General features: G+C 33.6%; 2 protein-coding genes and 2 pseudogenes across 2 annotated transcripts; all 4 read left to right on the top strand.

The window, feature by feature from the left end:
- Window positions 1-30,358: 30,358 nt before the first annotated feature.
- LOC120173514 (NADH dehydrogenase [ubiquinone] iron-sulfur protein 7, mitochondrial-like) lies at window positions 30,359-32,286 on the top strand (the record flags this gene model as incomplete). Its single annotated transcript, XM_039180657.1, has 2 exons — window positions 30,359-30,819; window positions 31,861-32,286. Coding segments are annotated over 2 exons (696 nt in total), but the record flags the coding sequence as incomplete, so codon positions are not given.
- Window positions 32,287-33,272: 986 nt separating this feature from the next.
- LOC120173529 lies at window positions 33,273-36,603 on the top strand (annotated as a pseudogene).
- Window positions 36,604-40,705: 4,102 nt separating this feature from the next.
- On the top strand, window positions 40,706-44,173 carry LOC120173531. Its single transcript, XM_039180666.1, has 5 exons — window positions 40,706-40,919; window positions 41,025-41,117; window positions 41,217-41,444; window positions 42,322-42,711; window positions 44,139-44,173. The coding sequence occupies exons 4-5, from the start codon at window positions 42,336-42,338 to the stop codon at window positions 44,156-44,158; spliced, it is 396 nt and encodes a 131-aa protein (XP_039036597.1). The 5' UTR covers window positions 40,706-40,919; window positions 41,025-41,117; window positions 41,217-41,444; window positions 42,322-42,335; the 3' UTR covers window positions 44,159-44,173.
- A 1,429-nt stretch (window positions 44,174-45,602) lies between these two features.
- Window positions 45,603-48,664, top strand: LOC120173530 (annotated as a pseudogene).
- The last annotated feature ends 23,425 nt before the right edge of the window (window positions 48,665-72,089 follow it).

The raw sequence follows: 72,089 nt of genomic DNA, 5'->3' as shown, positions 1-72,089 counted from the left end.
AAAATCAACTTAAAAATGAAATGAAACATTAACTTGAAACCATCTTATCTTACCAATAGAGTCACGAGAAGAGCATATGAAGAAGAGAGTTGAACCCAAAGTCTCCAGATATTTATTTCACCATTTCTTTCCTTTCTCCACGTGGATATATAATACCAAACAATGAATTTTTAATTCATTCCCTTACTAAATGACCATTATGCCCCTTCCTCTTTCAAACTTTGCTATTCAATCCTACACAAAGATACTCTAATTAAGTCCATGTACTTTCAATTCTTCGAAATTAACCATAAAGTTTCAAAAACTTTCATTTTAGTCACTAGCTCGGTTTTTGGGATGTTACATATTAAGTAGCAATACTTGTTGTGATAATATTAGAGCTGGGTATACGGGCTACCCGCCCGTTTAGCCTGTGGGTTTTGACGGTGCGGGCTTAAACAAAGCGGTTTAAAAAGCCCGCAATCATAAACGGTTTTAAATTCTAAGGCCCACAGCCTGTCCATTTAACCCGCGGGCTAAACGGGCTTACCCGCGGCCCGTTAAATGACAACAATTTTAAATGCTTTAAATGCAATAAAAAAATAATGTTCTAACTTGCTACACCTTTAAAAATGATCCAGCAACTTGAAAATGAAGGTCTTGCATATTGTCATGCTTATCAGATGTGCTTTTAAACAGTTATAGTGTTATAATTATATTTTTATTCAAAAAAAAAGAAGGTAACACCGTCAAAATAATAAATAATATTTAAAATTTATTTTAAATAGCTGGAAATGGTTATAAAATAAATTTTTTTAATTTTTTAATCATTAATATATATATATATATATATATATATATATAACGATATAATTACTTAAACTCAAATTAAAAAAAAAACAATATTCACTTATATCACCAAATTGAAAAACAAATAAAATAATAACCACATTACACTTTTATAAAACATGATTTTTCAAGGCTATAATATGAAGACACAGAAGTGTCTACAAGCAGAAATTCAAACATAAAAATTCAACAAAGTCAAACATTATACAAATCTAACAAGAAAGTTGTCAAGTGGTCCTAAAAATTGTATTTTATGGATACTTTAGAGAAAGACTAAAGCATAATATGAAAATATAAAATAAAATACTTACAGTATAAGAGTAAATTTTATAAGGCTAAAATACTATATAAATCTTTTAATTTTTATTTTTTAAAATGAATAATAATTTGATACATTGTAAATGAAAAAAAATATCAAGCAGCGGTAGAATTATGACAAACGCCCTAATAAATTTAAGAACTACAATGGTTATAAGTAACATCATATTTATAGGTAATTTATTTTCTTTTTCTATAAAATTATTTAAGTTTATTTTCTCTAAAATTTTATAAATTTTGAATTAAGCAGGCTATTGCGGGCTTCGCGGGCTACCCGTGATTATACCCATTAAACCCGCAGGTTTAACGATCCGGGCTAAAAAGCCCGCAATTTAAACGAGCTTTAGTTTTTGAGGTCCGAAGCCTGCACGGGCCATAGGTTAAATAGGTAGCCCGCGAGCCTTAGCCCATATGCCCAGCTCTAGTTAATACCCTTCATTTCACCTTGAAACTTATGGTTCCTATCCCTATATAGATAGTGGGTCCAAGTCCTTGTTTACCACCCCTTAAAGAAGCAATATAAGGTTTGGGTTTATGCTCTTTAGCATAAGTTCTTTCTTGAGTTTTCTTTAAGATACTATAATCCATTCACCACTATAACTATCCCCTTTCTTACATAAGCCTACACCATGTCATACATCATCCAAACTAGCCCTCTATTTCACCATTCTATTTTCTTTCTTACTTGAGTTTCTATTCACCATTCTTACAAACATCAACCTACCGAGCCTTTCTCTTTGAAGCCATTCACTTGCTTCATGTTGCATGCTTCCTTTCTATATCCATAATCAAACATAGTCCATACTACATCAAGCGGTATTTAGAGCCTTGGTGGAAGAAGCAAACGTGCAAAAACAACAAAGTGAGGCCATATCAAAGAAAAAGAAGAAGAATAGTGCAAGTGCAAGAAAGAAGACTCCACAACAATCAAATAAGGAGTTCAAAGAAAAAAAAGAAAATTCAAAAGGAAAGAACATCAAAGAATGGTTCAAAGGTACAAACAACATTCATCTTCAACCATCAAGCCAAGAAGCATCTTCAAGGAATTGATTATGGTGATAGTGAGGTTGTAAGTAACTTGCCTAGTAAGTAACATTTTATTTCTTTTTTCTCTATTTCTAAGCCACCTTTATTGTTATATTTTGTTCTTTCTCCTGCCTAACAACATTTCCAACCAACGAATCATAAGTTAATCCACTTGAGAAGTCTTGAGTAAGTCTACAAAAGAACTTTGCAAGGGAGAAATGAGTGGAAAAAGGCTAAGTGAGTGGTGAGATAAGAAAATAACATGTAAAAGCCATTGAAGTCTTGTGTGCAAACACAAGTGATTGAGTCACATTTCAAATTTCTTTGAAGTGTTCTAATGAGGTTTTGTGAGAGTACTTTGGTAAGGTCCTATTACTTATTCTGTTCATTCTTATGGACTAATAGTTTCTCAAGGTTCAGATAATGGATGACAAGGAGAATCACCTAATCTATAAGCACAAACAACAAAGAGAGAGATGTTGAGATTGCTTAGGTTGGAACTTGAACCACTCTATGAAGAGATTGATAGAGTTGAAGCATCAATAGGTAATGATAAAAAAATCCCATTCCTAGGAGGAAAAATCAACCGAGACAAGAAGAAGAGTATTATGGAGATAATGAAGAAGATATTGTGGTTAATAAGCATCTCAAGGATTAAGAAAGAATGCACTAAGGGACAATGAAAGATGTTACTTCTTTGATAAAAATCTCAACAACATACGAGTCGTCATTCTTTTGTTCCAAGGGAAAACTGATCATGAAGCATATCTAGATTGGGAGACTAACATGGAACATGTCTTTGAATGTCGTAATTACTCTGAGCAGAAGAAGGTCTGCATGGCAGCATGAAATTTATAAACTATTCTTTGGTGTGCTGGGATCAATTGATTAGCAAAAGAAAAATAAAAAGTGACCGCCCATCAATACTTGGAATGACATGAAGGCTATTGAAATACTCTAATTTTGTCTAGGGACTAAATTCATAATTTTATCATTTGTAACTTTAAGGGGTATAAAGTCCAACTTTGCTTGTAAAGAGATCCCCCCGGTTTATATGTTAGAAAAAAAAGGGTAAATAAAAGGCTTGGTTTCCAGTAACTGGCTTGGTGCAGGTTACTTGCTTTAGTCGGTGGTCGGTCGATATGTATTAGGGAGGAGCGTGGGTAATCGTTGGTCATCGGTTTAGGATAGTTCACACGATGAGGTGGAGGTTTTGTTTGTCGGTTTAGGGTGTTAGTTTAGGGTGTCGGTTTGCGTTCAGTGGGGGATGTTTTGGGTCTTTTTCTTTCTGGTTTGCTTAGATCTAGGTGTTGGTTAAACCGACCATTGTTATGCCAGTCAGAGACTTATAGTGGTATTGACGCATGACTAGGAGAGGGTGGTCGTGCTCTTTATGGGTTCGACCAAGAATGAGAAAGGTGGAGGGGTTTTATTACGCTGTGTTTCGCCGGAAGGGTGTCCATCAGTTCGTTTGGGCAGCAACTGAAGGGAAACGGCCACCGGGTTTCGTTGGCCGGCATTGTTGGTGTAGTTTACGTGCGGCGGCCAGTGAGTGAAGAAGAATGGGGCTGATATTTCACCTTTTTTCCTTGTTTAGTTTAAGGGGGATTGTTTATTTTAAATTTTTGGATGAATCACGCAAGTCCCTCTTGTTTTAGTGTTCTTTTACGTTTTGGGCACTGATTTTAGGGGCTAATCGACCATAAGTCCTCTCAATTTCAGTGTGTTTCACGCTTTGGTCACTATCAGGGGAAAATCACGCGTCAAGTCCCCAGTCTTGGTATTTTATATTTTTTGGTCACTATTCTACTATGTTATTTATTTCAGTGTGTTTCTGTTTTTTTATTTTTATTTATTTTTCCAACATTTTAAATTCAACTATTTTATTTTTCTGGCCTTTAATTTTCCTGTATTTTATTTCAGTCCCTTTTAATTTCCAGCATTTAATTTTCTATATTTTCATTTTAAGCATCTTAATTTACACTTCATTTTATTTTGGCCACTAATATTTCTTGTGGTATATTTATTCATAATGCCTATAATTTTCACTATTTACGTTTCAACCTTATTTATCCTCTTATTTGGTTGGTATTTTGATCTTGGTTGTTGGTTTATAAAGTTTTCATGTCGGTCCCTTATTTATGCTAGTAGCCTACCGATGTTTGATTCGTATTTTAGATTCAAAATCGAACTTGATTATCTTTATTATTGCTACCCTTTTATGCACATATCTTCATATCTATATTATTATTCAAACTTTATTTTTCATATAAATAATCATATATTTTTATATAGAGAAAAGATAAATTTTCTTGTGAGGGAGATCTATGAAGACATCTCCCAACTACAAGGGAAAGTGTCTTTTGAAGATTTTTCGCATAAAAGGTTATTTTTTTGTTTTCGATAGTCTTTTTTTATCTTATTATTTTATTTTATCTCGTTATATTTTTATTTTTATTTTTATCTTTGATATAAAAAATGTAAGGCAGTGTCTTTTTGTGAGTGAAATCCATGAAAAAGTCTCCTAAATACAAAGGAAGTGCATTCCCGAGGATTGTTCGCACAAAAAAAACATTCTTTTATCTGAGCATTTCTAAAAAAATTAATATAATACTATACTCTTTTAAACTATATCATCCATAAAATTAAGGAAACACCATTTTGTGGGGGGAATCCATGAAAAAATCTCCAAACTTTAAGGGAAGTGCATTTTCAAGGATTGTTCGTACAAAATGATGTGATTTCTCTTATAAAAATAATTTTAAATTTTCGGGTTAAATAAACAGCTTTATTCCATAAAAATATACTTGTGCTCTTTTATTTTTTTGCCTATTGCATTTATTTATTGTTATCATATTCTTATTTGGAAAAGCAACATTATTTTAGTTTTTTAAAATTGACATCTTTTTAAATAAATTTTGAATGAATAGAAGGATCATAATTTAAATATATTTTTGAGTTTGTAATTTCCCAACATTTAGACATCATATAATCGTTTATGTACCAAATTTGGCCGTTGTGGGGCTGCTCATCCTTCCCCACACGTAATCGACTCTCGAACTCTTAAAAATGAATTTTTGGTGAAACGCATACCATTTTTCGTCTTTTAATGATTTTTATGAACTCGTTAAAATGATATTTTTAGGTATTCAACCTACATAATTTAAAGGTTGATGGCGACTCCAAAATCAAATTGTTTCAAACCTAAATTTCATCGACTTTCCTTGAATTAAATTTTTAAGTCTAACGAATCCCCGAGGGAGACGTTATGACAACTTGGCAACTCCACTAGGGAATTTAGAGAATCAAGCCACAAACGATTATGCATTATTTTTATTCTTGGGAATTGCAAACCTAAATTACATTTCATTTATGATCCTTTTGTTTATTTTAAGTTTCAACATATCATGCATTATTCTATTTTTAACTAATTGATTTTTATTTTATTGGTCTTCAGATTTGAACATATTTTTTGAACTTGTAAAAATGTTGTATTTTGTCGTGTTTTTAAAGTTTTGTGAGTTTCTCCTTATACATAACACATGCATTTACATACTATAAGCTCACGTACGAGCTTAGCCTATGTGAGATAACTTCTTTCTCTGCATGGGCTTTAGCAAGTAACCTTTGGGGTTCATATACTTTATGTCTACGTGAGATAAATTGTTTCTCCGCATAGGCACAAGGGAATGTATCCTTTCAAATTGAACTCGATCCGCATAAGCCTATAATAGGCCAGGATTGAGGGTTTGGTAGCTCAAGGGGGCACTGACATCAAGGACAATTCGAGTACATTTTCTCGTTAGAGCTTAAACCATGCATGTAGTGAACCATAGAACGGTCACCCTAGGTAGAGCCATGCAGAACCTCTGTCCGTTAGTAGGTGCCAAAATAGGTGTAAATGAAGGAAGAACGACTCTAAACCTTTACCTTTTGCTTTAAATTCATAGAATAAATTTCTTTTGAAAACTGTGAATTAGATACCATGTGGTTAGGATCAATTTTGTGAATATAAATTATTTTGGGTAGAAGCATATCTGGGTAGGATTGTTATTTAATGAAAGCATGCTCGGGTAGATACTATGATTGGGTAGGTGTTATATTTAAATAACATTTTTTAATTCTATCGATTATCTAACATGTACTAACTCATTTCTTTTCTTTCGTGTCATTTTCACACATTTTTTTCATTGCATTTCATCAACATGACATAATGTGAAAGTATAGATCCACAAGAGGATATTTAAGTGAAAATTTTCATATAGAGAGATAGAAGTTTTCAATCAAGAAGTCGTGTACACAAACATGCACCTATGGCTAAAAGAACTTCACAAAGTACAAGAAGGAAACTTGCTCAAATATCATGCAATATTCGACACTGTAAAGATGATCCATTGATCTGAAAAGTAATCCAGTAGTAGAGTCTTATCTACGATCGTTCCATCGCTAATCACCAAGGAGTGACGTGTGATTCTAGCACTGCAAGGGCATTAACTTAGTTAGGTTTTAGCGCTTGAGGGACATAAATTTTTTGGATAAAGCTCCGAGATGAAACATCGACCCATTTTATACTCAGTGTCCAAGCGAAAGCATGTCTGTAAAATGGACCATCTTGTAATGTGAAGACTTTTATCTCTGATGAAAATTATTCTATGATGTTAATCATAGGGATCAATATTTTTTACGTATGTATTTAAATATTTACATTCTGAACTATTTATTTAAACATTTTCACATGCATTATTCATGAAAACATGGGGATCAATTCATGGAGAATTCAATGACAGTGTCCTTAATATGTGACGTAATGGAAGAAAATTTCGAAAAATTGAATGAATAATTGCAAGAGAATTTATAGAGAATGCAACGAGATGCGGAAATTGGTTGGGCACAATCAGAAAAAAGGCAAAAAACATGCCTTTTTATCCATGGAAACCTTTGAACGTGTGATGATTCACGCTCCACAACTAACTATTTCACCTGAGAAACTTTCCAAAGGCCAAAAGAGGCTCTATATCCTAAAGGTTATGATGTTGATGCCATATGTAGCTATCACATAGAAAGATCAGGATGTTCCACTAAGAATTATGGGACAGTGAAGCTCAAGGTCCAGATTTTGATTGATTCAGGGGCATAGACATTCGTAGAATGATGGGGCATTCTGATGTTGATTAAGAAGTCATTGCATCTACCACTTGCATTAAGAGCATTGTTTTGTTTTAACTCATTTTTTGTTCTGTCTTTAATATTTGTTTAAATATTTTTTAATCTTTTAATGATTTAATTTATGCTACCTTCTAAGGTTAAATAATTGAACAAGTTTTAATCTTGTGGTTCTTTTAATGTCATTTGAATTAAAAGCTCCATTGAGAATTAAGGTTATGGCCTCTGGGCAAGTGACAAGACTGAACCTTTGTAAAACAAGAACCCTTAATCTTACTCCAGAAAATATACAAAAATACATACCCTTCTCTTGCAGAGACCAAACTAACAATCTCCTTGATTTAAGAGACAATTAAGGGCTTGACATTTAGGTATGTAAGGGTGTGAACAAAATGGGGCATCTTACACATCAGATTGCAAAGTTAATTGGTTTTTACTTCTGTTGATGATGTTCAATAATGATCATGATCTTCACAGATGGAATAGTCTTGCAGGTGAATCTAGGTTGGGTCAGTTGCTTGGAAATTGAACTCTAACGATGAGATTTTCTAACTTTCAGCAACACCTGGACTATAATAGGTTCTTCTTGACAAGCTTAAGAAATTGAATCCGTATACCCAAAATATAATTATATATGTATACAATAAAGCTGAGCAATTTTGCTAAAGCAATTGGTTATAGTGGAAACTCAAAAGCCCTAGCTTTATGAATAGTTTACATTCAAACCATGACATTGATCGGATACTTGGTAATTTGGTGTTTTCTCCACTGTGATTGTCAAGTCAAAGACTTTGTGACAACATGAATCCTTCATCTAGCCAAATAAAGGCAAATTTAAAACATATATGTACAATAAAACTGAATTCAGCTAGCCAAACAATGGCAAATTAAATCAAATTTACTAAATAAGGAGTTTCGGTGGAGATGGACTAAGGGAGTTGAGGAACACCTGTTATAATCAATTTCACATGAGCACTCATGAATTTCATTTTTAGACTGATATTTCTACACTGCCTTGGCTAGAGGAGTCTATTAAGCTTGAACAAATGGAAGATTTCAGAGAACTAAAATAGAAGTGTTCTAAAAGGTGTAACATTTGATTATGCTAGTTGCGACATTTTTATTTACACCCAATTAAATACCAAGCTAGAATAAGGGGCATGTATAATGTTTCAAAGAGTGGGGACAAGAAGAAATACTTGATGGCTGAAACATTAGAAAATAGGAAGCCACCCTAAAACCAATCCCTAATCCTGACACTTATCAATGAGTTATAAGTTTGAAGAATTAAGAGAGTAATTAATTATGTGATATCTAATGAACTCTTGTTTTATGATTTGTTTTAATTATGAAACCTAGAAATGGGCAATATTTTTTCAAAATTTTTTATTAAACATTTTTCAAAATTCTTTTAATTGATATTTTTCAAATTGTTGAAGAACAACATTTTCAAACAAGACAATCACTCTGGAATAGATCTTGGTGGTTGACACGTGCCTCTCAAACACAAAGCTCATGCTTAGAATTAGTGCTGGAGTAAGAAATGATAAATGTTGGGGCATTTTTTGAAGGACCATATCATCCAAGAATACAAAATCATTGAATTGAGCATAAATTTATTTTCAATAAGATAAAAAGGAATGAAGACTAAAAAATAGAAAAGCATACACAGTGGAGCTCGTTGTATATGATTGTTTTGTCCATCATCACAACATACATATGCATTATTCTAGTGATTTCCCATGCGTTAATGTTGGTAAGCCAAAACATCCCACTTATATTCCCACTGAGCTTTACTCTTTGGTGTCCTTGTAACGCTATTCAAAAGCTCTAAAACACCATGGAAAGAGCTTCCCTGGTTGAAAAATCTAGGCAGAAGCCACAGGAAAGGATAAGTTGTAGAATGTTTTACGAACCAGTAACTATGGCACTGAACCAATGATTTGATCATATGGGGTTTCTAAATTCAAATTTCACTCAAGTGGAAGGTCATGTTCTTCCTGTACCAAAGTTAAAAGTGACATAGTTTTCTTACCGTGGAATGAGCAATGAAATCTTAACAGCAAGAAACTAGTGTAGCAAACTAAGATTGAACGATGAGATGTCATTAATTTCTCAACACGATGTGATTCAAATAGCCTCAATCGGGATTCAATTCAAATAGATCATATATTCAAGGAGATTCAAGAGTCCAATCAGAGCAAACAATACTATCTTGTCGAAAGAATTTAAAGAAATGATCAGGGAAACCCAATATGAACTTCCTAAAGCTCTACAGTTCCTCCTTTGTATTTTAACTGATAAGAAAAATTATGATCTTTATGAATCTTTCCGAGTTCGGTATAGTGACACAATATATGACTCCAACTAGGGTCAACGATTAATACCTTACGAATTTGCTTTTAAAATCAAGGAAAAGCTTAGACGGTTGAATTTGACGTTAGCAATTGAGCCAACACCTTCAATTCCAGTTGTTTCTAAGGTTGCAACCATCATCCTTGGCATATATGTGTCTCATGGTTCTTCGGGGCAGCCTGATATTCCATCAATTGTTGTGGTGATCAGCTCTAGGCAGTGGTCTTTGATTTCCCGCTATAGGGAACTTGTACGTACACAATCTCCAAGGCTTAAAATGATATATTCTCTTTTCAAAATATCTGGCAGGGATAATGATGATATCATAAGGGAATCTCTATTAGATTTCTTTATAAGTCTAGACAAAGGAAGCCAATTTTATCAGGGGCAAAAATTTGCTGGGGGAAGAAGAAATCGACACAAGTCAAGAAGTACAAGAGTGCAGGCTGGAGCAAACAAAAAGTGAAGACAACTAAATCAGGGATATAATGAAAACTGTTCATGCAACCATTCACATCACAAATCAAGAAAACATGCATCAACATAAATATACACATCATATAAATTTGCACATTTGCATCATACGTTCATCATCGCATGTAATAAAAATGTTTTTCCCTTATAGTAAGGATGATTTTATAATCTCTTTTGAGAAATTAGTTTCGTCTTTCTCAAGATTGTTCGTCGAAAAACATCAATCTAGTCTTTCTTAAGACTGTTTTTCCATGAAATTCTTATTTCGTTCTTAAAATACATTTTTCTCCTCTCATGAGAACATCATCGAATTTTCATCCCTCAATGTCATTTTCTTTTCTCATTAGGAAGAATTCAAAAGATCATTTTTATCAAAATAAAAATCAAATCAAATACATGAATAAACTTCATCTTGACATTCATAAAAACATTCAAGATAGTCATTCATAAATGCATCATTTTTATATTGATCTTTCAAGAAATAAAAGTTTGGTGATGACTATATGTCCACAGCACAAAGGAACAATGTAATCTAGAAATTTGACATCTTAAAGTGAACGATCATATCTTCCAAAGGTAATTAGATCTCCTCAACATGCAATTGAAGACTGTCCGTCACCTTAGAGATTGTTCTCCCGAAACAAAGTTTCTTCTCGTTTGAGACAATTTTTCTTGAAACGAAATTGATCTCACTTGGGATTGTTTTATCTAAAAACAAATTTTTCCTCGTTTGAGACAATTTATCTTGAAACACAAATCCTTGAGATTGTTTATTCGAAACAAATTTCGTCTTGCTTGAGAAAGCTTTTCCCAAATTTTGAAATTGTTTCACTTGAAACAAAATTGATCTCGCTTGAGATAGTTTCCTAAAAACTAATTTCGTTGAGCTTGAGATAGTTTTCCCTCAAAACAAAAAAAATTAAATTGTTTCACTTGAAACAAATTGATAACATTTGAGATTGTTTTTCTTAAAAACAAATTTCTTCTCGATTGAGATAGTTTTCCCTTGAAACGCAAATTTTGAAATGTTTCACTCAAAACAAAATTTTATCTCACCTAAGATAGCTCCTCTTGAAACAAATTTATTTCCACTCATTTATTTTCAATCAAATATTTGACAGTAATTCAACGATAGCAAAGACTTCATTCCACTATTCCATGTTGGAAAAGAAGATTTCATTTCAAGTCAATCATTGGAAACTATAATTAGCTCTCCTTAACACGAAGGAGAAATGTTATTTGCAAAGACCTATTACCTCCAGATGAGTAGACGTCCTGAACACGAAGGAACAATGTCGTATACCGACCAGATCTCTTCAATGTGAAGGAATAGTGTTATTCTCAGACAATCAGACTTCCTCTACACGAAGGAACCGTGTTGTCTCCAAATTATCTTCTAAAATGGCTAGACTTCCTTAACAAGAAGGAACAATGTCATCCACCGACCAGATCTCCTCAACACGAATAAGCAGTGTCATCCTTAGACAATCAAACTTCCTCAACGCGAAGGAACTGTATTGCCTCCAATTTACCCAAATACTTCCAGAACATCTTCAACACCAAATTATCTCCTGATTGACCAGACTTCCTTAACAAGAATGAACATCTTCATCTTCAGCAAACAATTTACCTGAAAGCGGCTAGAACTCTTCAACACAGATGAGCAGAGTCATCTTCAACATCGTATTATCTCCGGATTGACCCGATTTATTCAAACGAAAAGGAACATCGTCATCTGCAACAAACTATTTATCTAAAAGCGGCCAGATCTCTTCAACATGGATGAGCAGTGTCATCTTCAACACCAAATTATTTTTAGATTAACTCAACTTACTCAACGAGAAGAAACAATGTCATCTTCAACAAACGATTTATCTAAAAGTGACTAGATCTCTTCAACATGGATGAGCAGTGTCGTCTTCAATACCAAATTATATCAAGATTGACCCGAAGTGTTCAACATGAAGGAACAATGTCATCTTTAAATCCTCTATTTTTAGACAAAGAATTGGAGCTCTGGATGCGGAGCGAATACCATAGCTAGACAAAATTAGGCAATTATTTGTCTTTGCTTCGTCATTGTTTACATAATAGATGAGCAAAGAGGGGCAACTATGATACAATAATTTTTTCCAAGGACTAAATTTGCAATTTTACTATTTGTAACTTTAAGGGGGGTATAAAAGCCAACTTTGCTTGTAAAGAGAACTCCCCCGATTTTGTATGTTAGAAAAAAAAAGGCAAATCAAAGGCTTGGTTTTCCTTCTTTGTTTTCCAGTAACTGGCTTGGTGCAGGTTACTTACTTTGGTAGATGGTCAGTCGATGTTTATCGGGGAGGAGCGGGGGTAGTCTTTAGTCATCGGTTTAGGGTAGTTTTAGGGTGACAGTTTAGGGTGTCATTGTGCGTTCGGTGGGGCTATTTTGGGTCTTTTTCTTTCAGGTTTGCTTAGATATAGGTTGTGGTTAAACTAACCATCATTAGGCCGGTCAGAGACTTGTACCGGCACCGACTCATGGCTAGGAGAGGGTGGACGTGCTCTTTGGGGGTTTGGCCAAGAATGAGAAAGGTGGAGGGGTTTTGTTATGTTGTGTTTCGCCGGAAGAGTGTCAATCTATTCGTTTGGGCAGCGAATGAAGGGAAACAGCCACCGGGTTTCGGTGGCCAGTGTTATTGGTGGAGTTTATGTGCGGCGTCCTGTGAGTAAGGAAGAAGGGGGCTAATATTTTACATTTTTCTTGTTTAGTTTTGGGGGTTTTTTATTTTAAATTTTTGGGTAAATCATGCAGGTCCCCTTGTTTTAGTGTTCTTTTATGTTTTGGTCACTAATTTTAGGGTCTAATCGCCCATAAGTCCTCTCAGTTTCAGTGTGTTTCACGTCATGGTCACTATCAGGGGAAAATCACGCGTTGAGTCCCCAGTCTTGGCATATTATCTTTTTTAGTCACTATTATGGTATGTTATTTATTTCAAGTTAACTACTAACTTTTTTTATTGTACATTAACCACTGACTTTTATTTTCTTGCATTCTAACCATTATTTATTTATTTATTGTTTCTCATATTATTCGACCTTGTGGTGACCCAATCCGGGGTACAATCTACATTATTATGGTCCGGACCTCCTAACCACTAACTTTTCTAACTTACTAACATTCTAAATTTTATTTTATTGTTTGTACTAACATTCTAACTTTTATTTTATTGTTTGTACTAACATTCTAACTTTTATTTTATTGTTCATACTAACATTCTAACTTTTATTTTTATTGTTCTTACTAACTTATTAACAGTTTATTTTATTGCACAAACTAACTTGCTAATTTCCTAGCATTTGAATATTCAACGACCTTGTGGTGACCTGCCCTAGGGGATGACCCACATTATTTATGGTCCGGATTAAACGATTAAAAACAACCCCTAACTTTTAAATTTATGGAATTTATTTCTGTTTTATTTTATTTATTTTTCCAGCATTTTAATTTCAGTATTTTATTTTTCTACCTTTTAATTTTCCAGCATTTTATTTCAGTCCTTTTTAATTTCCAACATTTAATTTTCTGTATTTTCATTTTAAGCATCTTAATTTACACTTCATTTTATTTTGGCCACTGATATTGCCTGTGCTATATTTATTCCTAATGCATATACTTTTCACTATTTACGTTTCAAAGTTATTTATTTATCCTCTTATTTGGTTGGTATTTTGATATTGGTTGTTGATTTATAAAGTTTTCATGTTGGTCCCTTGTTTCTGTTAGTAGACTACCGATATTTGACTCGTATTTTAGATTCGAAATCGCACTTGGTTATCTTTATTATTGCTACCCTTTTATGCACATATCTTCATATTTATATTATTATTCAAACTTTATTTTTCATATAAATCATCATATTTTTTTTATATAGAGAAAAGATAAATTTCGTTATGAGGGAGATCTATGAAGACATCTCCCAACTATAAGAGAAAATGTCTTTCGAAGATTTTTCCCACAAAAGGTTATCTTTGTATTCGATAGTCTTCTTTTTTGTTTTGTTTTTATCTTATTATTTTATTTTATTTTATCTCGTTCTATTTTTGTTTTATTTTTATTTTTATCTTTGGTATGAAAAATGTAAGGCAATGTCTTTTTGTGAGGGGAATCCATGGAAAAATCTTCTAACTACAAAGGAAGTGCATTCCCGAGGATTGTTCGCACAAAAAGCATTATTTTATCTGAGCATTTCTAAAATTTTTTTATATAATACTATACTCTTTTAAATTATATCATCCATAAAATTAAAGAAACACCATTTTGTGAGGGGAATCCATGAAAAAGTCTCATAACTATAAGGAAATTGTATTTTCAAGGATTGTTCGTATAAAATGATGTCATTTTTCTTATAAAAATAATTGTAATTTTTCAGGTTAAATAAACAAATTTATTCTATAAAAATATACTTGTGCTCTTTAATTTTTGTGCCCATTGCATTTATTAGTTGTCATCATATTCTTATTTGGAAAAGCAACTTTATTTTAGTTTTTTTAAAATGGTATTTTTAAATAAATTTCGAATGAATAGAAGGATCGTAATTTAAATATATTTTTGAGTTTGTAATTTCCCAATATTTAGACATCATATAATCGTTTAGGTACCAAATTTGGGCGTTGTGGGGGTGCTCACCCTTCCCCACACGTAATCGACTCTCAAACTCTTAAAAATGATTTTTTTGTAAAACGCATACCATTTTTCGCCTTTTAATGATTTTTCTAAACTCATTAAAAATGATATTTTAGGTATTCAACCTACCTAATTTAAAGGTTGATAGCGACTCCAAAATCATTCATCGTCTTTCCCCAAATTAAATTTTTTAAGTCTAACAAATTCCCGAAGGAGACGTTATGACATCTATCATGAGGAGAATATTCATCCCCGTTCACTATCATCGTGACTTTTCCATAAGTTACAAAATCTCAAGCAAGGAAGCAGAAATGTAGAAGATTTTTTCAAATAGATGGAAGTAGCCATGATTCATGCCAATGTTGAGGAAGATCGAGAAGTAACTATGGAAAGCTTATTATCCTGTTTAAATTATAAAATTGCTAACCTTACTGAGTTGCAACATTATGTTAAGATGGACAAAAAAGTACACATGGCTATGAAGATTAAGAGACAAATCAAAAGAAGAAACCAAAACCGATGCAACAGCTCTTCAACCAAATGGAGTCAAGGAAGTAACAACTACAGAAGGCAAACTCCATTGCAAATCAAGGAGAATGTTGAAACGCAAAGGTCTAAGCAAGCCGTGATGATAAATGGAAAGGGAAAAGAAAAACAAGCGACCAATTTCGAAAGAACTCGAGATATTAAGTGCCCAGGAATAGGTCATATTTCCAACCAATGCCCTAATAAAAACACTATGTTGATGCTAGATAATGGAGAAGTTTCATCCAAACCATAAGAAGAAGGAAGAGAAGAAATCATTGAAGATGAAGAACGAAAAATTGAATTTGCTGTTGATGGAGAGTTTTTTGTTGTTAAGAGACTCTTAAACTCTCAAATGGTGAATAAAGAATGGTAAAGAGAAAATATACTCCATACAAGGTGCAACGTCAATGGTAAAGTGTGTTTTATGATCATAAACGGTGGAAGTTTTACTAACGTAGCAAGTATTATCATAGTGGACAAACTAGGCTTGAAGACTTTGAAGCATCTAACTCCTTACAAACTACAATGGCTCAATGATGGAGGTGAGTTGAATGTAACAAGGCAAGTTCTAGTTCCCTTTTCAATTGGAAAGTACAAGGATGAGGTGCTTTTTTTTGATGTGGTCATACAAGTCACATATTACTTGGGAGGCCATGGTGATATGACAAGAAGACCATCCATTATTGCTATACCAACCAATACTCATTCAAGTATGAAGGACAAAAGGTTATTCTAACACCATGAAAAAGAGCATTGAAGCACTAAAGAAGAATCAATTTGTTTCTAACGCAAAGGAGGAAGATGCCAAAAAAAAACTAATTTTTTCACCAAACGTTGTGATGATTCAATAGAATAGATGGGAAAGATTGGCATCTTTTTGAAGGAACATGATGATTAGAGCCAAAAAGACATATCCCTACTTGAATGAATGTGTTGTTTCAAATCAACACCAAGAAGGAGCCAAAGAGGTCAGAATATTTTTCATACCAAAAGACTCATTCTTTCATTTTTGTTAGGATGAACAGATTAGAAGACACTCTTTAAAAGGGCTGTCATTTGGAGAAAATGTTTCCGAAAAAGTAGATGTTGGCAATAATCATTCCAAAGAAAGGCCTTTAGAGGAAACTCTTTATAAAAAGAAACCTTTTGAAAATACCTTTCCACATAAAGAACCTTTTGAAAGAAGCTACGTTGAAAACGTGTTCATTGGAGATAACTTACCAAAGGGTAGAACACCAAGAGATTATGATGATTCAAGCTGAGGAGGTACCAAGAAAAATAAGCATTCGGCCTTAGAAGATGAAATAAGAAGATTGAACGTTCCAAATGAGGAGAATAAGGATTAGACCATCCTTATGGAAAAGGATTACACATGAACGACGAGCTTTAATTTGAGGACAAATTGCCTCAAATAAGATGGGATGACTGACTCATCTTCTTCATACTTTCATCTTGTTTCACAATGATAGAAGTCAATAGTCTTTACATACTTCTTAGATTCTTATTTTACTTATTTAATACATATTTATACTATGCCATTCATTCTTTGCATACATAAGTATGTTATGCTCATCACATATTATTATGCAATATTACTTTATTATATGCATCTTATGTTAAGTATTATATTCATATACTTTATACTTTATCTATTGCATGTCATTTAAGTTGCATAGCATGTTATTAGCTCCATAGCTTTATACTTCACTTATATTATGTTTATATACTTTGTTTTGCATTCATTTACTAGATCATTTATATACATAACATAGGTGGCATCATGTATTTGTTTCATTCCTAGCTCGCACAATGATAATTTACTTGTTTTTGATGATTTATATAGATGCAAGCAATGGCAAAGAACACTATGGCAGCTTGGTAACAAAGAACTAAAAGCATGGCAGCTCACACTAGCTAAAAGGAAAGGAAGCTCAGCTTAGTTAAAGGAAGCTCAAAGCACAAGGACACCAGCTCAAAGCTAGCTAAAGGAGCTAAATGGCAGCTGAATGTAGCTGGGAAGGAGTTGAATACTTAGTCGCTGGGCTGAGGACTGGAAGCAGTTGGAGGGTAGCTGAGTAGTTGGAGTGTCGCTAGCTAGCTAGCTTAAGTCTACCTAGCTACTACTCACCTAGCTAGCTACCTAAGCACATATCATATGCAAAGCATGCACCATGGTCGAACTTACCGTTATCTCCTTAGGCATGGAAGTCATGGACAACAAGGAAGAGATCATATGCAAGGCTACACCATGTGTTTACCATGTAACCTCTTTAGGTGCCAAGTACATCCAAGAGACCTATCCATTCGGCCAAGGCTAAACCGTAAACCCTATAACACCACCAACATCATTATTAGTTATGTTGATGACATGATATTATGTTATATTATATATTATAGAAAATGATATTATGAAGTTCAAAATATCGCTACACTAAAAGATAAAAAAAACCTAAAATAATCAGATTAAGAATATGTCAAATTTTTATATTAGTATAAAAATATGAATTAAATTATAAAATTTTCAAATATAAAGATTAAATGACATTTCACTCCATTAAAAAGTAATGTGATTTTGTATATTATACTCTTTCACTTACATTTGATTTTGAGGATAATAATACTTCACAAAATGTTGGGCCGATAAATAGATGATCATAGATCAAATTAGATTGAATTGAAGTTTTAGTCAACTCAAAATAATGTGATTTGTATATTATAAGACTCAAGAGTCAAGATTAGGAAAATTCAATTCGACTGAAAATCAGGCTTAAATTTTAGAGTTAAAATTCACACTCGATCTAATCTAATATCGATATTTAAAATTCATATTTATATTATAAAAAGAAACTAGTTAAAAAATAAAAAGAAACATTGTAACAAGTGTCCATAAGAATATATAAGATAATGATATGATTATCCCGGGTTAAGTTTCATCGAGGTTTTTTTTATTCTAAATTTAGTTTCAATTTTTCACAAAATTTGATTTAACTTGATTCAAACCTATTTTTTTAAATTATAAAATCGATATAATCATATAATTATCCCTAAACTGGCATGATTTGTTGATCGCTTGATTGGTAGTCTCAGAGTATTTGGACCAAAGCAAAGTTTAACAATAAAAATTAAGGTAAATTACATAAATGGTCTCCTGATTATATGTACTATTTTCTTGAGCCTCTCGACAATAGGGTATTATTTTGTTAAATCTTTTGACTATTAAAAGTTATTAAATGATCATCCGACTATTCATATATTTCAAATTCGTTTGTCTCTATAAAAAAATTATTTGTAGTATGAGTTAGACGTTAACCTATTAACTGAAATTTGATAAAATATGATCCCAAAATCTCAAATGACCATATAATTGAATGGTTCAAGGATAAGATTTTATCATATCCAAATAAGAAGATTAATGTCCAACTCATATGACTACCAAATTTTAACAGAATTAATGAGTTTATAACATATCAATACTCGAGTGACCATTTTGTAATTTGTAATAGTCGAGAGACTCAACAAAATGACATTCTATAATCAAATAATTATTTTATAACTTTTAATAATCGATAAACTCAACAAAACCATATCATATAATTGAAAATCATTTATGTGCTTTACCTTAAAAAATAAGTGTAAGAATTTCTATTAACGTGGCACCTTCACATTGACTTAAAATAAAAATAAAAAAGGTTTGGTGAATAGAATTTTCTATGCAATTTTTTTTTGGGAACCTCAAAACTTCACATGGGTTGACATGAAGGTGATATGGTGGAGAGAGCCACGTGTTGGTTTCACAAAAGCTTTTTTTTTTGTATTTGCTTGAAATACACGAAATTAAATGACGTTTTTTCTCGAAAAATCATTTTTTAATTTAATATTTTCGATCAGGTACCGATCAGATTATATTTCTCGATCTAACATCTTTTGCAGTGAGGTGCCCCCTATAGCGCGTTATACGCTGATTTGACGTCACGTGAGGTAAGGCGCGCCCCCTACGGCGCGCCTTATGCTGACATGGATACACGTGTGTATGGCGCGGGGCAGGGGCCGCACCTTACCTGTGATTCTGAGACGCGTCAGAAAGGTGCGGCCCTTGCCCCGCGCTATACCCTTAATTACCAACCTACCCACACCCGTTTACAACCATCCCTCCCTATAAATACCCTCATTCTCAATCACTTTCTTCACACCAAATGCTCTCAACTTCTCTCAAATACTCTTATATTCTCTTATTAAGGTATATTTTATTTTATTTAGTATTTTTTTAGTAATTTATTTAATTATTTTAATTGTTTAATATTTTATTTAATTAATTTTTTTGCAGATATAAAATGGAAGGCGATCTACTTTGGTTGGATGGAAATCATATATCTCGAAACTTTGTTGATATGGTAACATTTTAACGTTTTAATTTAATTAATTAATTTATTTAATGCATGATTATTAATTTAAAAATTAATTTGTGTAATTATTTATATTTTAGGAGAGAGACCGTATATTAGATCCTTTTATTAGGAACCTTAATTTAGTTATACCTACTCGTGTAATGCCGTATTTAATAGAGGTTGGATTCGATAACCTAGGTAGATATCAGGGTCACTGTAAGATAGAACCAGAACTTATTTTTGCCTTAGTAAAGCGGTGGAGGCCGGAGACCCACACATTCCATCTTCCGTGAGGAGAGTGCACGATCATGCTTGAGGATGTTTTTATGCACTTGGGGCTTTCGGTGGATGGAGGTGTGATATCAGGGATAGCTTCCGGTTCTTGGACTACTTTGTGCCGGGTTAGTATAGGACGTGTCTCGGAAAATTTTAACGGTGGACAGATACCGTTAAATTGGTTAGATGTCAATTTTTGGGAGTTGAGCGAGGACGCGTCTGACGATGAAGTTAAACAGTATGCACAGGCATGCATATTACAGTTGATAGGAGGGTTGTTGATGCCGAACAAATCACACAACCAAGTTCACTGTATATGGTTGCAACATCTTGGGGACTTTAATCTGGCCGGATTACTCAGTTGGGGCTCGACAGTTTTGGCTTGCCTGTACAAGGAGATGTGTCGAGCCATTGACTATAGGCGTAATGCTATCGGCAGATGTCTCCTGCTGCTGCAGTCTTGGGCATGATATCGATTATTTTCCTATCTAATTTGCATCCTCCATAATCCGCATCAGAAAAGGAAAGCAAGCTAAAGCTAGAGTCTCTAGGATACCAAAGTCCTAAACTAGGAGTATCCTTAAGGTATCTAAAGATTCTCTTAACAGCTAGTAAATGTGATTCCTTAGGACATGATTGAAATCTAGCGCATAAGCAAACACTAAACATAATGTCTGGTCTACTTGCAGTTAGATAGAGCAAAGAACCAATCATTGACCTATATAATTTAACATCCACACATTTACCTCCTTCATCCAAGTTAAGCTTTGTAGAAGAGCTCATTGGAGTGTCATGAGGCTTCCTATTTTCCAGTCCAAACTTTTTGAGCATATCTTTGACGTATTTAGCTTGATTGATGAAGATGTCATCTTTTCTTTGCTTGATTTGGAGTCCCAAGAAAAATGAGAGCTCCCCCATCATGCTCATTTCGAATTTGCTTTGCATTAGCTTAGAAAATTCTTGGCAAAGAACATCATTAGTAGAACCAAATATTATATCATCAACATAAATTTGAACTACTAATAAATCTTTACCTTTATGCTTTAAAAACAATGTAGTGTCAACCTTCCATTTTGAAAAACCTTTTTCAATTAAAAAGTTTGACAATCTTTCATACCAAGCTCTAGGAGCTTGTTTTAAACCATAAAGTGCTTTTGTCAATTTAAGAACATGATCCGGAAATTTTGAATCTTCAAAACCTGGAGGTTGTTCCACATATACTTCTTCTTTAATAAAACCATTTAAAATGCACTTTTAACATCCATTTGATATAATTTAAATTCAGGAAAACATGCAAATGCTAATAACATTCTAATTGCTTCCATTCTAGCTACGGGAGCGTATGTTTCATCATAGTCTATGCGCTCTTCTTGAGTATACCCTTGAGCAACAAGTCTAGCCTTGTTTCTCACTATATTACCACTCTCATCAAGCTTATTCCTAAATACCCATCTAGTACCTACAGTAGATTTATTACTAGGCCTTTCAACTAGTGTCCAAACTTTACTTCTCTCAAATTGATTTAACTCTTCTTGCATAGCCATAATCCAATGTTCATCATTTAATGCTTCTTTAATATTCTTACGCTCTATGCATGAGATAAATGCAACATAATTACAAATATTTCTAAGAGAAGATCGAGTTGTTACCCCTTTGGATGGATCACCTATAATCTCACCATCTTTGACATAGTTGTATTCCCTTAGGTAAGAGACTTCCCTTTCTTCAATGGTTGGATTCTCGAGAGGATCATGAGTTTCCTCATTTTTTGTTTCTTCCTTTGATAATGGTTCTCCAACGTCATGTCTAACGTCATTTGTATTTATAACACATACATCATCATTCACACAAGAATCCTTCCTCGGAATGAGGTTATCATCGAAAACAACATATATAGACTCTTCTGCAACTAAAGTTCTTTTATTAAATACTCGATAAGCTTTAGAAATTAAGGAATAACCCAAAAAAATTTCATCATCACTTTTAGCATCAAATTTCCCAATATTGTCTTTGCCGTTGTTTAAAACAAAACACTTACATCCAAAAGGATGAAAATAACTAATGTTAGGCTTTTTATTTTTGAAAAGTTCATATGGAGTTTTCTTTTAAATAGGCCTAATCATTACTCGATTTATAATATAACAAGCGGTATTTGTAGCTTCTGCCCAAAAGTATTTTGGCAAATTGTTTTCACAAAGCATGATTCTAGCCATTTCTTCTAAAGTTCTATTTTTCCTCTCAACAACTCCATTTTGTTGAGGGGTTCTAGGTGATGAAAAATTATGGCCAATACCATTAGAATTACAAAACTCAGTAAATCCAAGATTTTCAAATTCAGTTCCATGATCACTCCTAACACTAGTTATAGAGTAACATTTTTCGTTTTGGATTACTTTTGAAAACGTGATGAATTTTTCTAATGCTTCATCTTTAGTACTTAAGAATAGAACCCAAGTATATCTAGAATAGTCATCTACCAAGACAAATGCATATTGTTTTCCACCCAAGCTAGTAGTTCTAGATGGCCCAAAAAGATCTAAATGGATCAATTGCAATACTCTACTAGTTGATACATCATTAATGGATTTAAAAGAAACTCGCTTTTGTTTTCCTTTAGCACAAGCATCACAGATTTTATCATTATCAAATTTTAGTTTAGGCAGTCCTCGAACCAAATCTCCTTGAATTAACCGTTGCAAAACACTCATACTAGCATGACCTAGTCTCCTATGTCATAACCAACTATCATGCTCGTCCTTAGCAACTAGGCATAAATTAGTTATATCTATAGAGTCTAAATGCACCATGTAAATGTTTCCTATTCTATGACCAACAAGCATAATCCGATTAGATGCAATGTCAATGACTTTACAACCATTAGTTTCAAACATGACATTGAATCCCTTATCACAAAATTGACTAATGCTCAAAAGATTATGCTTTAATCCATTCACATATAAAACATTTCTAATTTGTATGGAAGAGGTATTACCTATTGTACCTATACCTTCGATGTAACCTTTTGAATTATCACCAAAAGTCACTTCTCCTCCATATTTGGCGTTAAGCTCTATGAATCGATTTTTGTCCTCGATCATGTGTCTCGAGCATCCACTATCAAGGTACCATGAATTTGAATTTTTTTCCCGTTCCTTGTAGCAATGCTCCTTTTCCTACAAACATAGATTAATTTCTAATTTTTGGTACCCAAATTCTTTTGGGTCCATATTCTTTAGTTTCCAAAATCCTAGTCCCCTTAGGTATCCATTTGTGTAGGATATCTTTATCTTTAGTAGTAATGAGTCCTTTAGGAACCCATATACTTCTAACGATTTTTCCATTGGAGGTTCTTCGGGGACCTCTATGATTGTAGTTTTTAAAACTTTTTCTAACAAAGTTGGATTTTGAATTTTCTCCTTTTTCAAAACGTTTTGTTCCAACTTTATCAAAAGAGGTTTTAAGATCATCAATTTTCTTTTGATGATCATCATTGACCTTTGAAAGTAAATTTTGCAAATCCAAAATTTTCTTTTCAAACTCTTCTAGTTTGATTTGCAAATCTTTGATTTTACTTTCAAGATCATTGTTGGTTTTGGATATGAGTTTATTTTCATTTTTCAATTTTGAAAAATCATATTTGGCATGCCCCGGCTTTTTGCATTCATAGAAAATGATCGGGTCCTTCTCTTTTGGTTCATTTTTGAGACCTTCATTTCGTTTAAATTTTCTTCCTTGGTAAGGTCTCGTCATTTTTCTGAATCGTTTCGCAAATAATGCTATTTCCTCGTCATCGTCATCTTCATCCGAATCACTCTCTTCTTTTGTGGATTTGAGAGCAACTCCAATATTTTTCTTCTTTTCCTTCTCCTTTGGTGTCTCTTAAATCTTATCGAGGTCCACCTCATCTTCAAGCATCATTTCATGAGTGAGGAGGGAACCAATTAGCTCTTCAAGAGTTAAGGACTTTAGGTTCTTAGCCTCGATGATTGTAGTCTTCTTGGATTGCCATGATTTTGGAAGTGAGTAAACTAACTTCCTCACAAGCTTTTCATTTGGAATGATCTCTCCATGTAACATCCGCAATACCGGGTTAATGACTAAATTGAAAAGTTTCAGAATTTGGTGATCAATTTAGGAAAAATTGAAAAGTTTAGGGATTTAAAGTGTAATATTTTGATAGTGGATTAATGGTAATTATGGAAGAATTGAAAGGGTATTATGGTCTTTTTATGTAAAAGATATTTATCTTTTATTTAAAGAGAGAAGCTTATGAGTGAGGAAGTATCTGGAAAGCTTCATTCTTCTTCTTTCTTCTTCCCGTTGGTTTACTTCATAAGGGTGAGTTTAATTTTAGCTTCTTAATTCTTGAATTATAAATTAGTTTTGATTTTTTGGGTATTAAATAAGCTTAAGGAAAGCTTACATTGGATTTAAACAATAAGATAAAGGAATTAAGAAGGAATTTGTAATATGAGTTTTAAGATGAAATTTTGATATGATATGGTTGTTGAAGTTTTATGAATGAATTTGACTTGTCATCAATCTAATTAAGAAGTATGAAGTGTTAGAATTGGAATTAGAACACATTGAAAATTTAGTGTGATTCTTGAATGCCATGTAAATGATGGAATTTTGGATTTAAAGAAGTGATTATGGAATAGAAATGAGTTTAAATATGTGTATGGAAGTTAGGAATATTAAAGGAAGTAAAATATGAAGGTTTAAGCTGAAATGAAGTGAATTTCGAGCTCAAAAATATGATTTCTGGGCAAGGGGAATCGGTACCCATTCAAGGGGAACCGATACCCTTCAAACGAACAAAATTTCCAGAATGTCATGAGGGAATCGATACCCCCATAGTAGGGAACCGATTCCCCCTAAAGGAAAAATGTGCATATTGGTTTAATAAGTTCGTTTAAGTTGCTAGTATCCAATTACAAGGTGTAGGTATCTAATAATTGTCTTAAAATGTATAATTATGTAGATTCAGAGCCTAAACGAGTTCCGGAATCATTGACAAGTAAGATCGATAAAAAGGGAAGATAAGAGATAAAAAGGGAAGATAATAGATTAAAATGGACTAGTGAGGCCAGGTGAGTGCATATTAGTATTATATGATGTTAAATGGAAATAAGACTTGTAACAAGTCTATTTCCATAGTAAAATGCATGAATTTATAAATAGAAGTATATACGTGTATGATTTATATGTGTTGACATGTTATTGTATATATGTATTATATGGTTGATGTGAATGTGTGATATGTTATGATGATATAAACCATATGATATGATAATAAACTATATGAATATGTGATTATGAATAGGTAGAAAGGAAACAAATGATGATATAAGAATCCATTATAAGATTTATGATATGAAAATATGATAGTGAGCTATGTGAAAGAACTATGAGATATATGAGTTATATGTAAAATATATGCGAACAAGATATGACATCTATGTTTATATGAAACAATGCAAGGTGATATGAGCTGTGTGAGATATGAATATAAGATCATATGAGAAGTGAAAATAATTACATGAAAATAGACTAAGTGATTACATGTATATGTGAAAGAAGCTATATGATAAGATCTATGTGATTACATGCAACATATGATATTAGATATATGTTTACACATACATGTGGTATGTGATAGAAAAGAAGGAACATGTGATTATGAGATCAATGATTACACGTACATATGATACGTGACTGAAAAGAAAGATAGGTGGTTATAAGAGAAAGAATATGAATAAATAATGTGAACTGTTATAAATGATAATGCCCATGTTATGTGATATGAGAGCTAGGGGTATAGTTGGCATGCCAAGGGTCGAGGGTTTACCTATGTTCTTCGGGACATATGGACTTTTTACCTATGTTCTTCGGGACATATGGACTGTTTACCTATGTTTCGGGACATATGGACTGTTTACCTATGTTCTTCGGGACATATGGACTGTTTACCTAGGTTCTTCGGAATCTATGGACTGGTCCTTCGGGACATTGATCGAGCTGTGTGACAGCATATGTGTGCACAACCTCAATGTACTCACATACCTTAAGTTCTCACTAGTGTGCATGGGCTAATAAAGTGATTAAACAAGCATACTGAATGTGATATGTATACGATGGGTTTATAAGTGGTTTGAGATGTGTTACATGAATCATATGATGTTATGTGTGTTTCTTAATGATAATGATGGTATATGTTTATGTATGATTTATGTTATATGAAATATTATATGTTTTATATGCCTCACTAAGTCTTCGACTTAGCGTGTGATTGTTTCACACGTAGGTTTCGAGAAGAGTAAAGAGTAATGCGGAGCAAGACAAGTCAGTTTTCCTTACCAAATGTCAGATCAGAAAATATATGTACTGTATATAGAGTGTAGTTGGCATGTAGTCTAAAGACATAAATTGTATGAACTCTGATATATATTTTGTAAACGTTTTGAATAAGTTAAATGTTATCAAAGTTTTTAAATTACTCACTATTTTATACGAATAAATGTTTGAAAAGTCAATGTGACACTTCGGACTCGTATCCGGATCAGATACGGGTTGGGGGTGTTACACTCCATATGATTTGAGACCATTGATAATCGTTGAGAATCTATCCGTCATAGCTTTGATATCTTCATTTGGTTTCATCCTGAAATTTTCATAGCTATGTGTTAGAAGACTAATTTTAGATTATTTTACCTCGTTGGTGCCTTCATGGGTGACTTCTGGTTTATCCCATATTTCTTTGGCGGTTGTACAAGATGAAACTCTTCCATATTCATCTGGTCCAAGGGCACAAAATATAATATGGATGGCTTTGGAGTTGAGCTGGAACATTTTCGTCTCTCCTTTGCTCCATAATCTTGGATGAGTGAGAGACTTGATATATCCATCTTCTACAACAATCCATGCTTGCATGTCACTTTCTTGAATAAATTACATCATCCTACTCTTCCAATAGGCATAGTTAGCATCATTGAAGAAAGGAGGCTTGTTGACGGGCATTGAATCGAGACCGCAGTCGAAGTTTGAAGTGGAGGCCATTGATGACTTGATAATCGATGTAACTCTTCCTGAATTGACTCAAGAGGTGATTAAACCTTCAAATAAGTTAGGCTTTGATACCAATTGTTGAGTTAATCGATCGACGAAATCGGCCAAGAGGGGGTGAATTGGCAATTAAAATTTTATGGAAGCTTTTGTAGAAAATTGAAAGTAATTGCACAACGATTTAGAGTGGTTCGACTTTCTCAATCAAAGTCTACATTCACTACCTTAGCTATCCACACTAAGGAGTTTCCAACAAATTCACTAATTTGTTCTTTCTTTTGAGGCCAAAGAGATAACCTTACAACTCCCTCAAGAATATACCCCAATTCTTGAGAACACTCTTTCTCAAAGAGAATATTACAAATTTGCAAACTTACAAGGAAATCCTCACAAGATAGATTATTTGCACAATTCTAGAACAAAGAAAAGAACAGTAAAAAAATGAATACAATTGAGTATAACTAGTTTTCTTGAAAGCAAAATGAATATTGAATGAAAAATAGGCTTGAAAGGCTCAAACTTAAGGTTTGATGATTTCTCTTTGATTCTCTCTTGATTCTTGTTGATTGTTTTTTCTTGTTGTAGATCAATGGCTTCTAAGCTTGTTTAAATACACCTTGAATCACTTTTGAACGTTGGAGATCATTAATGAAGATATTGGAGCCGTTTAAGTGTGAAAATAATTAATATTTTGCTTAGAGCGTGGGGGGAATCGATACCCCTTAGGGGAATCGGTTCCCTCCGAGCATTCTGTTTTTTTTCGGAGCCAAACCATTCAGGGGGAATCGGTACCCCCTTGGGGGGGAATTGATTCCCTCTGAGCAATCTGGAATTTTTGGCTTTGAAATGGTTCGAAATATTTTGTAAAATTGTTTTGAAATTATTTTAAGTTTAAAACTTAATTTTACACTTGAGTAAGGATTAAAATGACATTTGAAAGATTTGGAGTAATATTTTGATATTCAAATAATTATATCGAATATACTTAGAAAATCTTTTTGGAAAATATTAAAATTCATTTATCTTAATTTGTTATATCGAAATATCAAAATGTTTTCAACAAGTATTACTAGGTCGGTTCAAAGCTTAAGAAAGTACTATAGCCCATTGCTTATGTGGATCTTTTCTTGTGTTTCTCTCGAATACTACAAGTATTTTTTACCTAAGTTTCTCTCGAACACCTAGCCTTCATCTAAGAAATGGGCACTCTCATGCCTCTTACAAACTTAGACGATGAAGCATTCATAAGCAAAACAAGCAAATACAAAAGATAAATATAGATCTACCATTAAAATAAAGTTAAACATCCATAAAACAACCCCACCAAATAAAGTTAGTTCATGGTGGGGTTCGAATAATCTATAGAACAAGCCATGAAATATATTCATTCCAAATAACCCAATAATAAAATGGAAAAATAGCAGCAAAGGAAAGGGAGAAGAAGCTTCGACGCGCGCCACCAGAGCTCTCTTCAACCACCAAGACTCGCTTTAGCTCACTAGCTCCTCTCAGATGTCTAGCTCACCATTCCTTGGAGCTTATCAATAGAGGAACACCACTCAAGGAAGAAGAAAGGGATACGGTGAAAAGATAAGAAAATGTTGAAGAAAATCCTCATCTCCCTTATCTTTTAATGTGAGGTGTAATATATAATAAAAATATCTAAGGGTAATGATGAGGTTGTTGCGCTCAAAAAACCCCTCATACCTCTAGAGTCACTTCTTATACGTGAACCTTATCCTCCAGGTGGCAGTGGTCCCCCAGCAGGTGGTTACAACCATTATTCACGTGTTGTGTCAGCTGTTCTTTTACAGAAATATCTTTTTGTCTGTTTCTGTGCCAGAAATGGCAAGGCATTTCAATTTGCTTCAGCACATGTGATGTCACGACATTCCTTCCTAGTGCGACCTTCTGCTTGCTATTTCCTACACACCATAAGCAATCTACACCTTTCTCTCATACAACATCCTTAAAAGATAAAATAGCAATACCACCGCAAAATGCAACTATATGCAACTACATGATCCTAAAATGTCTAAAATGGGCTCTTAAACAAACAATAACTTAAGTGAAAAATGCCTTAAATTTAACCTTTTTAGGAAGTTATCAGTAATCACAGAGTCTTCTACATGGTCAACTTGCCTGAAGACGCTAAGTGATCATAGGGCCTTTTAGTTTGCCTGAAGACGCCGAGAAATCTTGGGGTCTTTAGGCTTGTACTGTAGAAAAGACCCTAGATGGGGAAATAATTTTGGAACCACATTATCCTGAGAAAAAACTTCCCACGATGCATTATTGTGGCACTTTTGCCAATTTAAATCATCATTTCTCTAAATAATTTTCAACCATTTTCTCTTAAATTTAGTTTAAGCAAACATCAATTCAACTAAAAATTTATAAGGCAAATTCATTTATATAATTTTATCGTATATAGTGGAAAATTACAATAAATCCTTAAGTAATTTAAATCATCATTTCTATAAATAATTTTCAACCATTTTCTGTTAAATTTAGTTTAATCAAACATCAATTCAACTAAAAAATTATAAGGCAAATTCATTTATATCTCTAAATAATTTTCAATCATTTTTTATTAAATTTAGTTTAATCAAACATCAATTCAACTAAAACAATTATAAGGCAAATTCATTTATATAATTTTATCATATATAGCAGAAAATTACAATAAATTTCTAAATAATTTAAATCATCATTTCTCTAAATAATTTTCTACCATTTTCTATTAAATTTAGTTTAATCAAACATCAATTCAACTAAAAAATTATAAGACAAATTCATTTATATAATTTTATCATATATAATAGAAAATTACAATAAATTCCTAAGTAATTTAAAGCATTATTTCTCTAAATAATTTTCAACCATTTTCTATTAAATTTAGTTTAATCAAACATCAATTCAATTAAAAAATTATAAGGCAAATTCATTAATATAATAATAAATAGTTTATTTTTATATTTTTTAAATAAAATAGATTAAAATTTATTATTTGAAATCGAACATAAAAAAATTAAAGAATTTATTTATTATTGTTCACCAATTCACTCACAACTATTTATTAAATAATTTTATTAATAATATTTTTCACTTATATATAATAAATTAATATAATTTGTTAACTAAATTGAGCACGGTCCGACCCGAACTAACTATAGAGTGATAAACTTCTAACCCCACACGTGGCAGCAAACAAAGTATGACAACGATGCTAATTTAAGCAATAACCCGAGAGAGTTCGTCCCTTTAAATTATTAACTTCAAATCCATCGCCTCTCCAAAGCCAAACTCTACTCTTTCCATAGACCTGCCGTCGCCGTGTCATGGCTTAACCCGAACCACAGCCAGTCGTCTACCCCATCTACTCTACGCGCAGCGTGCGCTCTCTATTCACACCGCTACCCCTTCTCTCTCCTCCTCCGCCACGCCATCCACATACGCCCGCCCTTCTCCGCCGTCAACATCCGCACCTCCCACCGGACTCTCTAAGCCTGCCGAATACGTAATCTCCAAGGTCGATGATCTCTTGAATTGGGCCCGTCGTGGGTCCATCTGGCCCATGACCTTCGGCCTCGCTTGCTGCGCGGTTGAAATGATGCACGCCGGTGCTTCTCGCTACGATTTCGATCGATTCGGTGTCATTTTCAGGCCCAGTCCTCGCCAATCCGATTGCATGATTGTTGCCGGCACCCTTACCAACAAAATGGCCCCTGCTCTCCGCAAGTATGGTTTAATTTCATTTCTTAGGGTTTCGTTAAGATATTTAATTTAATATTCCTCTATTTGATCTCTATATTATTTAATATAGCTGGTTATTTTTAGGGTCATTATATGCAGGCATAATTGCAAAATTTAATTCGTGAATCCTCTATATGATCTGTGTCAAGGGCATATTTATCACTTGATTTGTGGCTGAATTCCTTTGATTTAATCTGGGAGCAATTTTCAAGTGATGAATATAAATATTTCTCTGTATTAGATGGATTATTTTGGGAGTATTTGATTCGTTGATAATGAACTGAAAGCTACCTGGGGCTGTTTATTTCTTAAACATTATGCCCTTTTCATGCTCCCTTATATAAGAAACATTGTGGTTCGATTTCAATACTCAAATTGTGAAGATTATATATTTTTTTTACTGTCTATTCAACATATCATTTTCCTTTTGATTTTCGGTGAATTGTTAGAGTTAAAAACATAAAGAACTATGATTGCCATCAGTTTCTTTCTGTAATCTCTTTATGCTATTAGCTTCGTGTATAAAACCTGAAGCTCAAACTTGTGTGGCCCTGGATAAATTTGTGCGATTTAGACAGGACACGGTGTGTCATGAAGAGGATTCGTATTTTTTACAAATATATTAATACATGTCAAGGTTTGTTCTTGTTAGAGTGAGCTGGCTTATTGGCTTGTAATTTAGTCTCATAAGGACAATAGGCTAAATGTGTGATGGTGAATCTAGAGTGGCATGTCCATGAGAAGTTTTGTTTTTAATGTGATATGGCATTTTGATTTTTTTTCCTCCGAGATTTTGTGAAACAAATGCAACCATAATGCTTTTGCCCTTGCTGGTATCTCACTCTCTGCTTTGAATTTTATGATTCATAGTAGCAGTTCCCAAATTATGTTGCTTGGCTTGAGGGATTCTATGAAATTTTGTGTATGACAACTTGACAAAGACTCAACACTCTTCCTCCTTTACTTAATATTTCCCGTTTGTTTTCCTGGTCTTCAGTTGATTCAATGGTATTGTGATCTTTGCAGGGTATACGACCAAATGCCTGAGCCAAGGTGGGTGATTTCTATGGGAAGCTGTGCAAATGGAGGTGGATACTACCACTACTCATACTCCGTTGTTAGAGGTTGTGATAGAATTGTCCCTGTTGACATCTATGTTCCCGGTTGCCCACCCACTGCAGAGGCATTACTGTATGGAGTTCTTCAATTGCAGAAGAAGATCAACAGGCGCAAGGATTTCCTCCATTGGTGGTCCAAGTAAGGATATCATTTGTATGCAGTGAAGGACAATTAAATAAATCAATTCTCTTGTGAAATGCCATGTAGAAGCTTTTGAACATAAAAGTCAATGAGGTTTCTATTCCTTGTATGGTGACTGCACTTATTGTATTATTTGGAACTTCAGTTTCCTTGAACCGATCATCATGATTTTGTTCAGAGGATGTTTGATGTGCTGTTTTGGATTTAAATGGTCAAGCAGTTTGAATAATTTCATTTGTTTTCTTGTGTTATGTATCTGGATTTGATGCTTTTTTTGTCATAATCATTGTCAATGATTTACATTAACCGTCGGGTTTCATCATACAATCCCGGTGGAAAATAGTAGGAAACACCAATGCCAAAGCAAAAGGAGAGTGGCAAATAGAGCACGTGCAAATCTATAATCAAACCAACCAATGTACAATAGATTTGATGATTAATTGTTATTTAAACTTGGTATCGAACTAACCGATTGAATTGAATAATCTTATAAGAGTATTAAAAATTCGAGTTTGTTCGAATATATTTTAAACCTATCTAATTCAAAAAAATCGATCTGGATGATCTATTTTTATCATAGGAACTTAATAACTTTAAGTATGTCCAATTCGAATATGAATTTATTCAAATATAAACTACTAGAACTTGAAATAACTTAATTTTAAATATATATTAATAAACATGATATAAATTCAACGTGATTAAATACAAAATGATCGAACTCAGTAATTTAAATTTATAATAATTTGATTTAAGAAAACCCGACCGATGTCCCAATTTATAAAATTGAGCTTCAAACATGAATAATCCAAACATATAATAATTTTATATTAAACAAATTTTTTTTATTAAGTTAAGGTGATTAAAGAGTAATACATATTCGAGATATTATCAATTATTTGAAAATAAACATTTAATCATCCTGCTACAACTGTAAATGCTTGAAACCGTGATCTCTAAAATCTCCAATAATTTGAGTCCAAAATTAATTCAAATCTCAAATTAACCTAAAGTAAAATATAATCCAACCATTTTAAACAAGTCTTTCTCTCATCACAACCGTCAATTGTAAACAACTTCCAATAACCCGATATCGACGGCCCAGATGCATTCACACATCTCCTATCAAAATCTTCTTAGATAAATATATCTGTCCCCCCTTACGTTATCCTTGGCTCTGTATTAGCTGCAACAATCTTGAATTTTGCATAATCATCAAAATCATGACTTCGATCGTGTCTGGTGCGATTCTAATCTTGTTGTCGTTGACCGGAATTGTCTCGGCCGGAAAAGATGATACCGGCGACGTACTCCGGTTACCGTCGGAAGCTTATAAATTCTTCCACGGGGGCGACAAAGATGAAGTTGACGGCACCAGATGGGCGGTCTTGATTGCTGGATCTAATGGGTATTGGAATTATAGGCATCAGGTCATAAATTCTTCCTCAAATCTCAACTTTTTGGGGTTTTTTTCTCTCTAACTTCGTCATAATTATAAAAAAAATTACTTTTCATCATGTTTGAATTGCCACTCCGCTTCAATTGAGTTCCTTTTTTTTGGGGAATTTTGTGATGAATTTATCGTTTCTGCTTCGTATGATGTATTTAGGTGCTAGAAGTACTTAAACTTTTGAGAATTTGTTAAGTCGTTGAATTCCTTTTACATCCAATCAAATTATTATACTTTGAAATTGATCAATTCATCTCTTTAACTAATATTGATCATTAAGTTTAGCCCTTTTTTAATAATTGATTCACATGTCATGTCACGATTTGTCATATCACTCAAATGTATTTTCATAAATTTGTTAATTTTTAAATAAAAATATTTAACACTTTTCTTAAAAGAAATATGTAACCGTCAGAATTGATTAGAAGACTTAATAGATTCAATTTCTCGGTTCATGTGTTTAATTGATTTAATTTTTCATAGTAAAACAGTGTGGGGGCTTAATTGATTTTTTTAGAAGTTTAAGGGCTCCTTTATATTTTTCATAGATATGTTAATTTTTATCTGTTTCAGGCTGATGTTTGCCATGCTTATCAACTTCTGAGAAAGGGTGGTCTTAAAGAGGAAAATATAATAGTTTTTATGTATGATGATATTGCCTACAATGAAGAAAACCCCAGACAAGGAATCATTATTAACAGTCCCCATGGCAATGATGTTTATAATGGAGTTCCAAAGGTCCGTTCTTTTTACCTTGTAAGAATATAAATTGTTTCCATTCCCTAATTGTGTTCCTTTGCAGGATTATACTAAAGAAAATGTTACTGTTAACAACTTTTTTGCTGCTATCCTCGGAAACAAATCCGCTATCACCGGTGGTAGTGGTAAAGTTGTAGATAGTGGCCCCAACGATCATATTTCGTTTTTTTACTCTGACCATGGAGGTCCTGGCATTCTTGGTTAGTTCTCTTTAGCTTGCTCCTTAGCTTCATAGCTATTACTTCAGATTCTAGTATTTTTCCGGCTTGAAAATATCGGTTTGGGGAGTTGCTAATGAATGATCATCCATTGTGTTTTAATCCAGGAATGCCTACCTTACCTTATCTTTTTTGCTGATGATTTAATTGACATTTTAAAGAAAAAGCATGCATTGGGATCCTATAAAACCTTGGTAATTTTTTTTTCGTTTTGAAATCTGTCGGTTTCCGGATGTGGTGTTCATCAGTTTAACACCATTTTTAATGTCCTGTCCGCATGTAACATCGTAGGTATTCTATCTTGAAGCTTGCGAGTCTGGAAGTATCTTTGAGGGTCTTCTTCCCGAGGGTTTGAATATCTATGCAACGACAGCATCAAATGCTGTCGAGAGTAGCTGGGGAACCTATTGTCCAGGAGAGTACCCGAGTCCTCCCCAAGAGTATGAAACTTGCTTGGGAGACTTGTACAGTGTCGCTTGGATGGAGGACAGGTATGTATTGGTGGGTTTCATTTACACATTAGAACATTGAATTACACATTAGAACATTGAACCGGCGAGAATTTTGAAGTTGAAGCTTATTTCCTATGTCTGTGTTTGAAAGATTCCGAAAGTTATACATAAATTAGCATCTTTAGTACATTCCATGGCACCACCTTACTGAAGTTGAGAATTTGGTAAACAAATATATAAGGACAGAGACGAAGCGGCAAATATATTCTTCTTCTTATCGTACTGTATGGATTAAATTTAGGAAATCTTTTAAGGCTGATGAATTGGCTTTTTTTTTCTGTTGAGTTACATCTCTTGGTATGTTTCTTTTGGTTTTTTGTTGAGCAGTGACATGCATAACTTGCGAACGGAGACTTTGCACCAGCAATATGAACTTGTAAGGCCATTTTAAAAACTGTATTTGCTTAGCACTACGAGATCAGTCGTAAAATTTCACTTTGCTGGCTTTTACAGGTGAGAAAGAGGACTAGCAATGGCAATACAGCATATGGATCTCATGTTATGCAATTTGGTGATATAGGTATTAGCAGGGATCATCTCTTCGCATACTTTGGTACAAATCCTGCAAACGATAACTTCACATTTGTCGGCGAGAACTCCTTGGTGCCACCTACAAAAGCTGTTAATCAACGCGATGCTGATCTTGTCCATTTTTGGGATAAGGTTCGTCTCTAATTTCTCTCAACTCGTATGTTAAACACACTAATCGATTGTTCACATCAATTTTTAAATATAACGACGCACCATAATATATGTGTATGTGGCTATGTGCATGCTTATGTTTCTTTCTGACGCTCTTACTGTGAATAATTTCAAGTCTGTAAGATAGACACTTTGTTTCGTACATGTGAAACCTGAATATGCTAGTTTTCAGTATCCATCTCACTCGAGCTATATTCGAACTCAACATGCAGTATCGCAAGGCACCTGATGGCTCGGCTAGGAAGGCTGAAGCCCTAAAGCAGTTTATGGAAGTCATGTCTCATAGGATGCACATAGACAATAGTATTAAACTCATTGGCAAGCTGTTATTTGGAATCGAAAGAGGCCCAGAAGTTCTTAACACTGTTCGGCCTGCCGGTCAACCGCTTGTTGACGACTGGAAATGCCTCAAGAAAATGGTAAAAGATCTTGGATTATCGGCCTCTCTTCCATTGTATTTTTCCCCTGGTCTTGCTAACTTACAAACATTCTCTGTTCATCGATGCAGGTGAGAACCTTCGAGGCTGATTGCGGATCACTGTCACAGTACGGGATGAAACACATGCGTTCCCTTGCGAACATCTGCAATGCTGGAATTCAGCCGGAAAAGATGGCTGAGGCATCGGCACAAGCTTGTGTCAGCATTCCATCAGGGCATTGGGGTTCCTTGGAGAAAGGGTTCAGTGCATGAAATTGTAGCAGAATTGGCAACCATAACTTTGATAATGTTGTATTGTATGCCCTAATGTATTTATTGTACGAAACTCCTAGCAATTCGATGATTATTCATTTGTTTGCTGAATCTAAAAGTAAAGACGCTTTAATTAATCACGTGTTTTTAATATATTTCATGTCAATTCTAATGCTAGTTCACAATTGTTCGAGATAAATATTAAGTTATTCGAAGGGTCAATAGATAGATAGTTATAAGGGTGTAAACGAGCCGAGTCGAGTTCGAGTATTGCTGAGCTCGACTCGACTCGAAAATTCTGAAATGGAGCTCGACTCGAAAACTCGCGAGTTTAAAATTTTCAAGCTCGACTCGAACTCGAAATCCTGAACTGAAGCTCGTGATCAGCTCGAAAAGGCTCGAAATGAAAAAAAAATTTAAACATAACTCGATTAAAATCTCAAACTCGAATATGAACCTTAAATACATGAAATCTTATTGTATTTTAAAAAAAATCAATACATAAATATTAATATTATTATTAATTTATTTTTTTAAAATAAAATCTTAATATATTATATTTTCGAGCTGCTCACGAGATTTTCGAGTCGAATATCGAGTAGCTTGTTTCAGCTCGTTAAGAACTCGAGTCGAGCTCGAGCTCGAGTCGAGTCCATTCGATCCGAGTATTTATCGAGTCTTGATCGAGTCGATCTCGAATAGCTTGCGATCTGTCTCGTCTCATTTACGGCCCTAGATAGTTCAACCTTAATCTTGACTCAAAAATTATCACATCAAAATTATTTATTTATTTTTAAAAAATCGACTAAAATAGGACCAGAGTGTTATATTTTTTCACTAATCATCCAATTTGATTTGGATTTAAAAAATTATTCGATTCAAAATTCAACTTGATATTTAGGGTGTGTTTGTTTGCCGTAATTGGAATTACGGAATTGATTTTTCCCGAATTCCCGTGTTTATTTCACGTAATTCGTTTTTCGGAAAATATTTTTCCGTGTTTGTTTCACATAATTCGTTTTCCGGAAAATATTTTCCCGTGGTTGTTTCACGTAATTGGTTTTCCGGAATGTAATTAATTTTCCTAGTAACAGAATTTATTTTGTGTTTTATATAAAATGACTTACGGATTCATTTTCCGTAAGTTATTTTCTGAACTTTTCACTTCAAAGAATAAATACTCAAAATAATTTTATTTTATGAATTTAATATTAATAAAATATTTTAATATCATTTTCATCAAAATATTATTTATTTATTTATTAAGATTTATAATAATATAATATTATATTTTTAATATTATATAAAATAATCAATTATATTATAATAATATAAGATATTATATTTTTATTTTAATAATATATAATAAAAATTTTATATATTTAATAATGAATAATATTATTTATATATTTAAATAATATTTTAATAAAGATATTTAAAATATACTAATTAATATTTTTAAATATAATATAACACTATTACTTTAATAAATAATTAATATAATTTATAATTTTATTTCACTAAAATATAAAAAAAATTAATATTTTTATTAATAAAATTATAAAAATAATATTTAATAATAAATAAATTATTTTAATATTTTAAAATAATAATATTAAGTTTTATGATAAATAATTATTTATTATATTTAATATTTGTAATAAATAATTTTTAAAAAACTCTTCAACTAGTGGAAAAAAATGTTTAAATAATATCTTTCAAGCATCATAAAAAGTTTTCTAGATGTTTTTCAGAAAAATGTAATTCATTTTACGGAAAATATTTTTCAGAAAACATTTTCCAGAAATGTAATTCATTTTCCAAAATTCAAATTCTAGTAATTCATTTTTCAGTTCCAATAATTTTAATTTCAATAATTCATTTTTAAAAAAATCAATTATAACTAAACAAACAGACTCTTAATGGATGTTACATAATTATATATAATTTTATACAAAATATTATCATTATTATAAAAATAAGAGATAATTTTATAGGGAGTATTATCATGAGTCATATCAATTTCTTTTACTTTTACTTTAAATTTAAAATTAATCCTATATTTTAAAAATGTCTAACGCTTTTTCTTAAAAAAACGAATACAATAAAATCAAAGTATGGATTCTAAACTCATATCCGTAAATCAAATTGCTGAAATTACTATCTCCTGCTACATTGTTAAGTGAACCAATGTCAGAGATGGTCACAAATTTCAGAAGTAAAGTCGGGAAAGCGCAATTACCTCCTTGGTTAAATTTGATTCACGAAAGGTAAGATTATCAAAAAATAAGATTACTGAAAATATTATATTTTGTGTTTGGTTAGTTTAACAAGAATATAAGATTGCTGTGTTTAGTTAGAAATAAAATATTATTAGAATTTATATTTAATCAAATTATCCTTATTATATATTTATTTTTTAATAAATTAGAAAATTTATATATTTTTTAAAAAAATTAAATTCATAAAATTTATAACTTTTTACAAAATTAAAAATATAAAAAGATTTAATGAAAGGGTAAAATTTTATTTTAACCCATGAACTTCATATAAAATTTTAATTATAGATTTTTTTGTAAATCTAAAATATTTTAAGGATAAATTTGTAATTTAACATTCGTAGAAATTTTATTTTTCAATGATAGAATAAGAATATTTTTGAAGAAAAATAATTTAAGGGCATTTTAATCCAAAACGTCGATAATACAACAATACCTAAAGAAATGGAGGTAATGACATTCCCAGTAATATATCCAAAAAAATTTACTATTAATAATGTAAGATTATCGGGAATGACATTCCCGACCAACCAAACATAAAAATATAGATTCTATTCTCATATGAATATCACATTCTTCTAACTAAACACACCTTTGATTTAGAAGTCAGCCAATACTTACTAAATTGTCCTGTCCTACAAGAGTAAGTAAAGTTGAGACATTCGGGTCGGAGGGACCCGTTATACATTTAACCATGGTTAGTTAACCAGGGTTTTCATAACTAACCATAGTCAACTTGTTGCGCAGTTGTGCTAAGCACCACCTCACCCGGCAGCGACAGAATTAATATAGAACAAAAAAGGTTGTGAAAAATATAATATTAGGAAAACTAATAAAATAATTATTCATGCGTTGTTTGAAGATTCCGCTATATCTATTAACGCCGTGACTTAAAGTTGAAGAGTAGAAAGGCCCAAGGATTGGTCAAATTTCATAGAAGGTCCTTGTATAACGCATCTTTGATGGATCTAATCATTTCTTTTTTAAAATGTGTGTTTTCTTTATTGATATTAACATTTTTATATTATCTTTATCACATAATTAGTCATCTACCTTATATATCATGATGAAACGACATACAAATATTGCTTTTTCTTGTAAAATTGAAAACCTTTTTTCAAGTTATAATAAAGGTAAAATATATTAAAGGTCACTGAATTATGTTTAAGAAATTACTTTTTATTAGCATTTTTAAATTATAAAATAATTATTAAATTTATCAAATTAATATAAAATAAGTATTTTAATATTATAATAATTATAAAAACTGATAAATTTAATAAATATCTTATAGCAATTTCATTAAATCTAAAGATAATTTTATAACCATTCGATAAATTAATAACCATTTTATAAAATTAGGCATATACTTTTAATCTTATGATGAAATGACACAAATATAATTTTTGTAAAATTGAAAATTTCTATCAAATTATAATAAAGGTAAAGTATATTAGAGGTAATTAAATTATGCTTAAATAATAAATTTAGTGCTAAAATTTTAAAATTATTAAATATATATTGAATATATCAAATCATTATAAAATTAACATTGCAACATTATAATAATTGTAAATATCTGATAATTTCAATAAATATTTTATAACAATTTGATAAAATTTAATGAGAATTTTATGATCATTTGTTAAACGTAATGAGTATTTTGTAACTTTTAAAAGTTTAATAAACGAAATGATCATTTAACATAATTCAGTAACATTATAGTCTACTTCACCCTTACTATAATTGGATCGAATTTGGAAAACTACATAATACAAGGATTTCCTGTAGAGTTTGACGCAAGACAATCCCGTAACGAGAATCGTAAGATAGACGGAGTTAACGGTTCAAATTTAGGGTATGCGATAAGAGGCGTTGGATTAATGATGAGCGGTTTGGATATCTCGGTGATGACAACTTTGGTGGTGTAACGGAGGGTGAGAAAGACGTATAAAGATTGGGGTATTCGGAAGGGAGAGAGAGCATTTCGTTTTTATGATTTCTTTGTTTAATTTCTATTTCTTCTTCTTTGTCTTTGCTAATTTGCTTCTACTTTCTTCTTCTTCTTCTTTATCGTGAACCAAACAGAATTCCTGAGGGAAAAAATAAAGAAAAAAATTAAAAGCTGATGTTAGTTTATAAATAAATGTTGAGGATCTAAAGCCGAGCGAAACAAAGAGAGACGGAGGAGACGAGAATTTGAGGAATTGTTTGGTGTGTTTGATTTGAGAGCAGCGATTGTGTTTCTATTTTGATTTGTTCTGATGAATTCTCGTTGTCTATTTCCAATGGATAATTTATTTCTTCTTCTTTCTGCAGATGCAATCGAAGTGGTTGGAGGAAAGTTTTTGCTGGTTCTGGAAACTAATTGTGAAGATTTCTTTTGTTTTATGTTGAAGTTTTTGAGAATCCGTAAGAAACGAAGCCTGTGAACGAAGCTCAAGAGATTTTGAGTTACTGCCATGTTCGATTCTTCTCTAGAAATAATTTTGTTTGAATTGTGTTTGGCAGATACATTTGGAAGATTACAGAGCTGTTTTCTGGAGAAATTTGGACTGAATTCGTCTGCAGATAGGCAGATCAATTGCTGACATATTCAAAGGATTAGAATCCTGTATCACAAGAGAGCCCGGAGAATAGGCTGTAAATGTCATTATTTTGTTGAAATCCAAAGTAAATTTGTGTTCATAACCATAAGACTGAAGCAAAGTTGTAACGGCTAAGGCTGAGTGATTTCAGGTATGAGATAGATCAGGAATCTGACTATCTGAATACCGATTCTAAATCCACCTCAATATAAATTGACTCGCCATTGATACACGCCAAGCTTTTGTTATTGTTTCTTCTTCTCAGTCTTTTCAGAAAACTCAGTGTTCTACCAAAGGGTTTTCTCAAGCTTGGATTTGATTGAAAATCGGAGTTTTGTTGACAGAGTTGATGTTTTCCCGAGAATGCTACATCTCTTTGGAGAGCATTGGGATTCCTTGTTCTCAGATTTCAATTTCACCTTGGAAGTGTTGTTTTTTGTTTTCGTTTTCTCAGAATTTGAATCACAAGTTTCTTCATAATCGGTCAATGGGTATTTTCAAACTATTTTAAGAAGAACTTGATATGTTCCGCTAAGATTTTTATCTTCTTTATTGAAATCTTTGTTTGGTTTTTTATTTTCGCTTGCCCAAATCTCCACTGAAAAAGGTTTTCTTCTTTTGCTGACATGCTCCCCGTATTCTGTTAATTTTCTTCTCGTTTCTGCGTAGCCAATGACTTCCCGTTTGGTAACCGGGAAACCAAGAGAAAATTACAACTACGACTAAAGACATCTTCGCTCACTCTGTTTCCACCATTTTAAAATCTTCCTTAAAGTAATCTTCAACTTTTCATCGGTGTTAATTTTTTCCTGAAAATTTTCCGTGAAAATTCCTAGACGTCACTATTCCGGTGATCATCTACGGCAACTGTTGCTTGAAATTGCGTGAATGTTTTAACAGAAGTGACATCCAAATTCTTCCTTTTCTTATCCAAATCGGCGCTTCCACTTTATTTCTGAAATTGAATCAAAAGCTTTTTTCCAAAATTATATTTATAATTCTCGATTTTCACTTTCATGATGGGACAGGTGTACACGAAAGGATGGAGAAGGACTCACTAAGGAGCAATAATAACAATGGTATCGTTAATAGCACTAACTACAGCAGAGATAGAGCCGCCGGAGCAGGAGTCCACGGCGGCTTGTTAAGATCCAGCTCGGATCCGGCCAAGCAAACGGCGTCGTCTTCTGCTTTCGTTTTGCAGTGGGGAAATCGGAAGCGTCTCAGGTGTATGAAGATGCAGGTCAAAGACGACCAGTCTGGACCGGTTAATCGAACCACGGTTCGAGTCGACCGCCGAGTCGTGAGGGCCGACAATGACTCTTCAAATCAGCCTAGCAATAATAATCACGGGAACGGATATTTAACATCCGTCACGGCCTGCTTCCCTCAGGCTCCTCCACCTCAGCGCATCTCAGGTACTGTGTGAAATTTAAGTTTTTACACTTCTCTAAATGGGTGTCGGGCGCGTGTATCATACGCTCCGTTTTGATTGGTTGTTCTTTGATGTCTGTTTTTACCACCCCCCACCCCGCGTTTCTGCGTTAGGTTTTTGCATTCTCAGACCCACTTAACTTGTTTGCCTGAAATTCTTTAAATAACCTTTTCCCCAATTTACGTAGGAATTAGATTAATATTATCAAAACTATTTAGAGAAATGATACTATTTTCTTTGCCATTTCTCTAAATAATTATTTTATGATATATTTTAGAATATTATTATTCTTAATTTCACTTTTTATGTTAAAATCCTTCTATTTTAATTTAATCTTAATTATTAATTTTATTTTATTTATAATCTTTAATCAATACAAAATTAATTTTTACACAAATAACTTAATTAAAAAGAATTGTTATTTTTTGATGTTTAAGTTTGAGTTTTAGAAATACTGAAAATATGAATATTCACTATCAAATGATTTAAAGTTATCTTTAAATAAATAATATTTTATACAGACCGTATATTAATTAAAAAACTGAATCCTATATATATATAAAGTTTTCTAGGTGAATTCTAAAGGAAAACCTTCTCAATCGGTTCTAAAGGAAAACCTTCTCAATCGGGGGACGATGAAACTGAGCCATTCCATGGATTTATATTGATCTCTCGTAATTAAGGAATTTTTAAAGTAAAACTTTCTTAAAATTATATCTCTTCATTATATTTTATATATACGCTTTAAGTATATATTTTTATAATCATCGATATTCGATCTATAATTAATTAATTTGAATTAGATATTGTAGAATTCTAATATGAGAACAATCTTCCTGTACCAGCGTACTCTATTTGTAAATGTAAGAGTTAAACTTTGACTTTGTTTAAGAATCTAATGTCTCATTTTACTATATCAATTAGTTATTGGTTATATAATGAGGAGTTATACTTCTTATGTAATCTATGTTTTTAATATGTAATCAAATACCTAAATCAAAATTTGTACAAGAATTTTATATTATTTATTTTACGTATATTTTTTTTAAAAAATTAAATAAATTATATAAGAATATTAATAAATTTGATTATTTTATTTTATAATATCAAAAATGAAGTTAAATTACATCGTTATTTGTTTTTTATTTGTGTTCGACTTAATTGTCATTCCTGATCTTAAGTATATTCAATTTTTTAGGGCATCATAATTAGACGGATCAGGGTACTTTTTTATTAATGATTTAATTTTGTATTTCTTAAATTTATAATTTTAGATATTTTTCCAGATGGGCCTGTCGACTAGTTGGTGAATGCATATAATGGGTCTTTCTTTTGTATAAAAAAAATAAATTTCAGCCACAGATTTGCTATTCTAACATTTCATCATTGTATGATTTGATGCATATTCAGGGCTGAATTATTTTCAATAGGCTCATATATATTTGTGCACTCTCCAATTTGGTCAGGTGGGCGTCAGTGTATGGTTCTGGAGAAAAGGAATAAAAACTCATGGTGAGTTATGAGAATGGCGCCTCTTCTGGTTTTACGGGTTTTGTTGATTTTTGGTAGATACGACTGAAACCAGGTTGCTCATGCTAGTCTAGTGAACATACATATTCCTCTAGATACAAATATAGGAAATCCTAGGATTTTTGCAAAGATTTCCTTGGTTTTCTTCTTTGAATCTTTGATCTTTCCTAGATTTTAAAGTTAAAACATAATCGGGAAACAAATATGGTGCTGTATCATTTAGATTATTATTATTAGGATATGTATACTAGGGATGGACATTTGATTCGAGCTTGACAAGTTTCGACCATATAAGATTCAGTTTTTTAAATTAGGGTTTAAGTCGGAGTTTTTGAAGGGTAAAAATTGAGTAAATCGGATTTAGGATAAATTTTACTTTACCCTACCAAGGAATAATATACTAGACCTTTATATATTTAGATCATTGTGATAATATTCCTTTCAATATGTTTTTTCATTTAATTTCTTATTTTATCTAACAAAAATAAAATTACATATTGTGTCGAATCAGATCTGATCGAGTAGAAGGTTTAACCTTAAAATCGGATCGAAATTCGAATTGGGTTCCTAAATTCGGATCAGATAACAGGTGAACAAGTGTTAGATCAAGTTGGGGGTTTAAAATCTAACTCGATTCAAGCCCATCCCTAGTTAATATTATGTAAAATTTATAAATTCTATATGAAACTATAACCTTAGATAAATGTAAATAAATGAGTGATGCTAAATTAGAATAAATTATTATTTATAAAAAATTAAATAAAAAATAATGTATATGCTCAAAGTTTAAAAATCTTTTGTTTAGATTCATCTAATATTTATATTTATATTTATATTTATATTTTAATTAATTAATTTTATACAATTATTTTTTTATTAGCGGATCATATCTCATCATGTATATTAATTAAAGATTTATGATAATAGATTAAAGGTGGGTTTTGCTTAGAATTGATAGTTATTACTCTTTGATGCTCATTTCCAGCGTTGGTAATTTATTAATATATTTTGTTTTTTTAGTATTAGTTATTATCGTTTTCTCGATTGTTCTTTGTCCTGCTCGAGACATTTGACAAATTGTTAGTATTGTTTTCTGTCTCTACACCTTACCACACCTGATCCTAAACCCGAGCATCCGTGGACTCATTGGAAAACATCGTCCATGAAAATACAGTTACCTACAAATAGTATGTTATGATCCCCCAAACCCTCTTTAAGCCGTCCGATCAGAAACTAGATTTGGGAATATGGTCCCACTTTCTAATACCAATCCATATCTCACCATGTAGGCAAAAAAAAAAGGAAAAGAATTGGCTTTAATCCAACGGCCATAAATTCACCTGAGTTCCTTTTAACAAACACTTGTTTAAAACCAATCTCAAAGTCTCGCCCTTTAAGAAAGCCAAACTTTCACCAACCGATCTAGAATTCTTGATCACTATAAGGTTATATTCGTAAATTTATTTACAATTTAATCCTTTTTTATTTTTCCAAAAATTTACTGTAGTTTATTTCTTTGTTTTTTCCATTTTTTTATTTTTATGATGCTTTTTGTCTCTGTATTCATATATGTGAATTTTTTATGTTAATGGTTTTTCCAGAAACTCTGAGAACTCCAGTGCTATGAGAGGCCAAAGCAACGGAACAGCTGTAAGAGGCTTCGCTTCGCCAGATAGGGGTGCGCACGATAAGAGAGTGGGTGGTAACAACTATAACAATAACCACCATCACCAGCAGCGAAGCAGCCACAACAACCATGATAACAAGCACCACCAAAGCAAATCAGCGGCGTCTTCTGAGATGGCTCACGACAGCAAAAAGGGAGGATCATCTTCAGGAAGCGGCGAGGCAGCTGCTCCGCCCATCGTTTGGCCGCCGAAATTCGTGATCGCTTTGACGAATAAAGAGAAGGAAGAGGATTTCATGGCCATCAAAGGATCTAAACTGCCACAGAGACCCAAAAACGAGCGAAATTCATTCAACGAACTCTCAACGTAAGCTCTCTCACTCTTCCTTGAATTGAATCGGAAGTTCTGTTTTAAATTTAACTCGAATTGAATAATTAGTTATTAGATTAGAGCAGATTTCGGTTTGAAAATAAGATTCACTTTCTATATATGGGGAAAATCATGTAGACGACGTACAAAACTTAGACTTACAGCAGGGGAGAACTACCCGTGAATTTCACGTCAAATAGAAAACCTTTTACAGTAGTGTATACGTGTCAACAATGATTGGATTAGAATCTGACTGGAAAGGCTGTGACCCCATAATGGTTTGCTTGTGTTGTGTATACTATGATGTATTTGGCAATGCACGCCTACTAAATAGTAATTTGAACCGAGTGAACTTTGTGGAAATAAGGTTGTATCAAAATAAAAGAAAATGAAAAATATTATTAGGAATAATTGTTACAATAATTTTTTTATCTAGATTTTTATTTTATCAAATAAAAGAAATTAAATTAGAATGGAGTCAATTTGAAGACTGAGTGAAATTTTCTTAAGCCCCAATTAAATAAGGTATTGGGTAAGGAATATAATTCTAGAATTGGGTTTTAGGTCAACGTCAAATATGATCTAAGCCGAACAGTTGTCATTCTTACAGACGATAATATGGATTTTTTTCTAATAGAATATGAAAAAGTAAATTAAAACTGGACCACACAACACGGTTAATTAAAAAAAAGAAAAAAAAGGGTAGTTATATTCGGGTTATGATAATTATTATTAATTTTGTAAGTGAAAAGCAAAGGACAAAGTAGGGCACACTAGTTAGCAGTCATTGGTCGACCCATCGTTATCTGGGAGGGCATTTCTGTGAATATGCTGTTACTGTAGGGTTTACTTTTTGCGCCATGGTTGAATAATTGTCTTCCAGGGGTGGACCACGTTGTGATGCATAAAAAACACAACACTAAATGTTATTCTTTTTTTCCCTTTTTCTTTTCAAGACTAGTGGATCACGCATAATTTAGGTGAAGGCAACACTGTTGAAAATACATGAATTTTACGAGTTTTGATCTGCTTTAATTTTATAATTTCGTTTTCTTAAATTTGGATTTTGAGGATGTCGGTGCGGGTTTTGTGAAGGAAAATCACAGTTGGGGCGGAGGTGGATTTAAATTTAAAAATATCCCCAATTTGATCATATCTAGATTCCGACTATAATGTTCCTCTTTATATATTTAAAGATAATGTTTATTTATAATTTTATTTTCTTAGTATCTACCGAATGGAACATCACCTAATGTTTAAGATGAGACGTTGAAAACCTTCAATTTTTTGGGTCGAGCTTTGGATTAGGGATGATCATGAGTTGGGTTGAGTTTTTGACTCACTTGAACTCCACTTTATTATATAAATCATACACTTATCATTCTATTTGGCTCAATCCAAGTTTAAGAAAGCTTTATCTGATCTTGATTTTGATCTGATTTTTAGGATAAAACCTGGACTAGATTCGATTCGACATAGATATATATATATTCATTAGGTAAAATAGAAACATAATTAAAAATATAGAGATATTATAACAATTATCTCTAATTATATAAAAGTAAATTATATTATAGCAATAATATTATTTTTCACCCTTAACGAAACCTGATATGATCTTATCCTTAAAATGGTTCCCGCTTGAGTTTGATCTTTTTACAGGTTTTCTAAATTATTGTAGCGTCTTATAGTGATTTTAGAATTCATGGTTTAAGTTTTGTTGATGTGATCATCTATGCGTCGTTGTTTTTGGATAAGAAATACGTAAACCATTGTTTAACATTTATATTTAAGCCTTAAACATTCTAATTCCGAAATAATTTTTGTACAGCTGGTAAGCCCGGGGGCGTGGCTATGCGATTTAACCCTCGAACGATACGAGGTCAGGGAGAAGAAGATGACAAAGAAGGTATCAAAATAAGTAAAATTCTACTTTCGCTGAAATCATTATTATTGTTTCTTCTAGTTTTTTCTCTGATCTAATTCGAATCTATGTACGATATCAATATCATACATATATATAGTTGTTCAAATTCGTTAACGATTAATTTAAATATTGAGTCTTAAGTTCGACACTCATATTTTAAACATGCATAAGCTTTTTGGAATTCAGTAGGCGTTTTTATCTGAACTTGAAGCGGTTAAAATGTAACGTTTGCAGAGACCAAGAGGATTGAAGGCAATGGGAACTACTAATATGGAATCGGACTCCGAATAAGAAGACAAGACCTGTTTAGGCGTCGGGATCGAGTATCAGAAAATGATGCTCCGATGAAAACTTTGAAGATAAGTTGGTCTTTATGTTGAAGATGATAAGAAGGATTTGAAGTCGTGTAAATGACGATCCTTTTAATCTTTGAGACGAATGAAAAAAAAATTAAAAATCAAAGCCAAATTTTATTTCTTACATTCTCCTTTTCTTATGGGAGGCTCGTTATTTTTTATTTTATTAAATAAATTATTCTAAACTCAAAATTAATATAAAGTTAAAATAATTTAAATTTAAAATGATTCGAATTCGGAATACGATTACGAGCCTCACAACACATCTCATCCTTCAACCTCATACTATACTGCAACACACCTTCTCCCTCAATATCTTTCTGACGCCGAAAACATTACAACTCACATATATTACTTGGTATTTACAATTTTTTTTATTTAATTATGTATTTGAATATAACTTTTTAAATCTAATTGATATATGAACTAAAATACTATGGTCAATTAACTAATTGGACCAAAAAAGCATATATCAAATTGAATATTAAAATTAAGTTCATATATCTTATTGGATAAAAAATTTGAATATCAAATTAGATCTTGAAGTTAAATTTAAATAAAAAAATTATATTTATTAAAAGAAAATTAAAGATAAAAATGATTTTATTTATGTATTAGTACATACAATTTATATTTAAACTTACTAAACATGGAAATTTAATTGATGTTATCTTATTTTATGAATAATTGCAAACCCCTTCCAAATATACTTTCAAAATGCAATATTCTAGAAGCAGAAAATGAAACCAAATGAAGAACGTGCATGGAAAATTCATGGGGAAGTTTGAACATAAAATAAACCATAATTTTTGAAATGGTGAATGTCGAGACAAATGAAGCACAAACATTAAAGATTCTCTTATCAAGTGGTAATTGAAGAAACCTAATTTCATCCTCAACTATTATTATGTTATATAATGTATTTACATTATAAATTATATTATATAATATATTTATTTATATTTATTATTGTTTGATTACATGTGGCAGGCCTAATGTTCGGCCCAAACTCGTTACACAGATTGCAACCCAAATGCGAGCTAACCAAGTGGCCCAACAGAAGCCAACACGTGACCCCACGGACCAATGGAGCAGCCCGAACCAAGTTGGCACCCGCGACCGAACTGGCTCGGATCTGGATAGGTTAGGGTTTTGAAACCCTAACCCACTTTTCTTCCAGTCGTTTCTCACCCCAGTGCCGCAAGCATAGCCGCACGCCTCTCCCCCATTCTTCTCGGAAACAAACAACAATCGTGGGTGTATGAGACTCCAAGCAACCAACATGCATGCAAACAACAAATTTTAGTTTGATTAGGACTCTACAACTAAGACTAAAAATAGGATACGTATAGATTATAAATAGACTTGTAATCAACACATTTTGGTTACACGGAAATTTCATTCGAAATACACAAAAATTACAAGAAAAAATTCTTACGAAATACAAGCAAAACCGAAAGAAAAGCGAGGGAAAAAAGAATATTTTTTCCCGCCGATGAGTGACAGGCCGGTGAGGCGACGGGCTACCGAAAACTGGTTTCATGGTGGTTTTTCTTCGTTCTTGAAGAACAGACCAAAGAATTTTAGGGGGAGGGTTTTGATCCATTTTGGATCAAATGGAAAATTGAAGATATGTTTGTGAGAGTTAGGCTTTATACCCAACCCGATGGGTGACCCGCGACCCTACCCATCCACCCTGACCCGTGTGTTTTTAAACAAAAGGGGGAATTATAATTTTGGTCTCCCCATTTTTAAAGCTTTAATTGTCCCCCTTTTAATTCAATTTAACCCCAAATTTCTTTTAAAATTGACCTTAAATTTTATTTTCCTTTCAATTTAATCCTTTTTATTATTATTATTATTATTATTATTATTATTATATTTTATATTTTATTATATTTATTATGTTTATTATTTATTATTTTATTTTATTATTATTTTGTTAATATTTTGTTTATACATTATTATTTATATATATTATATTATTTCTTTTTATTTGTACTATTATTATTATTATTATTACTATTATTATTTTCTTTTTATTCTACTTATATATATTTCTATTTTTAATTTTTTTCTAATGTTTATTTATATATGTATATATATTTATTTGTTTTTACATAATATTTCTATGTATATATATCTTTATTATCTTTCTTATTTTTTTAAATACCAAATCTTATTATATATATATTATTTTTATTCTTTTTTACTGTTTTTCTTCTATTTGTTTTTCTTTGTTTTTATTCTTGTTTTATTCTTTTTTTATTTTTATTCTTTTTTTTTGTTTTGTTATATTTTTACTCATGTTACCATTTTATTTATTTTGTTTTATTTTTATTTCTACTTACTTTATTATTTTTCTTTTCTGTTTTGTTTATTATTTTCATATTTACATACTTTTATCTTAATTCGACTCTATACTTCACTATAAATCTAACATCGCTATCTTTTTAAGGGTCTTTGTTCAAATCTATCAGAGGTAAGTAATTCAGATCAATTTTTACCTTTTTAATTAAACTTGCAATTTTCTTAATTAAAGACAACTGGAAACTACGTAGTTCCGAAAGGGCAGTTCAAGGGTGCTAACAATTCCTTGACTGTAACTGACTCCCGAATCCGACATATCTTTGGTAAGATGTAGACCAGGTAAGAAATAAAGGTATCCGATCAACCTATTCGTCTTTAAAATAAATGATCGGTGGCGGTTCCAAACCATTTCATTCAAGTCGTAGCCCAATTTCGGGGTCCACCCGAAAGACGGTTCCGATAGCTTGGCGACTCTGCTGGGGACAAGTAAGTGAGTCAGGCTAAGGTAATTTCCAGTTGTCTTTTTAATGAAAAGGGTAAGTTTAAATTTTAAGGTAACGTTTCGATCCTTATTACTTACTTTTGATTATATTTTCGAATAAATAGTTGTACTGACGATTTCTCTCAATGATTTCAGTTTGAGAAATTTATTTTTCACCTAAGGCTCTAAACCCGAGATTTGAACCTGTTTTTAATTGGGGGGGGTGAAAGAGACACCTTCGTGAGAATTTATTCTCCACACAGGCCTAGCAAGTAGCCTTCGGGATTCATATACCTTATGTTTTCGTGTGAATTATTCACCGCACAGACATAAGGGAATGTATCCTCTCGAGTTTAACTTAGTCTATACAAGCTTGTAATGGGCTTAGGACTAAGGGTTTGGCAAGCCCAAGGGGGCACCAACAAGGAGAACTCGGGTACCTTTTTTTAGAACCTAAACCGGGAGACGACAGAGAATTAGAGCCTAGCCTGAAACCCCATTTCAAAACCTAGGATATTTTTACCCTAACCATGTTGTTTGTTTGCCTTTTTACTTCTCTTTCATCATTTATATTTTTTATCTTACTAACTTTGTGCTTTCGTATTTGTCTTTCTAGCATTTGCATCATAAAAAGAGGTTATTGATCCATTAAAAGGTATTTGTTACACACAAATAATCTAAATTAATGGATAAAGGGGTTGTAATGCAAGAGATAAAAAACGCCGAGGTACGACTATGGTCCGAGAAGACTCATAAAGAGAAGGGAGACAGTCTACAAGGAAGCTATGTATCATAACTGGTTAGCTACACCTCAATTAGCCTAAAGCAGAATTATGTACAAGAGCTTCGGGACATCTGAGACAGTTGGAAGAATGACCGAAAACAGAAGTTCAGTCAGCGGTACGATGATATTGTGCTCTTACTTTATGTCAAGACTGATGAGCCCTTAATCAGAGCCTTGGTTCAATTCTGGAACCGGGTACAATTGTTTAACCTTTAACCAGGAGGACATGGTGTCCACAATCGAAAAATATACTACACTACTGCACTATGAATGCATCAGACTGGAGAGGGCCTATATCAAACACATCAAAAGTTTGCATTTCAAGAATGGACTGGCCAAGGTTGCGGGAGTTGATGAAAAATGGGTAAATGACCGGGCTCGACATAAAGAAAGAGGGGAAGGAATTGCTTGGCTTCATATCAAGCAACTGATGAAGAACCATCCGGATGAATGGAAAATAATATATCTCTTCGCCCTGGGTCTGTATGGTTTGATTATATTCCCAAAGAGTTTGGGATACATTGATGCAGCCGTGGTGGAATTGTTTGAGCATCTCCCGAGGAGAGTAAATCCAGCACTGGTAATCTTAGCTGAGACCTTCCGCTCTCTCAACCACTGCAGAAAGACTGGCGGAGAAATGTTCATAGGGTGTGCTCAGCTTCTCCAAGTCTGGATTCACAACCATTTCTGGAAAACTATCAAGATTGCCTACCACAGATTCAACACTACTTATTCACCTTTGGGGGAATTCATCACTCTGAAGTGGCACGAAGGCACCTTAAAAGAAAAGTGGATGAAAGTCTTCACACATCTTCAGAACCAGGACATCGCATGGAGAGCTCCTTGGTTGATCCATAGCGACATTCTCTTCCAATGTGGGGATTCAGACATTATGACACTGTTTGGACTGTGGGGCGGAGTTGGGTATTCTCCGCTTCTGACACTTCGACAGTATGTGGCACGTAAGTTTGTCCCAGTATTATACGAACTTTATGGATCAGACTTTATGTACCATGGTGACAACTATAAGAAAATGATCAAGGAAATGAGTATGGAAGAAAGTGTTTCGAACGGACGTCGTGGCTGCCAAAGACATGCTCACTCTGGACTATGTGGAGTGACACAGGTTAAGGAAAAATGACAACATCCCAGTGCCAGATTGTGAGGACACCCAGACCATGGAGGAACATCTCAGGCCTGTCCCTTCCGAACTTGAGATAGCAAAGGAAGAGTTTGAAGCTGTGAAGAATAAGATGAAACAAAGGGTAAGATAACTCGAAGCTGAATGTTACCAGTGGAATCTAGATGCCGATACTCAAAAATATCGGGCAGACAAACTGGAGAAGGAACAGAAGAAAGTATGTTTTGAGTTCGAAGACTTTAGAAATGGGTACCAAGAACAAGTCCAGAGTAACTCTAATCTGAAAAGGACTTCTGAATTCTAGAAAGGTAAAGCTAATAGCCTGAAAAGAAAGTTTTAAGGGAATGAAGAAAGAGACACTCTGAAAGAACAGCTGAAGATTGCTCAGAGACGTTTGATAGACAGTCAGTATCAAAACAAGCGTATGAGAATCCATGTAGCTGATTTAGAGAAGTCTCTTCAGAAATGGTAAGAACGAGATGAAAAGACCGTAACTGAGTTAGAAGTTATTATGGATGGATTCAAGAAGCAAGCAAGGTAGCTTCAAATAGTGAAGTCTTCAGAAATGGTAAGAACGAGATGACAAGACCGTAACTGAGTTAGAAGTTATTATGGATGGATTCAAGAAGCAAGCAAGGTAGCTTCAAATAGTTCCCTTTGATGGAGGGTTACAATGACGTTTCCATTGAGAGAAAGCTCAGCAAAGGGTGAAGGCTAGAGATGTAGTCATCCGTGACTTCCTGGAACAAGTACAGAAGGCAGCTCGTCATTTGCATGGCTTAGCAAGGGAAGCCAAAGTAGTTCGACAAGGCATCTAACCAGTGACAGATGAAGGAAAAAGACTTGTCTAACTACTAGAAGTTTCGTGTCTCTTAAAAGAAAAAACACTTTTGTTTAAATAAGGATTATTTATAATAACAAACACTTTTCTGGATCAATGCCTCTAAATTACATACATCATGTATCATTCTTTGCATTTTATATTTCATGTTTATTTTTTTATATTTCTATGTTTTTACATTTATATTAACTAACAGAACATGTCTCAGCAAACACCGAGTTTACCACCGCAAGCATTAGACACGCATCATCCGCACAACACTCGAACGAAAAAAGATAAATGGAGGCCAAAATCGCTCAAATCGAGGAGAATATAGTGAAATTGGAGAAAGAGCTGGAAGATAAGATAGCCCAAAACAGTCAGAGTACCATGGATTCCATCACAAAAAGCTATGAGTATTTAGTCGATCAAATCATGGCCAAATTATCTGGTCTACAACAGGCAAGTGCACCAGGGGTAGGTGCATCTGAGGGGGTAACTATACCACCGACACCACAAGTGGTTATCTCACTCGGGATCTTACCCGGATTACAAGGGGATTTATCTACGACAAAAGGAAAAACTTCATCTGCTACAAAGATACAAACTTCTATAACCAATCCTGACAACCATCCAGATGATTACCATATCCCAGATTTTGATGATGAGGATAAGGCAAAGAAGTTAGAAGAGAAGATTAAGATGTTGGAAGACCATATGAAAGTGGTCGAAGGGGACTATAACTATTATGGAGTGGATGCAATGGAGCTGAGCCTAGTCCGGATTTGGTGCTTCCACCAAAATTTAAAGTCCCCGAGTTCGAGAATTTTGACGGGAATAGTTACCCCTCAGCCCATATCACTGTGTTCTATCGGAAGATGACAGGATATGTGGGAAATGACCAACTCCTAATCTACTTTTTCCAGGAGAGCCTGTCCGGTTCAGCTATCCGGTGGTACCAATCAGCTGAACCGGACTCACATCAAGACATAGAAAGACTTAGCCAAGTCTTTCTTGGAGCAGTACAAGCACATTAATGATATGAGACCAGACCGGGTTATGCTGTAAAGCCTAAAGAATAAGCATAACGAGAGTTTCTGACAATACGCACAGAGATGAGAGATTTAGCTGTGCAACTTCATCCACCCTTGGATGAAAAGAAAACTAGGAAGCTTTTTGTACAGACCCAAAAAGCTCCTTACTTCGTGCACTTGGTCGTAATCACATCAGGAAGCTTTTCAGACTTGGTTATGGCCGAATAGATGATTGAGTTGGCCATAAAGCAAGGTAAAATTGAGGGAGGAGAATCCAACAAGAAACCTCCCATGAAGAAAAAAGATAGAGAGATCAACAATGTCAACACCTACATGCCAACAAAGGTGTTATGATCTCAAGTTCAAAAACAACTACAGCTGTATAATCTGGTACTTCTAAACAAAATCAGAGAGAACTGAGGAAGAAAAGGGAAAGGGAGCAATTCGATCCCATTCTCATGACATACAAGAAGTTATACCAATAGCTTTTCGACACTCACGTGGTGTCACCTTACCCTGTGGAACCAATTAAGCCCCCATACCCCAAATGGTATGACGAGAACTCATGCTACGATTTGGTTCGATCACTCGTATTCTTGCACAAATGAGATTGGATCCATTTCAACTCCGGAATGCCAAACGTTACACAAAATCCGTTGCCTAATCATCAGGAGACTGGATTAACGCAGTCACTACCGAGAATGGAAAGCGAGTCAAATCGAGTGTTTCGGAAGTAAAATCTCCTTTGGCTTGGATATTGTTGAGTTAATCGATCGACGGAATCAGCCAAGAGGGGGGTGAATTGGCAATTGAAAGTTTTGTGGAAGCTTTTGCAGAAAATTGAAAGTAATTGCACAGCGATTTAGAGTGGTTCGACTTTCTCAATCAAAGTCTACGTCCATTACCTTAGCTATCAACACTAAGGATTTTCCAACAAATTCACTAATTTGTTCTTTCTTTTGAGGCCAAAGAGATAACCTTACAACTCCCTCAAGAATATACCCCAATTCTTGAGAACACTCTTTCTCAAAGAGAAGATTATAAATTTGCAAACTTACAAGGAAATACTCACAAGGTAGATTGTTTGTACAATTCTAGAACAAAGAAAAGAACGCTCAAAAGTGAATACAATTGAGTACAAGTAGTGTTCTTGAAAGCAAAATGAACATTGAATGAAAAATAGGCTTGAAATGCTCAAACTTGAGGTTTGATGCTTTCTCTTTTATTCTCTCTTGATTCTAGTTGCTTGTTGTTTCTTGTTTTTGATCAATGGCTTCTAAGCTTGTTTAAATACACCTTCAAATGATTCTGAATGTTGGGGATGATTAGTGGAGTCAATAGAGCCGTTTAAGTGTGAAAACTATTAATTAAAGCAGTTGGGAGCGTCAGTGCATCGATGCATACCCTAGGTGCATCAGTGTAAAATTCAAATATTTTGAATGTTGGACCCTTAGTGTGTCAATGCACTAAGAGTGCATCGATGCATAAAATGCATTCGATGTTTTGAAAAAGCCAGAGTGCATCGATGCATGGTCTTGTGCATCGATGCATCAAATGCACTGAGTGCATCGATGCATGGTATGTGTATCGATGCATAAAATGCATTCGATGTTTGAAAAATTAATTGGTGCATCGATGCATGGATCGGTGCATCACTTAGAAAAATTGATTTTAGGCTTGATTTCGGTTCAAAATACTTTGTGAAAATTGTTTAAAAAATAGTTTAAGCATAAAACACAATTTTACACATTTAGTAAGGTTTAAAATTGATCTTAAAAGACTTGGAGCAATAATTTGATATTCGAGTAATTAAATCGAATATACTTAGAAAATCATTTGTGAAATCTTAAAATTCATTTAATTTAATTTGTTATATCGAAACATCAAAATGTTTTCAACAATCTCCCCCTTTTTGATATAACAAAACATTTGTGTAATTTTAAGATTTTCTTTGAAGATAAGTTTTGAAATCAATTTTGAAATTACTACTCCCCCTTACTATAACACTTCTCCCCTTTAAAACATTTAAAATGACATTTCTCCCCCTTTTTTGTTAAACAAAAAAAACTCAAAATTTTAAATAAGGTTGTGAAAAACATTTAGCCAATTGATTAGTAATACAGCTTAAGCTGCTAAGATCACAATCAAGAGAAACGTTAGCCATTAGTTTCATAAGCAATATTCATAATTAATTGTGAAATGGCATAATTGGTCAAAATGAACTAATATGATGCAAAAATTAATAATCATTAAGCTCAAAATAATAAAGATCAAACCAAATATATATATCAAGTTTAAAACCACAAAGCATCCAAATTATATCTTCAAACAAATTCAAACAATCCAAATAAAAACAATAATCCCCAAAGTATTCAAAATGTTTTAACAATAAAAGTTCAAAGATGATCCAAAACAAGGTATACTCGTCCATAGAGGGATCAGGAGGCGGAGGAGAAAATCGGGCTTGCATCTCAAGAGAGAGAGAATCCATGCGTACAAGCATCTCCCTTTGAAACTCCATATGTCGAGCTTCAAATTGTGTAAGCGTTGATTTACTGCTTCGTGAGTAGCAGTCAAGTGGGATTCGATGGAAGCATACCGTAGATAAAATGTCTCAAAAAAAGAATGAAAATATGAGGCATTTGATACTCTTGTAGAGCTGGTTCCGGTGCAGGCTCATCGTCTGGAACGTGATCATCGATATCTTGCATAAGTTGTTAAACTCAGGATCATTGTCAGCAGCCGGTGCCGGAGGAGGAGGAGGAGCATGAGAAGAGCTAGGAGCATCTCGTGAAGAGCTAGCTCCCGGGGTTTGCTTACCGGGTCAAAATACCCAAAGACTGGTTTTCTCGTCTTGTTTCCAATCCGCTTTCTTCAAGGAAGTAAGATTGATTTGGTTTTGGAGTGGGATAAGATTGTCGAGAGAGACGTCTAAACCAAGTTTGATAAAGAGGTTACTAAGAAGACATCCATAAACTAATGTTTCGACATATTTTGAAGGAACAATGTTTATGACATCAACTAGTTGACTAAAGATAATATGGGGTAGATTGATTTTGATCTTATTCTTGAGATAGTGCATCCACCACAAATCCCTAATACGAAGAGTGGAGTACCTACCTCTGGATGGTCTAAACCACCAAGAGATCATCAGATGAAGAAAACGATCGTGATGAGATCGTAGAGTACTAACACTAGCATTTGGAACATAAGGATAATCTACAGTTTCATTTTCATTATATAACCCATCATCTAATCCAAAACGTGAATATAATCGTGGGGTCAATATTAATATATTGGCCTAAAAGATATGATCTAATGGCTATAGTCTCACATTGAGTTTCGTTTTGAATACATACCGCATTGGAATAGAAAATGCGAACTAACTGTTGATAAACGATAGGTTTGAGCTGAAACATTTTATCAAACTTCCAAGGTTTAAGAATCAGAAGGTATTCAAAGTTAATATCTATCATAGCTTGAAGATAAGGAATACGCTCTTCTCGGATTCTATAAGTTTGAAAAGAATTTCCGTACCTATAGTACAATTCGTCTCTACGACGCTCAGGCTTGTTAAAACAAGATCCTAATAGAGATGAAGATGGAGGAAGAACGAGATTAGGAGGTTGGTTTGAACGAGAACGACTCGACGAAGTCCTAGGGCGTTTTGGATTAGACATGGTTTAGGAATCGAAAAAGGAATATAATCGGCAATTTGAAACACATGTATGCAATTTAATCAATCCCAAAACTCAATTGAGTCCTCAATAATTCAAGGTTCGCTAAATCAAATCCTAATGGGCAAGGTTTTGAAAACTATTTGAAAATAATCATAATATGTATAGTTTTCATGAAAACAACATAATTAAATCAAAAACATCAAATTTAAAAATTAAATTCAGATTTTCGATATAATAATTTTTTATTTCGAAAAATTTAGAAAAATCTTTGAAAATTTGTTAGTTTTTGATGAAATTAGTTGTAAAAACTAGTTTGTAATCATTAAACATTCAATGCCCGATATAATGTTCATCCTATAACTAATTAAAACTAGTCCTAAGATCAAAAATCAATAAAATAGAAGTTTTTGAAATATTACCTTGAAAATTTCGATTTGAGAGGAATGTGATGTTGTTTTGCACGATTTGATGATTAAAGCAGGATTAGGAGTGAGAGGGGCGTATAGATGATGAGGATATAGTTTTAGGGTTTGAAATAAATGAGAAAATAAGCCTTTTAAACCCAAAACCCGACGATGCATCGATGCATGACCCCATGCATTGATGCACATTCAAGGCGTGCATCGGTGCATTAACATGATGAATCGATGCACATTCAAATGGATGCATCGATGCACTGTTAAGTGTATCGATACATGAAGAACAAAAATGTCAAAAATCTGTTTCAAACACTTAAAATGCTAAATTAATTAGCTCTAGTGGTATTGGCAACTCATATATTGAAAATTAATCATGTTCAATTAATCAAATTAATCCTTAAGATTCATTTGAACATAAAATTAATTTTCTCTAAAGAACATAAACTCCCCCTAACTAATAGCAATGAATGCACTAAAAAATTATCATTATATGCATTTTTCATTTTATTTTTAAAAATGCTAAAATCATTTTAAACACTAAGTGAAGATAGGTCAGTTAAACCTAATTCTCTCCTAAGTGTCCAAAATCTTTCTTTTTCTAAAAGTTTTGTAAAGATATCCACTAATTGGTGCAAAGTATCAACAAATTCTAGAACTACATCTTCCTTAGCGACATGGTCTCTAATGAAGTGATGTCTAATTTCAATATGCTTAGTTCTAGAGTGTTGGATGGAATTTTTAGTGAGACAAATAGCACTATTATTGTCACACTTGATAGGAATGGTACTTACTTCAATTCCATAGTCAAAAAGTTGTTGTTTCATCCATAAAACTTGTGCACAACAACTACCGGCTGAAATATATTCCGCTTCAGTGGTAGATAATGCAACACAATTTTGTTTCTTTGAAAACCAAGAAATCAACATATTTCCAAGGAATTGGCAAGTATCGGAGGTATTTTTCCTATCTAATTTACATCCTCCATAATCTGCATCAGATAAGGCATGCAAGCTAAATCTAGAGTCTCTAGGATACCAAAGTCCTAAACTAGGAGTGTCCTTAAGGTATCTAAAGATCCTCTTAACAGCTAGTAAATGTGATTCCTTAGGGAATGGTTGAAATAGCACATAAGCAAACAGTAAACATAATGTCCGATCTACTTGCAGTTAGATAAAGCAAAGAACCAATCATTGACCTATATAATTTAACATCCGCACATTTACCTCCTTCATCTATGTCAAGCTTTGTCGATGAGCTCATTGGAGTGTTATGTGGCTTCCCATTTTCCAGTCCAAACTTCTTGAGCATATCTTTAACGTACTTAGCTTGATTGATGAAGATGTCATCTTTTCTTTGCTTGATTTGTAGTCCCAAGAAAAATGAGAGCTCCCCCATCATGCTCATATCGAATTCACTTTGCATTAGCTTAGAAAATTCTTGGCAAAGAACATCATTAGTAGAACCAAATATTATATCATCAACATAAATTTGAACTACTAATAAATCTTTACCTTTATGCTTTAAAAACAATGTAGTGTCAACCTTCCCTTTTGAAAACCTTTTTCAATTAAAAAATTTGACAATCTTTCATACCAAACTCTAGGAGCTTGTTTTAAACCATAAAGTGCTTTTGTCAATTTAAGAACATGATTTGGAAATTTTAAATCTTCAAAACCTGGAGGTTGTTCCACATACACTTCTTCCTTTATAAAACCATTTAAAAATACACTTTTAACATCCATTTGATATCATTTAAATTCATGAAAACATGCAAATTCTAATAACATTCTAATTGCTTCCATCCTAGCTACGGGAGCGTATGTTTCATCATAATCTATGCCCTCTTCTTGAGTATAGCCTTGAGCAACAAGTCTAGCCTTGTTTCTCACTATATTACCACTTTCATCAAGATTATTCCTAAAAACCCATCTAGTACCTACAGTAGATTTATTACTAGACCTTTCAACTAATGTCCATACTTTACTTCTCTCAAATTGATTTAACTCTTCTTGCATAGCCATATCCAATGTTCATCTTTTAATGCTTCTTTAATATTCTTAGGCTCTATGCATGAGATAAATGCAACATAATTATAAATATTTCTAATAGAAGATCGAGTTGTTACCCCTTTTGATGGATCACATATAATCTCACCATCATTGACATAGTTGTACTCTCATGGGTAAGATACTTCCCTTTCTTCAATGGTTGGATTCTTGAGAAGATCTTGAGTTTCCTCATCTTTTGTTTCTTCCTTTGATGATGGTTCTCCAACGTCATGTTCACTATCATTTATATTTATAATACCTACATCATCATTCAAACAAGAATCCTTCCTCGGAAGGGGATTATTATCGAAAACAACATGTATAAACTCTTCTACAAATAAAGTTCTTTTATTAAATACTCGAATAAGCTTTATAATTTAAGGAATAACCCAGAAAAATTCCTTCATCACTTTTAGTATCAAATTTGCCAAGATTGTCTTTATCGTTGTTTAAAACAAAACATTTACATCCAAAAGGATGAAAACTAATGTTAGGTTTTTTATTTTTGAAAATTTCATATGGGGCTTTCTTTATGATTGACCTAATCATTACTCGATTTATAACATAACAAGCGGTATTTGTGGCTTCCGCCAAAAAATATTTTGGCAAATTGTTTTCACAGAGCATAGTTCTAGCCATTTCTTCTAAAGTTTGATTTTTCCTCTCAACAACTTCATTTTGTTGAGGGGTTCTAGGTGCTGAAAAATTATGACTAATACCATTAGAATTACAAAAATCAGTAAATCCAAGATTTTCAAATTCAGTTCCATGATCACTCTTAACACTAGTTATAGAGTAACATTTTTCGTTTTGGATTACTTTTGAAAACGTGATGAATTTATCTAATGCTTCATCTTTAGTAATTAAGAATATAACCCAAGTATATCTAGAATAGTCATCTACCAAGACAAATGCATATTGTTTTCCACCCAAGCTAGTAGTCCTAGTTGGCCCAAAAAGATCTATATGGATCAATTGTAATACTCTACTAGTTGATACATCATTAATGGATTTAAAAGAAATTCGCTTTTGTTTTCCTTTAGCACAAGATCATAGATTTTATCATTATCAAATTTAAGCTTAGGCAACCCTCGAACTAAATTTCCTTGAATTAGCCGTTGCAAAACACTCGTACTAGCATGCCCTAGTCTCCTATGCCATAACCAACTATCATGCTCATCCTTAGCAACTAGGCATAAATTAGTCATATCAATAGAGTCTAAATGCACCATGTATATGTTTCCTATTCTATGACCAACAACCATAATTCGATTAGATGCAATGTCAATAATTTTAAAACCATTAGTTTCAAACATGACATTGAATCCTTTATCATATAATTGACTAATACTTAAGAGATTATGATTTAATCCATTCACATATAAAACATTTCTAATTTGTATGGAAGAGGTATTACCTATAGTACTATATCTTCGATGTGACCTTTTGAATTATCACCAAAAGTCACTTCTTCTCCATTTTTGGCGTTAAGCTCTATGAACCGGCTTTTGTCCCTGGTCATGTGTCTTGAGCATCCACTATCAAGGTACCATGGGTTTGAATTTGATTTCCGTGCCTTGTAGCAATCTCCTTTTCCTACAAACATAATTAATTTCTAATTTTTGGTACCCAAATTCTTTTGGGTCCATATTCATTAGTTTCCAAAATCCTAGTCCCCTTAAGTATCCATTTGTGTAGGATATCTTTATCTTTAGTAGTAATGAGTCATTTAGGAACCCATATACTTCTAACGATTTTTTCCATTAGAGGTTCTTTCGGGACCTTTATGATTGTAGTTTTTAAAACTTTTTCTAACAAAGTTGGATTTTGAATTTTCTCCATTTTCAAAACATTTTGTTCCATCTTTATCAAAAGAAGTTTTAAGATCATCAATTTTTTTTGATGATCATCATTGACCTTTGAAAGTAAATTTTGCAAATCTAAATTATTCTTTTCAAACTCTTCTAGTTTGATTTGCAAATATTTGATTTTACTTTCAAGATCGTTGTTGGTTTTGGATATGAGTTTATTTTCATTTTTCAATTTTGAAACATCATTTTTATATTTTAAAAACAATTTCTCATAATCCGAAGCCAACCCATTATATTCCTCTAATAGCTCATCATAAGATAAATCATCAAATTCAGATGAGTTAGAGGTTACCTTAGAATCTTCCCTGAATGCCATCAAGCACAAGTTTTCTACTTCTTGTTCCTCTTCATTGAAACCCTCTTCATCGCTCCATGTAACCACATGAGCCTTGTGCTTATTTTTTGATTGACCCTTTCTTTTCAATTATGGGCAATCATATTTGACATGCCCCGGCTTTTTGCATTCATAGCAAATGATAAGGTCCTTCTCTTTTGGTTCATTTTTTAGGCCTTCATTTCGTTTGAATTTTCTTCCTAGGTAAGGTCTCATCATTTTTTTGAACCGTTTGGCAAACAATGCCATTTCCTTGTCATCGTCATCGTCATCTTCATCCGAATCACTCTCATATTTTGTGGATTTGAGAGCAACTCCAATGTTTTTCTTCTTCTCCTTCTCCTTTGGTGTCCCGTCAATCTTATCGAGGTCCACCTCATCTTCAAGCATCATTTCATGAGTGAGGAGGGAACCGATTAGCTCTTCAAGAGTTAAGGACTTTAGGTTCTTAGCCTCGATGATTGCAGTCTTCTTGGATTGCCATGATTTTGGAAGTGAGTAAACTAACTTCCTCACAAGCTTTTCGTTTGGAATTATCTCTCCGTATGATTTGAGACCATTGACAATCGTTGAGAATCTATCCGTCACAACTTTGATATCTTCATTTGGTTTCATCCTGAAATTTTCATTATTATGTGTTAGAAGACTAATTTTAGATTCTTTTACCTCGTCGGTGCCTTCATGAGTGACTTGTAGTTTATCCCATATTTCTTTGGCGTTGTACCAGATAAACTTTCCATATTCATCTGGTCCAAGCACAAAATATGATATGGATTGCTTTGGAGTTGAGCTGGAACATTCTTGTCTCTCCTTCACTCCACAATCATGGATGAGTGAGAGGCTTGATAAATCCGTCTTCCCATGTCACTTGCTTGAATAAAATACATCATTATATTCTTCCAATAGGCATAGTTAGCTCCATTGAAGAAATGAGGCTTGTTGACGGGCATCGAATCGAGAACGGAGTCAACATTTGAACTAGAGGCCATTAATGACTTGATAATCGATGTAACTCTTCCCGAATCGACTCAAGAGGCGATTAAACCTTCAAATGAATGAGGCTCTGATACCAATTGTTGAGTTAATCGATCGACGGAATCGACCAAGATGGGGTGAATTGGCAATTGAAATTTTTGTGGAAGCTTGTGCAGAAAATTGAAAGTAATTGTACAGCGATTTAGAGTGGTTCGACTTTCTCAATCAAATTCTACGTCCACTACCTTAGCTATCCACACTAAGGATTTTCCAACAAATTCACTAATTTGTTCTTTCTTTTGAGGCCAAAGAGATAACCTAACAACTCCCTCAAGAATATACCCCAATTATTGAGAACACACTTTCTCAAAGAGAATATTACAAATTTGTAAACTTACAAGGAAATCCTCACAAGGTAGATTGTTTGCACAATTATAGAACAAAGAAAAGAACACTCAAAAGAAGAGAATATTACAAATTTGTAAACTTACAAGGAAATCCTCACAAGGTAGATTGTTTGCACAATTATAGAACAAAGAAAAGAACACTCAAAAGTGAATACAATTGAGTACAAGTAGTGTTCTTGAAAGTAAAATGAATATTGAATGAAAAATAGGATTGAAATGCTCAAACTTGAGGTTTGATGCTTTCTCTTTTATTATCTCTTGATTCTAGTTGCTTGTTGTTTCTTGTTTTTTATCAATGGCTTCTAAGCTTGTTTAAATACACCTTCAAATGATTTTGAACGTTGGGGATGATTAGTGGAGTCAATAGAGCTGTTTAAGTGTGAAAACAATTAATTAAAGCAGTTAGGAGCGTCAGTGCATCGATGCATACCCTAGGTGCATTGGTGCATCAGTGTAAAAATTTAAATATTTTGACCGTTGGACCCTTAGTGCATCGATGCATAAAATACATTTGATGTTTTGAAAAAGCCAGAGTGCATCGATGCATGTTCTTGTGCATCGATGCATCAAATGCACTGAGTGCATCGATGCATGGTATGTGCATCGATGCATAAAATGCATTCGATGTTTGAAAAATTAATTGGTGCATCGTTGAATGGATTGGTGCATCGATGCATGGATTGGTGCATCGATGCATCACTTTGAAAAATTGATTTTAGGCTTGATTTCGGTTCAAAATACTTTGTGAAAATTGTTTAAAAAATAGTTTAAGTATAAAACACAATTTTACACATTTAGTAAGGTTTAAAATTGATCTAGAAAGACTTGGAGTAATAATTTGATATTCGATAATTAAATCGAATATACTTAGAAAATCATTTGTGAAATCTTAAAATTCATTTAATTTAATTTGTTATATCGAAACATCAAAATGTTTTCAATAGATATGGAGCCAAATGGTGAAACCAGGGCTTCTCACACCCAAGAATACACAGAATTCAAAACTTTGGTCCAGCTCATGATGGACAGGAAGAAGCTGGAGTTTTATGAAGAAGTACAATATTCTCCGGACGTAGATGTTTGCGCTACTGGAGAGTCATTAGAAACAAGATTCAGTAGGGTTAATCCTTTGATAATTACCCCTAAATCAAAGACAACAACAACAACACAAGAAAAGATGGTGATCACAGCACCCCGACCTTTTTAATACAAGTATAATCGACAAGTGCCATGGAAGTACGAATGTCAGGCGAGTACTTTGAAAGAAGATGATAGTAAAGTGGGGTGAAGACCACTTGAACCTTTCAAACAAGATGTGATGGCTATCAACGAACCCATAAATAAGGAGGAAGCTAAAGAGTTCCTCAAGTTCTTGAAGCATAGTGAATATAGCATCGTAAAGCAACTGCACGACCTGCCAACACGTACTTCAATGTTGGCACTATTGTTAAAATCGGAAGCACACCAAGAGGTGCTGTTGAAGGTCCTGAATCAAACGTTCGTGCCACAAAACATACTAGTTAGCAAGATGGATCGACTGATAAATAATATCCAAGCCGATAATCTCATCTCATTTTCAGATGATGAGATTTCATCTGGAGGGAAAGGTCGAACAAAGGCATTACATATCACCACCCACTGCAAGGGGCACGCTTTACTGAGTGTATTAATCGACAACGGGTTAGCCCTTAACGTAATACCTTTAGTCACATTGAAAAAGCTGCCAATAGATACCTTATATATGAGAACCTACCAGAACATGGTCTGAGCATTTGATGGGACCAAGAGAGAGGTAATTGGCAAGATCGAGGTACCGTTAACCAACGGACCTTCCACCTATAATGTCGAGTTCCTAGTGATGGATATCATGCCTTCCTATAACTGTCTTTTGGGAAAGCCTTGGATTCATCAAGCAAGTGCAATACCATCTACGTTGCATCAAAAAGTTAAGTTTGTTATCGACGGGGCCTTAGTAATTATCAATGCTGAGGAAGATATCGTGGCAAGTGTGACCATAAATGCCCCGTACATCGAAGTAGATGAGGATGCAGTAGAATGTTCATTCCACTCCTTAGAGTTTGTGAATGCCATATTTGTGGCAGAAGAAAGAAGAATTCCTAAACCCCGGCTTTCCAAGTGTACTAGAATGGAGATCAGGCAGACTTTGGGAAGATGTGCCAAGACTGGAAGAGGGTTTGGGAAGCAGCTGCAAGGAAGGATTAATTCAGTCATTCATATTTCAAAATTCGATTAGTTTGGGCTCGGTTTTTAGCCCAATTATCAAGAAAATAGGAAGGAAATCCAATAGAATTGGGAGAGAAGAATAGACAGGTTAACTAGAGATGAATTCCAATTGGAACCCATGGTCTTCCCACCTCTTTACAACACATTCAACTCAGGTGGTTATGTGTTTGAGACCACCTCATCAGATTTAGAAGCGGCTCTAGAAGATTTGAGCATCAATGTCGTAACCACAGGAAATGTTGAAAACTGCGGATAGATCCAGAATCCACCCTCTGTAACCTGGGTTCGTGCTTAGCAATTGGTCGACGGAAGAACTACCTGTGATTTACAAGAGTCTTTCAGAGTAATATTCGAGCTATCCCTATTTTCCTATACCCGGGGCAATAGGTGATCTTTTGTAAGGGTGAATAAACATTTTGATTTTAATTCAATAAAAGATGCAAATTTTCTTCATGACAAACAATTTTCTTGTTTCATTTCTTTTGCATTTTATTTTATTATTTTCTTCATTTTAGTACCATATTTCATTCTCTTTCGAATTCAATTTTTGAATATTCCACGTGGGATATTTTCCTCTCACGCATGCACATTTTCTCTGTCCCTTCAGGTCCCCAGATGACGATAATGCATACACCGATGTTCCTGACCCATAAGTGGATTTTTAATCAGCCATTTATCTCAGGGAATTTGACGATTGCGAAAATGAAGGGGAATACAACTTACTTACTGAATTGTTGAGAATGGTAGAAAGAGAAAAAAAAACAAATACTGCCACACGAGGAAAATATTGAAGTCTTGAATTTGGGCACCAAAGAGGAGAGAAATAAGGTTAAAATCGCACAACTTTTTCAGTTGAGGCAAGATAAAACTTAATAGTCTTCACTTCAAGAATACAGATATGTGTTTGTATAGTCGTATCAAGACATTCCAGGGCTAGACATAGATATGTAGTCCACAAACTGCCAATCAAACCTGAATGCAAACCCGTGCAGTAAAAGCTAAGGAGAATACGACCCAAAATGCACCTTAAGATCAAAGAAGAAGTCAAAAAGTAATTTGATGATGGTTTTCTCCAAGTGACCAAGTATTCGGAGTGGATGGCCAACATACTGCCGGTTCCGAAGAAAGATGGGAAGGTTCATGTGTGTCGATTATCGGGACCTTAACAAGGTAAATCCCAAAGGCAACTTTCTACTACCACACATAGACACTTTGGTGGATAATACAGCCGATAACTCTTTCTTCTCATTCATGGACATTTTCGGGGTATAATCAGATCAAGAAGCATCCCGAAGACATAGAAAATACCACATTTTTCACAATTTGGGGAACTTTCTGCTACAAAGTAATGCCCTTCAGATTGAAAAATGTTGGGGTAACATATCAGAGAGCTATGGTGACCCTGTTCCATGACATGATGCACAAAGAAATCGAAGTTTATGTCGATGACATAATTGTCAAGGCACAAACCGAGAATGACCATGTCGAGAATCTGAGAAAGCTCTTCCAGAGAATAAAAAAGTTCAGCTAAGATTGAACCCTAGTAAGTACACCTTCGGGGTAACATCTGGGAAGCTGTTAGGCTTCGTGGTCAGCAAGAAATGCATCGAGGTTGATCCTGATAAAGTTAAGGCTATCCAAAATCTACCTCCTACACAAACACAAAAAGAAGTTCGAGGTTTTCTAGGCTGATTTAACTACATAGCATGGTTCATATCTCAATTAACCGATAAATGTGACCCAATTTTCCACATTCTCCAAAAGAACAACCCCGGAGCATGGGATGAGAACTGTCAAACTGTATTCGAAAAAGTAAAGGAGTATTTGTCTCACACTCCTATCCTGATGTCCCCCATCCCAGGTAAGCCTATATTATTGTATCTATCCATATTCTAGAATTCGATGGGATGTGTCCTGGGTCAACGTGATGAATCCGGAAGGAAGAAAAGGGTCATCTACTACTTAAGCAAGAAGTTCACCGATTGCGAGGTCAGATATCCTCCTATCGAGAAAGTTTGTTATGCTCTAGTCTGGGCTACAAAGAGACTCACACAATACATATTGTATCACACCACTTGGCTGATTTCCAAGTTAGATCCTCTAAAGTACATGATGGGTGTGCCTACTTTATCTGGAAGGTTAGCCCGATTGCAGATGCTATTATTTGAATTTGATATCGAGTATGTAAGCTAAAAAGTGATAAAGGGAAGTGCCATATTGGATTTCTTTGCAAGCAGAACCGATGAGAGTTATGAGCCATTGGACTTTGATTTCTATGAAGAAGACTTTATAGCCATATCCTTAGAAGAAGCAAGTACTTCTACCGACAGTTCTTGGAGAATGCATTTCGATAGTGCGTCAAATGCATTAGGACATGGTATCGGGGCTATACTGATCTCCCTAGAAGGGAATCATTACCCATTCACTAGCAATTGAATTTTGATTGCACTAACAACATTGCAGAATATGAGGCTTGTGTTTTGGGAATTCGAGCTATAATGGGGCAGGATATAAAGACCTTGCGGGTATATGGAGATTCAACCTTAGTAATCTATCAGCTCCGTGGAGAATAAGAAACCAAAGATGTAAAGCTGATAGAGTACCGAAAACTAATACTGGATCTGCTCGAAGAATTCGATGAAGTCACCTTGCACTATGTGCCTAGAGAGGAAAATCAAATGACTGATGCTTTAGCTACCTTGGAACCTGCATTTAAGGCTGGCGGGGAGTCTGAAATGATGCCAATTGACATGTAGTCATATGAGTACCCGGCTCATTGTTACCAAATCGAGGAAGTGAAAGACACTAAGCCTTTGTACAACGACATTCTGCAAATACATCAAGCATCGAAGTTATCCAGAGGAAGCCACAGAAACTGATAAAAGAACCATTAAAAGGATGGAAGCTGGATATGTCCTTGACGGAGAGGTCTTGTACAAGAAAAGCCATGATCAAGTCCTGTTAAGGTACGACGATGCAGAAGAGGCAAAGATGATAGTGGAAGAAGTACATGACGGAGTTTGTGGAACACATGCAAATTAACATATGATGTCAAGAAAAACAATGAGATCCGAATATTTTTGGTCCACACAGGAAAGTGACTGCATCAACTATGCTAGAAGATGTCACAAATGTCAAATTTACAGAGATAAAATAAACGTTCCGCCTTATCCACTTCATGCAATGACATATCCATGACCTTTCTCTATGTGGGACATTTATGTCATCGGGAAAATCTATCCGAAGGTTTCAAATGATCACTGGATCATCCTTATGGCAGTTGATTCCTTCACGAAATGGGTAGAGGTTGCATCATATGTCAGTGTTACTCAATCCACTATTTGCAAGTTTTTGAAAAAGAGATCATATGTCGGTATGGTCTACTTGAAAGGACCATTACCGATAATGCTACAAACTTAAACAAAAAATGATGGATGTTGCTTATGAGCAATTCAACATAAAGCATCACAATTCTACTTCTTACAGACCAAAGATGAACAGAACATTAGGATCATCAAATAAAAACATCAAGAAGATAGTGGAGAAAACGATTGAAACCTACAAGGATTGGCACGAGAAATTGCCTTTTGCTTTGTTCGCTTACCAACCTCGGTACGAACCTCGATTGGGGCAATTCCATTTTCACTAGCTTATGGAATGGAAGTGGTGCTGCCCATTGAAGTAGAGATTCTGTCACTCCGGGTCTTGACAGAAGTCAAACTGGATGATGCAGAATGGTGCAATCCCGATATGATCAGCTGAACCTGATAGATGAAAAGACTGAAAGTCATTCATCATGGTCAAATCTATCAGAAACGAATGATTCGAGCACATGACAAGAAGGTGCGCCGAGAATATTCCGTGAAGAAGATATGGTGTTAAAGAGAATTTGGCCCATTCAGAAAGATTTCAGAGGAAAATGGATGCCAAATTGGGAAGGACCTTATGTCGTGAAAAAGGCCTTTTCCGAGGAGCACTTGTCCTAGATAAAATGGACAGACCTGAATTGCCAAATCCCGTCAATTCAGATGCAGTCAAGAAATACTTCGCTTAGGATGAAAACCCGAGAGGGCGTCATAAGTTAAAGAAGAAAAAAAAGAAAAAAAACGTTTAGGGTGAAAACCCGAAAGGGCACCCTATATTGAAAAAAAAGAGAAAAGAAAAGAGAAAAAAGAAAGAGAAAAAAGAAAAGAAATAAGGTGGGTTCAAGATGAAAACCTGTAAAGGGCATCTTGAAACCAAGGATGAGTCCATATTGAAAACCGAAAGAGCGATTTGGATATTGATTCAAGAAAGGCCCCTAATCCAGACAGTGGAAACAACCCGACATCTGAATATTCTACATACTTAACGATTCGGAGAAAGGTTGCACTCTCCTGAACGTTGTCGCATCTTCGAAGATCCCTTAACAAAAGCTGAACTCAAGGTCACCTAATGGCTTATCAGCTCAGAGGCGCCCGTATTATTGATCTAAGACATCCATTCACACTTCATTATGTATTCATTTTTTCCAGAATGTTTGTCATGTACTGTTTGCTCTTTTCCCCTTATGAATAAAGACAATATTTTCTCTAAATCCATTCCTTTTGAGTATCTTGGGTTAAATTTAAACCTAATGATTTATTTAATTCTACAAAAGATAATTGCATATTACTTTACAAAGATTATTTGAAAAGTACAGATAATCGGAAGCTGATCAATGCTCATGCACATACTTGAGATGGTCGAGAAGCATTTCCCAAATCAAGGATTAAAAAATAAAATATGCACATCAGATTTAAGAGTTCAAGCTCGGGAATCAAAACTTCAAGATTCTAAAATCAAGTTTCCAGACAGGTAACCAGAGATCGAGATTTCTCTCCAGAGCCCAAAACAACATATTTGCATATTTTTAGGCACACCTAAGAGCATTGCATCTATAACATTGCATGTATGCATAACTTTACAGGTTTTAGCTAGAGTCAATTTCAACTTCGCAGCGAAGGATATTGGACTTGAAGCTA

Source organism: Hibiscus syriacus, unplaced genomic scaffold (assembly GCF_006381635.1).
Source record: "Hibiscus syriacus cultivar Baekdansim isolate YM2019G1 unplaced genomic scaffold, ASM638163v2 tig00111954_pilon, whole genome shotgun sequence".
Taxonomy (NCBI): domain Eukaryota; kingdom Viridiplantae; phylum Streptophyta; class Magnoliopsida; order Malvales; family Malvaceae; genus Hibiscus; species Hibiscus syriacus.
The sequence above is the reverse complement of the archived record's forward strand: the minus strand, read 5'-3'. Positions and strand labels throughout refer to the sequence as shown.

Excerpts from the sequence above, each read along its gene's own strand:
- LOC120173531 (XM_039180666.1), top strand. The coding sequence starts at position 42,336 with ATGGAGAAGGACTCACTAAGGAGCAATAATAACAATGGTATCGTTAAT. Across the intron at positions 42,712-44,138 it reads TCCACCTCAGCGCATCTCAG|GGCTGAATTATTTTCAATAG; the intron begins GTACTGTGTGAA and ends ATGCATATTCAG.